Below are 72,089 nucleotides of genomic sequence, written 5' to 3' on the forward strand. Positions count from 1 at the left end.
CCCCACCCGAAGGTAACCCCTTGCCCCCATTTTGTCCCTTCTTTGTGCTCATACTTACCCCCAGCTCATCACAGATTCCACCCCTACAGACATTAACTCACAGCCTTCCTCCACCCCCCGATTTCCAGTAAGCCACTTTTCCAGACTCTAGCTCTCTGAGGCAGTTAACTTATTTCATATCATTGAGGTCATATAGTATTTGTCCTTCAATGCCTGGGTTGCTTCACTCAACATAAGATTCTCAAGGTTCATCCATGTTATCACGTGCGATTGTAGTGTATTGGTTCTTACAGCTGAGTAGTATTCCATTGTGTGTATATACCACATTTTATTGATCCACTCATCTGTTGATGGACTTTTGGATTGATTCCAACTTTTGGCGATGGTGAACAATGCTGCTATGAACATTGGTGTACATATATCAGTTTGTGTCCTTGTTTTCAGATCTGATGGGTATATACCCAGCAGTGGTATTGCTGGGTCATATGGCAAATCTATGGATAATTTTTTGAGAAACTGCCAAACTGTCCTCCAGAATGGTTGGATCCTTCTGCATTCCCACCAGCAATGGATGAGTGTTCCCCTTTCTTCACATCCTCTCCAGCATTTGTATTCTACTGTTTTTTTCATGGCTGCCAATCTTATGGGAGTAAGATGGTATCTCATTGTAGTTTTGATTTGCATTTCCCTGATAGCTAGGGATTTGGAGCATTTTTTCATGTGCTTTTTAGCCATTTGTATTTCTTCTTTGGAGAAGTGTCTATTTAAATCTTTTTCCCATTTTTTAAATGGGTTGTTTATCTTTTTGTTTTTGAGATCTATGAGTTCTTTATATATGGAAGTTATAAGTCTCTTATCAGATATATGGTTGCCAAATATTTTCTCCCATTGTGTGGGTTCCCTTTTTACTTTCTTGACAAACTCCTTTGAGGTGCAGAAGGCTTTAATTTTGAGGTAGTCCCATTTATCTATTTGTTCTTTTGCTGCTCATGCTTTTGGTGTGATATTCATGAAGCCATTTCCTATTACAAGGTCCTGTAGATGTTTCCCTACACTGCTTTCTAAGGTCTTTATGGTCTTGGCTCTTATATTTAGGTCTTTGATCCATCTTGAGTTGATCTTTGTATAAGGTGTGAGATGGTAATCCTCTTTCATTCTTCTACATATAGCTATCCAGTTCTCCAGGCACCATTTGTTGAATAGGCCATTCTCTCCCAGTTGTGAGGGTTTGGTGGCTTTATAGAATATTATATGGCTATATACATGAGGTTCTATATCTGAACTTTCAATTCGATTCCATTGGTCTGTGTGTCTCTCCTTATGCCAGTGCCATGCTGTTTTCACTACTGTAGCTTTGTAGTATGTTTTGAAGTCAGGAAGTGTGATTTCTCCTATTTCGTTTTTCTTTTTCAATATGTCTTTGGCTATTCGGGGCCTCTTTTTATTCCAAATAAATTTCATAGTTTTTCTAGTTCCTTAAAGAAGGCTGTGTTGATTTTTATTGGGATTGCATTGAATGTGTAGATCAGTTTTGGTAGGATAGACATCTTAATAATATTCAGTCTTCCTATCCATGAACAGGGAATAGTCTTCCATTTATTTAGGTCTTCTTTGATTTCCTTGAACAATCTTGTATAGTTCTCGATGTATAAGTTTTTTACCTCTTTAGTTAAATTTATTCCTAAGTATTTGATTTTTTTATTTACTATTGTGAATGGTATTTGTTTCTTGATTTCCTCCTGATCTTGCTCATTGTTGGTGTATAGAAATGCTACTGATTTTTGCGCATTGATCTTATAACCTGCGACTTTGCTAAACTCATTTATGAGTTCTAGGAGCTTTGTTGTAGATCTCTCAGGGTTTTCTATATATAGGATCATGTCATCTGCAAATAATGAAATTTTGACTTCTTCCCTTCCAATTTGAATGCCTTTTATATCTGGCTCTTGTCTCAGTGCTCGAGCCAGTACTTCCAAGACAATGTTAAACAGGAGCGGAGACAATGGGCATCCTTGTCTTGTTCCTGATTTTAGAGGGAAGGATTTCAGGATTTCACCATTGTAAACAATGTTGGCTTTAGGTTTTTCATATATACTCTTTATCATGTTCAAAAAGTTTCCTTGTATTCCGATCTTTTGGAGTGTTTTTATCAGGAAGGGGTGCTGTATTTTGTCAAATGCCTTTTCTGCATCTATAGATATAATCATGTGGTTTTTTTTATCTCAATCTGTTTATATGGTGTATTACATTGATTGATTTTCTTATGTTGAACCATCCTTGCATACCTGGAATAAATCCCACTTGGTCATGGTGTATAATTCGTTTAATGTGTTGTTGAATATGATTAGCAAGTATTTTGTTAAGTATTTTTGCGTCTAGGTTCATTAGAGAAATTGGTCTGTAATTTTCCTTTCTTGTGGTGTCTTTGTTTGGCTTTGGTATTAGGGTAATGTTGGCATCATAGAAGGAATTAGGCAGTGTTCCTTCTGTTTCGATTTTTTGGAATAGTTTCAACAGGATTGGTGTTAGTTCTTTCCGGAATGTTTTGTAGAATTCCCCTGTGAAGCCGTCTGGCCCTGGGCTCTTCTTAGTTGGGAGATTTTTAATGACTGATTCTATCTCTTTGCTTGTGATTGGTTTGTTAAGATCATCAATTTTTTCTTTCATCAGTATGGGCTGCTTATGTATTTCTAGGAATTTGTCCATTTCCTCTAAATTGTCATTTTTGTTGGAATATAGTTTTTCAAAGTATCCTCTTATGATAGTCTTTATTTCTGTGGGGTCAGTGGTGATATCACCTTTCTCATTTCTTATTTTGTGTATTTGCATCTTTTCTCTTTTTTTCTTTGTTAGTCTCACTAAAGGTTTGTCAATTTTGTTGATCTTCTCAAAAAACCAGCTCTTGGTCTTGTTTATTTTTTCAAGTGCTTTCTTATTTTCTATTTCATTTAGTTCTGCTCTTATCTTTGTTATTTCCTTCCTTCTTCTTCCTGTTGGGTTACTTTGTTGTTGTTTTTCTAATTCCTTCAAATGTGCAGTCAATTCTTCAATTTCTGCTCTTACTTCTTTTTTGATATATGAATTTATGGCTATAAATTTCCCTCTCAGTACTGCTTTTGCTGCATCCCATAAATTTTGGTATGTTGTGTTATCATTATCATTTGTTTCAAGGTAGTCATTGATTTCTTTTGAGATTTCCTCTTTGACCCACTGTTTTTCTAAGAGTGTGCTGTTTAATTTCCAAATTGTCGTGTGAAGTCTGGGTCTCTGTCCCTTGCAAATTTCCAGCTTGACTCCACTGTGGTCAGAGATATTGTTTTGTATGATTTCGATCTTTCTGAATTCATTAAGCCTTTCTTTGTGGCCTAGCATATGGTCAATCTTGGAGAATGTTCCATGTGCGGTTGAGAAAAATGTATATCCTGCTGTGTTTGGGTGTAATGATCTATATATGTCTATTAGATCCAGCTCTTCTAATATACTGTTCAAATGTTTTGTTTCTTTAGTGATTCTCTTTTGAGATGTTCTGTCCAGAGTTGATAGTGGTGTATTAAAATCCCCCACTATAATTGTAGATGCATCTATTCTTTCACTTAGTTTTTCCAGCGTTTGCCTCACATATTTAGAGGCGCCCTTGTTAGGAGCATAAATATTTATGATTGTTTGATCTTCTTGACAAATTGTCCCTTTCACTAAAATATAGTATCCTTCTTTGTCTCTCACAATTGTTTCGCATTTAAAGTCTATTTTGTCTGATATTAATATAGCTACTCCTGCCTTTTTTTGGTTGTTGTTTGCTTGTATGATTGTTTTCCAGCCATTCACTTTCAACCTCCATGAGTCTCTGGGTCTAAGATGTGTCTCTTGTAGGCAGCATATAGATGGGTCGTATTTCCTTATCCAGTGTCCCAGTCTGAATCTTTTGATAGGTGAGTTTAACCCGTTGACATTCAGTGTTATTACGTTTAGAGAGTTATTTATGGTAGCCATATTTTGGTTGGATTTGTGTTTGTTATATTTTGTTTGTATTATTTTATTTTCCCCTTCTATTTTTGTCTTTCTTGTTGCTTTTACACTCTCCTCCATCTCTGACTGTCCTGTTTTTTCCTTTCTTCCTGCAGAATTCCCTTAAGAATTTCTTGAAGGGGAGGTTTCTTGTTGATATACTCTTTCAGTTTCTGTTTATCTGTGAATATTTTGAACTCTCCATCATTTTTGAATGCTAGTTTAGCTGGATAGAGTATTCTTGGTTGGAAATTTTTTTCCTTTAGTACCTTGACTATATCATACCACTGCCTTCTTGCCTCCATCGTTTCAGATGAGAAATCAGCACTTAATCTTATGGAGTTTCCCTTGTATGTGACAGTTTTCTTTTCTCTTGCTGCTTTTAGAATTTTTTCTTTGTCTTGAGCATTGGATAATTTGACAAGTATATGTCTTGGGGTGGGCCTGTTGGGGTTTATGACCAGTGGAGTGCGCTGTGCTTCTTGGATATGTACATCTGTCTCTTTCAGTAGATTTGGGAAGTTTTCATTCATTATTTCCTGCAACACTCCTTCTGACCCCTTTCCCTTCTCTTCTCCTTCTGGAATGCCTATAATACGTATGTTTGAGCGTTTTGCGTTATCATTCAGGTCCCTAAGTCCTATCTGGATTTTTTCTACCTTTTTATTGACCACTTCTACTATCTGTTTGATTTCCAATGCACTGTCTTCCACATCACTAATTCTCTGCTCTGCCTCTTCTAGTCTGCTGATATTTGCTGCAAGTGTATTTTTGATTTCTTGAATTGTGGTGTTCATTTCCATCATATCTGTTATTTTTTTGCGCATGTCTGCAATTTCCCCTCCAAGTGTTGTCTTCACGCTGTTAACCTCTTTCATTACTTCATCAAATTTGTCAGTGATAAATGTTCTGAGATCTTTCATTGCTTGTGCGAAGTCCTGCCCCCCTTCCTGATTTTCAGTTTGTTGATTGGATTCAGCCATGTTTTCCTGATTACTGGTTTGGTTTGTAGATTTTTGTTGCTGTCTTGTCAACATTTTTTCTTTGACGGGTTTAATCAGTTCCTTAGCTTCTTTGTCTAGTCTTGGAGATTAATTAGCTGTTGTTTTTGCGTAAGTGTTATATCTTCTCTTTGTCACTTTGTTCTTCTTATTCCAATTTCTTATTGTTCGTTAAGCTCACTTTAAAGGAAAGTATTAGTGCTGGGGAAAGTCAATTGTGTAAGGAAGGAGAAAGTGTGAAGTAGTATTGGTGATATATGTTTACAAAGCAACAATATGAGTTCTGGGAGGATGGAGGTTAGATCATGTAAATTGTGTAGAGTTATAGTAGTAGGAAAGTACCTATAATGAGGTAGACGACTGAATATGGGAGGAATGTGGTACGTACTAAGAGGCTATTGTTTTCGTGAGAGAGGGAAAGAGAAAAGAAAGGTAATAGTTTCAGGGACGAATACCAGATGGAAAACTAAACAAAGGTGTTAGAAATTAAGAGTTAGACACTTTGTGGATCAAAGAAAGGGAGATGGAATATAGGAGAGATAGCAGATGGTGGAGGATATCAAGTTGTAGGGGAAAGGGGATAGTGTAGATAGGCTAAATCTATTCACAGAGAAATGAGGCAGTGGAGGGTGAGGAAACCCAGCAAATGTGAGGTATTTCCTGTAGGACCTATTGTATTGTTAAGGTAAAATAGTATAAGAAGAATATTGGGGACAAGAAAGAGAGGATTGAAAAAAAAAAAAAAAGAACAACAAGAACAACAACAACAAAAAATTAAAAAATAAAAAATAAAAAAACAAACAAACAAAAAAAACCCAAAGAACAGAAACCCCGCCGCCAGGCTCGGCTGGGCTCAGCTGGGTTCCGGTCCCCCGCCCGCCGCCCGCTGCGGCTCGGCTGGGCTCGGCTGGGCTTGGCCGGGCCCGGCCTTCCTGCCCGCCGCCCGGCGCGGCGCAGCGCGGCTCGGCTCTCCCACTCGCCGCCCGGCGTGGCGTGGCCGGGCTCAGCCAAGCTCAGCCGGGCCCCGCCTCTCCGCCCGCCGCGGCTCAGCCGGGCTCGGCCGGACTCGGCTACCCTGGACGCCGCCCGCCGGGGCTCAGCGCGGTGCTAGCTGCCTCGGCTCCACCTACCCAAGGAGGGAATCCTCCACACGTAGCTGGGATCTCCGTGTATATTTCACAGATGGATCCTCTCTGTTACCTTCCCTCCAAATCGATGTCCAGACACCTCCGGACCAGGAAAAATCCCGAAACAGCCGGTCCCAAAGAGTCTCCGACGCCTCCCAGCCGATTCCCCCCAGGAGCTAGTAACCGGGAAGTTCACTCCACCACCATCTTGCCTCCCCCTCCTGAAAAGTCCCCTCTCCAGACTTCTGAGGGTAATTATTGGACAGTTAAAAACTGATGATCATCGGATTCGCCCAGGACAACTAACAAAATGATGATGATGGGCAACCCCCATCCCCCAAACCAGAGAGTATCTACAACCACAAGCAAAACAGTTCCTTTTATCTGCCCTATAAGATCTAAGCTCCCTCTCAATCTGAGGAGAGCAGACATCACCATCCCCAAATCCTCAAGGTTGAAGAATGAACAAACATAAGGGGGGGAGGGATACTACCATGGACATAAATATTATTAATATCAATAATATTGCAGCAGTGGGAGAATATGTGACTTTGTTATAAAGATAGTGGTTACCAAAGGTTCTGAGGGGAGGAGGAGGGAATAATAGATGGAACATAGGGCATTTTTAGGGTATTAGAATTCAATATTAATCACAATGTAAACTATAGACCTTGGTTAGTAGCATCATTTGTAACAAATATACCACAATTGTAAAATATTATTAATAGGGGAAGATGAGGGGAGGGGGGAAAAGGGTATATGGGAATCCCTTATAGTTTTCTATAATCTAAAACCTCTTTAAAAATAAAGTGTATTATATATTTTTTAAAAAACACTAATGAAGTGTGATGCCTCCAGGATTTCGGGCAGAAATGCATCACAGGTTTTCAGGGAGTTTCTATCATCCCCCAGGGCCCTGGCCAGAATGTGCAATCACTTGTCTTATCCAGTTTTACACTTCAACCCCTTGATCAAGTGCCCTCCAAATCCAATCCTATACATAGTCCACTGGCACTCCTCAGCATATGCTAATTCTTACAGCTCCTTTGGGATGTAAACTTGTCCCTCCCTTATAAGGTCCTCTGTTGGAGATTTGGACCTGAAGGTATCGGGAATGAAAGAAAGAGAAAAGGGAGAAGGAAACAAAGAGAAAGAAAGAGCAGGAGAAAAAGAACAAGAGAGCTGGGATCAGGGGGTCTGTGAGTAATAACTCCTCAGACAACTTTATTGTTTACAAAGGGCTCTCTATATACCCCAGTGTACATGACAAGAAGTTGGCATACATAGCCTATGTGCCAATAAGCATAAACACATAGCCTACGTGTCATCAAGCAGCAACACGTATTAACTATCAGCATTACCCATAGGAATTTTAAAAAATCTTATCTCAAGGTACATAAAGTCTAAGTGTTCTATTCACTACAAAAGGTATATGCTCATCTTTTCTTTCAGCCTTTAACAGCTTCATCCCTTTTGCCAGGAACTCTTAATTACCACATTCCTTAGATTGCAAGTCCGGAGACAGCACATCTCTCCTTGCGAGGCCACTGTGCCTCAGTTTCCAACATCTCCCCCTTTTTGTTTTAGTCAAGGTGACTGTGCCTGTCTTAGGTTGCCCTCCTCTGAGAGTCTTACCCATCATTGACTACCGGCCAAGCTCTTCGACTTGGGGAAATTATTTAAGTGCTTTTGCTAGCACCAGATTATTCACATGTCCCATGGCTGCTACGCTTTTGCAATTTTCTTTGAAAGCACTGTCTGGCACAGGCAAGGATCATGATCAATAGAACAAATATGATTAGCCCTATTCCTAAAGCTGACAGGAAATGCTGTGATTTCCACCAATTAACTGGGTTAATTTTGTAATATGGGAAATCATATCTGAGAAAATATCCTTATCATTGGCTACATGAATTTGATTTTGAGACATTTCTAATATTTTTCTTTATAATTCCATTATTTCCAGAGAGAGATTACTTGTATGGCCTAGCAAATGATTCATAATTTTTCCCCATTTATATCAGAGGAATTATAGGCAAGAGGAGTAATACAAAAGTTGCTTTCATTCCAATCACATTTCAATCCCCTTAAGTTTAAATTATACAATTGATCTCCAATATGCAAAACAGCTGATTCTAAATCATTAACCCAATTATTTAACTGTTCATCAATGTGCTCTTGGTTATGCCACAAATCACTAGCACTTTTATGCCAATCATGCACGTATTGTTGAGTTTGTACTTTCACGTAAAGCTACCGTAACAGTAGCAGCAGCTGTAATGATTCCAATCAGTCCCAAAATGCTTATAAGCAGTCCAATAAAGTGTTTAGTCTGTTTTAAGAATTCTTATGTAGCAATAATTGACTTTCAGAAGATGACTGCCAAATCTGCATCATTCTAACCAGTATCCAGGTGCATTTTCTTCTTCTGGCCATGGCTCATCGATGTTCACCTTTTCAGTGGAGCCACTTTTGCCTTTTCTCAGGTTTCAGTGGTAGGGCCCTGGATCTTCACAAAGGCATTTGCACCAACAGTCCTAAAAGGGATGTTAGTGGAGTCGGCAGGGATATGACAGGCAGTCACCTGTTACTACTAGCAGGTATCCCGGATGTTTTTTTCATAATCTGAGAATGATTTACAACAGTCCATCATTTTTGTCTTGTTTTTAGTATTTGCAATCCACCCCTGGATAGGGATGGCAGTCTTTAGAGTGACCAGACACTATTGGGTTAAATCTTTCACTTTTAGCAGGACCTCCCATGCTGCACACAATTGTTTTTTTATATTTTGCTTCTGGCCTCTTTTCAGAATTGTGATTAAAACCCAAGGGGTACTTGTTTAGAATTTTGCTTTTGCCACAAACTCCACCCAAAGCCAATACGGGTGCTTGCTACATCCAATTCATAGGCTAATGTCCACAATTTACCTTCCTTTTATTATTACTAAAAGCAGCTTGCTGGAGGTTTTCCTACTTCCATGAAGGACCTCCTTTCCCAATTAATACATACAATGGTTTTAACATTTGAGCTAAATGAGGGATAAAAGATTTTTAGCACTTCAACATTATTACAAACTCTATTAACATGAGAAAACATTGCATTCCATCAGTTATAACAGAGGGCATAGTTTTATCCCACCCAACCAAACCACATTTAGGAATTTGATAGCAGCAGGGACTTTGCAGCCTGTCCCAGTTGTTTGCTTAGTTCAGGCTCTTAAGATAAGATAGTGTCTCTGATGTTTCTTTTCTTTTGGAAAAAAGGATTACTGGTTAACATAATGTTATCAGTAGAGTTTCAGCCCCTGATTTTTTCTATGCAGGTAGATTATTATCACCATGCCAGGACAGATGCTCTGGCTATGCACACAGCCTTGGGGAAGCACTGCAAAAGTCCATTGTTGACTTTTCTACAGGTAGGAGAATGCAGGCTGGCTTGACTTGCCTAAGGAAATACTAAAGAAAGTCTTAGCACATTTTAAAACAAAGTGATAGCGACAAAGCTGGACATTAACTTCTTGCAACAAACTAGCAATATTTGTGACTGCTGCATACTACAATATTGTTATTTTAATTTATGATAAGAGGTTGTTTCTGTGACACATACCTTTTTATAATAATTAAGACCATAATTAACCACACTGTACTTCTGTTTAATATTATGCTGAAATATTGGTAAATTAATACACTCTTAAGTACTCATTTGAAACTTTTATTCATACAACTTTAATTAACAGGGGATTAAAAAATCTGGTTAATTTTATAACACTTTTAAACACTCTCAACTTATAACATATTAAATGAACTTAACTGTTACTTTAATTTTTCTTTCAAGGTAAAAGAACAAATCTCTTGTGATTAGTTTGGAATAAAAAGCTACTTTTCAAGATTTGATTTTTAGAAAGCAGGTTTAAACATTATTTTCCTTTAAAAGACATAAGATCTTTCTTTTCTTCCATGAACACTGAGGAAACGATGAGGTTTAAAGCACAAGAGGCTATTTTGATAAAACACTTTCTTTGTATACTGATTATTCAGGAAACTTTTACCAAAACAGACTAATGACTTGAGAGACTTTGAAAAAGGACAAATTTTTTAACTTTGCATTAGTATACTATTTGATACTAAACCTTTTAAAATTTTATAGACAGACCCATCAAATCTTATTCCACTTAAATCATAAAAATTTCTTTTCCATGAACCTTCTACACTTTCAGTATTCATTCAGGTTTTGTCCCACACTCTACTCTTTCCCAATAATCAATCACTTTATCTTAGGACAAAATTATTACTATTATTTTTAATAATAAAAACACAATCTATATATTCCACATACTAAGTTACCAGGCAAACTTCTTACAACATGTAATTGCCATCAACATTAAACAAGCTTGTTAAAATAACGAACTTTTCTTCACTTTAAATACTTAGTAGCATGCAATACTAGAAACAGTTCCCTAGAAGCAAATTGGCAGGGGAGGCTGGGTACCAACAAGTTTTCCTGTTATAAAAATACCTTGTTGTTGGGAGCGATAAAAAGAATGTATGCCGACCTCAGCAAGAGTCAGTAGCACGGCTGCCAGAGAAGAGCCAACCCTCTCATTTGAGCAAACTATAATTAGCTCCTCACAATATGCCAGGTTCCACAACATGGCAGAATCCAAATCTGCCCTGTCACTTCCTTATTCTTCTTCCCTTTCAGGCCTTTGTTCTCCGTCTTCCCGCCACTGCCCAGACTGATAAGGCAGTGCGCAGGTGCAAGGCGGGGAAACTGAAACCCACCCTACACGTCAGTAGCAACCATAACCAATCCCTAACTTCCACCTCCGCCTATTACCCCTCCCCTTCCCAAGAGTATATATGCTTTGTTCCCCTCAATAAAATTTGCAGCTTGATCCTCACCCTGTCTCGCTGTCATTCCTCGCGTCTCCTGTCTCACCATTCCCATCCACGCAACCACGAGCCCCCGTTTACTGCCCCGCTGGCCGGGGCATTCACAGCTGGCGCCCAACATGGGGCAATTGGCTTGCGTGTGAGAGGGAACCGCCGCACCCACCAAGATAGAGAGCTCTCTTCACTACGGCCGATGCAGAGGCGAAACTAGCGGTGCAGAAGTCCAGGCATCCGGGAAGGATCCTGTCCAGGAGGGAGTCCTGGGAAGACCTACTTAAGGTAAAATTTCTTTTAGTCTCTTTATTCTCCTTACTTTTCTAAAACTAAAGCTTTTCTTATCATGGGACAGGAACAATCTCAACACGATCTAAATCTTAATCAAATAAAGAAAGCACTCAAGGCGCGAGGAATTGTGGTAAAAAAGAAGGGTCCCCCGTCACCGCCTTTAGCTACTGGCGGCTAGTACAAGATGTACTAGGAATCACCCCCAACCTCCTGATATAAAGAATTTAGTTACAGAAGGGGAGACTGCTTTAAAATTAGGTTCTCAACCCCCTTCGGGTTGCAGTAAAAAGTCTGAGCATCACTCGCAACCCCATCACTTACATTCAAACTCACCCCTCAGCTTAATTTCCCTTGATGATAAACCCTCCACACCTTCTGCCCCCCACCCTGAGGATGAGGTCTGTGAAAATAACCCAGAAACTCCCAATGAAGATGTAAGTTGTGATCTTGAGCCGCTCTTACTTCCCCCACTTAAAACCCCCCCCTTATGTAACCTCTTCCAGCCGAGATCCCCTGCTCATATATCCAATGTAGTAGGCAGATTGTGCAAGGCTGCAGAAAGACTGTTTGGCGATACCAACACAGAAACAGACTTTGTAAAGCAAATTGCCTTTGTAAATGCAAATGCAGCTTATCAGGCAGCAGTTAGACCTTACAGAAAGTAGGAGAACTTGCCTAGTTACTTCAGGCTTTGTTCTGAAATTGGCCCCACCTATCTACAAGGCCAGCCACAAGCCCCAAAATCCAAACAAGCTTATAAGGCAATCAACTCTGTTCCAGCAAACGCCCACCCCTTTCACAACTCTTTTGGTTCCCTACTATCTACATGACAATGTAGCTCTGGGCTAGTGAAGGCTAATAATAGTTAATCCACTGGTATGAGACAAAAACGTGGCAACATTTGTGTTTTGTTTTATTTCCATGCTAATTCTGATTGGGCTTAATTTAACCAAGATAATAAAATGAGTACAAAATTTTTGTCAAGGTCTAAAAGGAATTTTCAGTTTTAAATCAATAATTATCTCCAGAACTTCAAGTCTCAGTATAGTCTTACAGAATAATAATCCAAAAATTTGTGTTAATGGTCTAAACTGCTAAATTAGAGTTTAACTACATTTATGCTGCTCAAGTTATTTTAACTGATTGCTGATAACTAATAAAAATGTTTCCAAGCACAAGCTTTCATATTACAGGCAACATGAAGTCCAGAAGAAATCTTCAAGGGTATAATCTATGATATGCTATATAACAGAAGATTTAAAAGCAGCTATACCAAGAAAGTAAGAATTATGAGTCAATCGTAAATAAATTATATATTTCTGTTAATGTGTTGTAATTGTTCTGTGTTTGTCTGTCTGTTCGTTCAATGTCAATGTATATTGTAATACCTCCGGATGGTAAATATAAATTACTAGAAATTTTTAAAAGAGCTCTATTCAAATGGCCAAAAATCAAATAAGCGCTTATATTAATACTTAAGTTTATTATATTAATACATAAGTTTAAATGTTAATAAGATATCTACAATAATAAAAATTGTAAATCTTAATTAACAAAATTAACTGTACGTCTTCATAAAAAGTTGTTCTTGCCTAGATTAAAATAAATAACTTATCTTTCTTCACAGGATAATATGAAGGATGTAAAACTTAAGTGAACATTTGGTTAAAAGTTTGTGAAAATGCTAACTGAAATTTAATAAGTCTTTGCAAAAAGGTGTTTTGTCCTAAAGTAGAATGGCTAATTTTTCATAAACTCTTGAAACTTAATTTGCATGTGGCAAGTTGTAAAAGGTATTGTGATAATTTTAAGTAAGGGAATGTGCTCTGTAAAGATAAAAGTTGTCTTCAATAGTCTATATGGTTATAAATAAAAGGTTTAATAAAGCATTGTTTACATTAAGGTATTAAATGGCTAATTCCAAAAGGTCATTCTTAAATATATATAAAACTGAATTGATGATGATAATAATAAAAGGTAATTTTATAACAGGAAAGATTGACAGCAACCAGCCTCCCCTGCCAACTTGCTTCTAAAAACCATTTCTAATATTGCATGCTACTAAGTATTTAAAGAAAGGTTCATTATTTTAACAAGCTTGTTTAGTGTTCTCGGTATTATAAGAAGTTTGCTTAATAACTTTGTATGTAGGCTATATGGAATTTGTTTTTATTATGAAAGAAATGGAAAAATAATTTTGTCCTGAAATAAAATAATTGACTATTGGAAAGAGTAGAATATAAGACGGAACCTGAGTGAATGCTGAAACTGCAGAAAGTTGGTGGAAAAGGAATTTTTACAGTTAAAGTTAAATAAAATTTAATGAGTCTTTGAGTAGTATGCCGATGCAAAGTTAATTTTTTTTTGTTCTTTCTCAAAGCCTCTCACCATTAATCTGTTTTGGTAAAGTTCTTATCCTCAGTCAGTATACAAAGAAAGTCTGTCTTGTGTTTCTTGTGCTTATCATTTCCTAGGTATTCCAAGAAGGAAAGCTTTATCTCTTAAAGGAACATAATGTTCAAAACTGCTTTCTCAAAACCTAATCCTGAACAGTAGCCTTTTATTCCAAACTAATTATGAGATTTGTTCTTTTACCTTGAAAGAAAAATTAAAGTAATAATTAAGTTCATTTGATATGTTATAAGCTAAATAAAGGTGTTTTACAGTGTTATAAAATTAACTTTTTCTTCCCTTAAACCCTCTATTAATTAAAGTCGTATGGATAAAAGGTTTCTATGAATGCTTAAAAGTGTACAAAGTTACCAATATTTCAGCATAATATTAAAGAAAAGTACAATGTGGTTGTTCATGGTTTTAGTTATTATAAAAGAGTATCACAAAACAACCTCTTATCATAGATTAAAGTAACAACATACTATGCAGCAATCCCAAACACTGCTAGTTTGTTGCAAAAAGTTAAAGTCCAGCTGTACTGCTATCACTTTGTTTTAAAACTTGCTAAGACTTTCTTTAGTGTCTTCTTAAACAAATCAAGCCAGCTGCATTCCTTTATCTGTAAAAAAAAAAAAAAAACCCAACAATAAACTTTTGCAGTGCTTTTCAAGGCTGTGTGCATAGTCCAACCATCCTGTACAGTATTTACTGATAGTAATAGTAATGGAAAAGCAGCATACGTTACTTTTCAAAAAGAACAGGTTTGGCCAACTCCTTATTCATCTGCTCAATGCACAGAGCTTTGAGCCATCATTAAAGTTTTACAAATATTCAAAGCCCTTGAATATTGTCTCTGATTCTGAATATGTATGCCTTACTGTCAAGCATATTGAAACAGCTCATATCTTTGCTACTGATGAGTTATCTCAACTTTGCGCTGATTTGCAACATCTCATTAGGTTAAAATCTATTTACATTATTCATATATCTCTCATGCCTCTTTGCCTAGTCCTATGACATCAAATAATGCTTGAGCTGATTTATTAGTAAGGTGTTTACAAAGTGCTTGCAATTGCCATGCTTTAACTCATATTAATGCTAAAGGCCTGTAAAATAAATATCAAAAGTTAATAAGACTACAGGCACAAGGAATTATCTGTACCTGTCCCACCAGTGAACCCTTAACTACAGTGCCTTTTCAGGCTGGAAATAATCCCAGAGGCCTGACTCCTAATCAATTATGGCAGATGGATGTTACTCACATATCATCCTTTGGTAAACTACAATATGTTCATGTTTATATGGACACTTATTCTCATTTTACATGGGCTACTGCTCAAAGTGGGGAACAGTTTCATCATGTTCACTCACACCTCTGGTCTGCTTTTGCTGTAATGGGATGCCCTCTGAAAATTAAAACTGATAATGGACCTTCTTACATTAGTAAATCCTTTGAATCTTTCTGTTTAAAATATGGTATTGAACATGATACCAGCATTCCTTATAATCCTACAGGTCAAGCCATAATTGAATGCAGCCATCATACCCTAAAAACTATGCTTTTAAAACAAAAAGGGGGAGATGATGGTATTATAACACCAAAAGATCAATTAGCTAAAGCTTTATTTACTTTACATTCTCTTAATGTTTATAATTCATTAACACCTGTGGAATGTCACTTAGAAAATGTCAAACATCTACAGTAGACACAGGAAATGAAGATCAACCAATATTCTGGAAAGATATTTTAAGCAATGTGTGGAAAAAAGGCAGGATTATAGTAAGGGGGTGAGGCTATGCTCTTATCATTTCAGAAAATGGAAAACAAGTTTAGTTATCTGCAAAAAGGATTAAACTCCAGAATGAAGAAATGGAGACTTCTACAACTTCTGATGATGGTGATCGTCTCACTGGAGCTGGTACTGGAGTAGCAGCCCTAACTACACAACAAACTTCCTTCTCCCCTATCAGGCGAGCCGTCGATGAAGATATAGCCTGCATCGAAACCTCCATTTCCCATCTAGAAAAGTCCCTAAATTCATTATCTGAGGTTGTCCTCCAAAATTGCAGAAGGCTCCTCTTAAAGAGGGAGGGGTTTATGCGGCATTAGGAGAGGAATGCTTTTTTTATGCTAATCATTCTGGCCTTATTAGAAATAACGTAGCTCAGCTCAGAAAGGGACCAGCAAAGCGTAATAAAGAGAAACCCAAGGAAATTTCTCCTGGGGGATTAATGGAATCCTCCCTTATATTCTTCCCATATTGGGCCCACTAATAACTATACTCCTCATATTGTCTTTTGGACCTTGGGCCGTAAAAAGAATTATTCAGTTAGTTAAGGACCAGGTTGACTCCGCTCTTGGCAAGCCCATTCAGGTGCACTACCATCGACTCTATCTCGCTGATCAGGGTATATCTATGGACCACTCAGATCACCTCCCCTAAGACATCAACTCTCCCCGCCCATAGGCTACTGAGTGCAAGGTACAATACTGCAAGAGACGGTTAGAGGTAAGCACAACCTAGCTGTTCTCTGAGAAGCATGCCTCACTAATTTAGGGGACCCGCTCTGTTCGCAAAGGCCACTAAGCAGGGTGCTTCGACCGCATTCAGCCTGCACAGGTAGGCGGGATGCATCGACAGCATCACTGGCCGCTCAGGGAGCTGGGCTGGTTAGCCAATGACGGGCAACTGAACTGACCTAACAGTCAACCTAAGACAGGGACATGGCCTTTCGCTGCCATGCTTCCCAATGACGGGTAAGACTGGTCACGTGTGTGAGTGAGCTAAAACGGCTCACCGGGTGCAGTTCCGACCTAAGACAGGCACAGCCCCCCCTTTTTTCTATTCGCCCTTGTAGCACAGTCGGTAAAGCCCCCTCTTCACATCGAGAAAATGAGGCCTCTGTTTCCCTCAGTTAGCCACGCAGAAGGTACTGTGCTAATATAAGAAAAAGGGAGGAGATGTTGGGAGCGATAAAAAGAATGTATGCCGACCTCAGCAAGAGTCAGTAGCACGGCTGCCAGAGAAGAGCCAACCCTCTCATTTGAGCAAACTATAATTAGCTCCTCACAATATGCCAGGTTCCACAACATGGCAGAATCCAAATCTGCCCTGTCACTTCCTTATTCTTCTTCCCTTTCAGGCCTTTGTTCTCCGTCTTCCCGCCACTGCCCAGACTGATAAGGCAGTGCGCAGGTGCAAGGCGGGGAAACTGAAACCCACCCTACACGTCAGTAGCAACCATAACCAATCCCTAACTTCCACCTCCGCCTATTACCCCTCCCCTTCCCAAGAGTATATATGCTTTGTTCCCCTCAATAAAATTTGCAGCTTGATCCTCACCCTGTCTCGCTGTCATTCCTCGCGTCTCCTGTCTCACCATTCCCATCCACGCAACCACGAGCCCCCGTTTACTGCCCCGCTGGCCGGGGCATTCACACCTTGTATTATTATTATCAATTCAGTTTTTATTTAATAATGACTTTTTGGAATTAGTCATTTAAATACCTTAATTTAAGCAATGCTTCATTAAACTTCTTATAATTATTTATAACCATATAGACTATAATTATATTATTTTTAAGACAAATTTCACCTTCACAGAACACATTCTTTTACTTAAAGTTACCACAGTACCTTCTACAACTTGCCACATCCATTTGAGTTCCAAGAGTTTATGAAAATTAGCCATCCTACTTTAAGACAAAACACACCTTTTAGAAAACACTTATTAAATATCAGTCAGCATTCCCACAGATTTTTAACCTTTAATAGTCATTTAAGTTTTACATCTTTCATTTTATCCTGTGAAGAAAAATAAACTATTCATTTCAATCTAGGCAAGAACAACTTTTTATGAAAAAACTTATAGTAATTTTGTTAATCAAGACTTACAATTTTTATCATTGTAGAGATCTTATTAACATTTAAACTTATGTATTAATATAAGTACTTATTTAATTTTTGGCCATTTGAATAGAGCTCTTTTTTTAAAAATTTTTATTTATTAATTTATATTACCATCCGGAGGTATCAAAATATACACTGACATTGAACAATCAGACAAACACAAAACAATTACAACACATTAACAGAAACATACAGTTTACAATTGACTCATAATTCTTACTTTCTTGGTATAGCTGCTTTTAAGTTCTCTATTATATCACATCTTAGATTGTACTTTTTAAAATTCCTTCTGGAATCCATGTTGCCCGTAAAATGCAAGCTTGTGCTTGGAAACATTTTTATTAGTTATCAGTAATCAGTTAAGATAATTTGAGCAGCATAGATGTAGTTCTTATTTAGCATTTAGACAGACCGTTAACACACATTTTTGGATTACTACTCTGTAAGACTATACTGAGCATCTCAAGCTCCTGTTCTTGTCCCAGTTTACTTTCTTTCATTTCAAATTTACTTATGGGCTTAGGAAATATAGTAATTTCATCTTTCTCTCCTTCTTCAGACTGCAAAGGATCTAAAGTTGCCACTATCTGGTGGCATAAGGCCCATACTGATAATGGAGTGAATTCCCTTTTTTGATATGCTCTTCGTAAAGCTTTCATTACACATCTCCACTGTTTCAAATTTAAAACATTACACTCCTGAGGCTGAAGCCAGCAACAATGCTTTTGAATTAAAGCAAACAATTCTAGTAATTCATAACTTTTTACAGGCAACCCATTAACTTTCAGTAAAGTTCCTAATGCTTGCGAATATGCTTCCACACAGTCCCATTTGATTACCCATTACCCTGATGACTTCGCAGAAAATGTTACTTAAAAGAAGACTCGAGTCACTCTGCTTTGAACATCACACAACCCTCAACGAGATCTTTTCCGGTTCCGGATACAGATTTGGAAGACTCACTAACTTCTTCAGGCCCCACGTTGGGGTGCCAGATGTTGGAGATTTGGGTCCGAAGGGTATCAGGAATGAAAGAAAGAGAAAAGGGAGAAGGAAACAAAGAGAAAGAAAGAGCAAGAGAAAAAGAATGAGAGAGCTGGGATCAGGGGGTCTGTGAGTAATAACTCCTCAGACAACTTTATTGTTTACGAGGGGCTCTCTATATACCCCAGTGTACGTGACAAGAAGCAGGCACACGTAGCCTACGTGCCAGTAAGCATAAACACATAGCCTATGTGTCATCAAGCAGCAACACGTATTAACTATCAGCATTACCCATAGTCTAAGGAATTTTTAAAAATCTTACCTCAAGGTACATAAAGTCTAAGTGTTCTATTCACTACAAAAGGTATGAGCTCATCTTTTCTTTCAGCCTTTAACAGCTTCATCCCATTTGCCCGGAACTCTTAATTACCATATTCCTTAGGTTGCAAGCATAGCCATGGAGACAGCACTAGCATGGAAACAGCACGTCTCTCCTTGTGAGGCCACTGTGCCTCAGTTTCCAACAGTCCTGCCCCTCCCAACTGGGTTTTGCTGGTATTGAACCATAATTATTGGCCCTGTAGCTAGGAAAGGAGGTGAGGGCAGCTCCTGAGGGGGGCACCTGCATCCTTGCTGGGGAAAGGTGTTAGCAGTGCCTTCTCCATAGGGAAGCGTGAGTCACAAGCCTCAGAGTGACTGTCCAAATGTGCCCATTCTACGCCTCAGTGGCTCGGGCTTGCCAAGTAGGGTCCTAATCTTAACAAAACAGACCTAGATTGGGTGGAAATTTAATGATCTTTCTGAGTTTGCTCATTGGTCATGTCCACTGAAGGAGATAGGACTTCTTTGCAAGCTACCAAACAGGCCCTCTGCTTGTTAACCACCCTGTTTCTTTTAGCCCTATGTAGGGCATTGAAGCAATTGTTTTAGTTTGCTAAGCTGCCAGTGCAAAATAAGAAAAATGGGTTAGCTTTTATGTAGGGAATTTATTAGGATAAAATCTTACAGTTCTGAGGCTGTGAAAATGTCCAAATCAAGGCATCATCAGAGATGATGTCTCACCAACGTCAGCTGCTGGCAGATCCTAGACTTCCGCCACATGGCCAGACAAAATGGTGTCTCTCCATCTGGGTCTCTGCCTTCTCCTCCAGGCCCCTTTCTCCCTGAGCTTAGCTATGGGTGATCAAGCACATGGCTGGTCTCTCCCTTCTCCTTGCTTCAAGTGCTCTGCTGATTCCAACCTCCAGTCTTGCTCAGCCCCTTGGGGGTCTCTCAGCATCTCTCTCAGATGTACCTGATCCTGGAGTCCTCTTTCACATGGCAGGGTAGAAATGGCAATTTTCTCTCTGTGTGTTTCTGCTTCCATTTTCAGTTTATTCACGAACTTAACAAGAGGCTGGAGACCCAAACTGGGGCACCCCTCACTGATGTAGTCCAATCAAAGGCCTTAAGGTGATCTAATCAAGTAATCTAATTAGAAGGTTTCTTAACTGAATCTAGGGCAATCAAAGGACCCCACACCCACAGGAATGGATTAGTTCAAAGAATATGATCTTTTCTGGGATTGACAAAACTTCAAACTGTCACAGCAACTTAGTAACAACCAGCAAATTCCATTGTGCTGGTGGTGGTGTTTTTCTCTCAGAACTTTCAAATACTTAAACAATTGCACTTATAGACCATTTTCCTCCACCAAGAAAATTTTCCAATTTACAAGTGGTAAATTGTTTTTCAATTGGGTCACTATCTTGTGCCAAGGGCCCTTTATGCCCCACATACCACTTGGATTAGGGTCTTCCTTGCCAGTCAAGTGGTGAGTGATTTGGTCCCCAAACCCATCTTGCCACCTGATTTCTCAGAACACTACTGGTACCAAATGTGCCAGTTCAGATCCTCTGGAAATGGATGGAAGAGAGAGATAGAAATGCATAAGATGTGTTAGAGGTAATGACTAAAAATGATTAAAGGGAAAGTGAACAAGAATGGTCAGGAAAAGCCTTCAGCACCATGATACCTAAAATCTGAGAAAGAAGAGGGAGAAGGCAGGCAGGCTTGTGTAGAAAGTCTCTGGCTGTGATGCAGCTCTGGGGGTATTTTGGCCAGCCCAGTGATGGGACTGGTTCTGGAGCTCAGAGGAGTCCCTCATACTTCCACTGGGCTCAGACATGGGTTGGGAACTGCTTAGGGATAGCAAAGCCTCAAAAACTACAGGGGATTCCCAAAGCACTGCAGCTGGAGGTCGTCAGCTAACTGCATTCTTACTGCAGTACTCTTTTGAAGAGAAAGCTGAGTGGTGTGCCTGTGAAACGGCCACAGGGAGGATTGGTAAAACTTACCTGTGATGCTTAATGACATGTGTCGACTTGGCTAGGTTTTGGTGTCCAGATAATTGGCCAAATAACAGCCTAGTTGCTATATGCAGGTATTTTGTAGATGGGATTAGCATCTACAACCAGTTGACTTTAAGTAAAGGAGATTACTCTTGATAATGTGGCTGGGTCTCACCCAGTCAGTTGGAGGTCTTAACAGCAAGAGCTGAGGATGCCAGAAATCACAAGTTCTGCCTCAAGATTTAACATCAGCACTTACCAGGATTTCCAGCCTGTGGCTTATCTTATGGAATTTGGACTTGCCAACTCGCACAATCATGTAAGCCAATTCTTATAAAAAATCTCTTTATATGTCACTCAGAACCTTGGTTGATATATTAACTATGAGCCTCCTGCATAGATTTCCTTTCCAAGAGTCTTTGAGGTTACGTTTCACAGCTGGTTGTAACTTTACCCTTAAATTTGCACACATATCCTACTGAGTTACATTGCAATGCTTTACCTTTGTACTTGCCGTTACTTCCATCTGGAACACATTTTCCTTTCTTCACCACTTGTCAGGTTCTTACTGAACTGTCGCCCAGCTCAGAATCCAGCTCCATAAGCCCTTCTCGGAGACCATAGTTTTTTTATATAGCAAACAGTATATAATACTATATTTGTCTGTGTGTCTTTCTCCCCAGTTGGACTGTTAAAATTCATACAGTCTGGGGCCATTACCTAAATAAAAACTTCTTACTTAAATCCAGAAGGTGTCACTTGATTTCTATGCCCTCCAGAGATTTAAGTGAGCCTGGCTCAAGCCTCCCAATTGCACCATGTTGGATGAATCTGGTGTCCTCCCCAGAGCACTATGAAGTCCAGTCCTATTTTCTTTCCTGAGACTTTGTCTCTGCTCCTCCCTCTTCAGAGGCAGTTTAAGTTCCACCCCTTTACTGACCCAGAAACCCAGTCCACACCTTTCATTTTTCACAAAAAGATACCCAGGGGAAATGGATGTAACCCAAGCAATTGAGCTCCTGCTTACCACATGTGAGGTCCCAGGTTTGGTTCCCAGTTCCTCCTAAAGAAGATGAGCAAGACAATGAGTTGATGCAATGGGTGGTTGCAGTGACCTGATGCAACAAGATGATGCAAAAAGAGACACAAGGAGGCAAACATAATAGATACAACAAAGCAGGGAGAGGAGGTGTCTCAAGCGATTAGGCACCTCCCTCCTACATTGGAGATCCCAGATTCAGTTTCTGGTGCCGCCTAGAAAAACAAGGAAAATGAACAGATACAGCTAGTGCAAACAAGGGGATGGGGAGAAATAAATTTTTTTGAAAAATTCAGTCATACTTAGTATGTCATAATTATAGTTGTTTTGTTGAAGATTAGTGGGCCCCTTGGGTCTACACAGAGCACACACAGGGTCTGAACCCCACTTCCTCACAGAACCAGCCCCATACTCATCCCCTGGTCTTCAGAAACCCCAGTTTCAGTCATCACCATGGTACCTGTGGGAAGTCCAGTCCAGACCTATCCTCCTTTTCCTACTTCTTCCCTGGAGACCAGCCCCTCCTTCCCACTTGCCACCAGAATTCTAGGGAATAAAAATGCCCCCACGTAAATGAACAATTGAATGAATATTTTCCACATAACTGATCCTTAAATGTTTGTGGAAAATGTAGGAGAATGAATGAATGAATGAATGAATGAATGAATGAATGAAACCTAACTGTGTATATTTCCAAAGCAATGTGAATTCCAGGTTGAGGTGGAGTGAAGTATTCTTTGAGAATACATGAGAGTGGACACGTCAGCTTACCACATTTGGCTCCCTGTCAAACTTCCTAACCACTAGAAATAGGAAATATAGTCAATCCTCCTTATTTGTGATTCAGTTCAGGGGTCATTCACTGACGTGTACAAAGCAGAGAAAAAATTGAGCCATGCATTTTCCCAGCTGGGTTTACAGCTCCCACACTATAAACATTGTCTAACTGTTGCTCTAAAATATTCCAAAGGTATGATACTGTGTCTGGATGGGGTGAAATGGAGGCAGTCTCTAAAAAGCTGGTAAAACAAAGAACTTCCTAGGAAATCATTGTATGCAAATTTAAGGAGGAAGCAAAAGCTATAAGGTGTCTTTAAGTGGAAACACACATAAAGCAAGGTTACGTACTAACAGGTTAATAAAATGTTTGGACTAGAGGTTTTCAGGAACCTGACCCTAAGGGTAATGGTTCAGTATTCGCTAACTCAGTGCTCCCAGTGACTTCATAGAATGAGGAGAATACTCTAACATCTTATAAAGCACAATGGTTACCTGCAGGCCACAGTGCTTTCCAAAGAGTATAGACACCATCCCAAAGAAGCAAAACTGGAGGCAGGAGCCAGGGAAGATCCTTGGTAGAGAAGACCAGAGCTCTGTGCCTTTGACAATAAAGAAGTCTGAAGGAAGATAGGATTCCTGCTGCCAGGGCAGATCAGATCCCTGCTTCACTGGATCCCCACAGCCAGCTTTGGAGCAAGGCACAGAGATGGAGCTGGAGCTGCAAATCCTCATGGTCAGGACACATATGTCCCCAAGTCCAAAAAGGGTCGGCTTGCCTGTCTTCACTGGACCGCAAGGGTCTCCCTTCTCAGGGCCTCTGCTGGACAGGAGCAAGTTGTCCTCACTTCCCCATATTCAGCCTCAAAAGCATCTTCTCCAATTCATGTCCCAAATAGAAATGCCTGAAACAGCCACATCATATCATAAAAGAAGGGATGGCCAGAAAGAATAGTGTTTTATCCATACTCCCTTAATTGTGCTTTCAAATGTTATTCTTTCCCAGTCTGCTGGGTATGAATGAATCACATCCTCAGGAAGTAAAACCAGCTATAGTAAATCAGAGTTCTGGAAAGTCTTAAGTAATGAAGCTAGTTCAGTTGACTCATAGCATCAATATAGCTTTCAATTGCAACATTTAAAGCCTTGGAGTAGGCATACTGTGCAATGCACTCAAGAAGGATAATGCTGAAATCCAGATCTTAGTCCAGGCAGAAGTCAATATGGCTTAGTTTAGAGCCCTTCCTCAGTGGGAACGACACATCACCGTTCAGTTCTTATCTGAATAAATGAAACTGGGGGAGCCCTACTCAGCCTTGTCGATGTGAAACCAAAGCAGCCAAAGATTGGGCACTCAGCCTTAGGGATAGCATGGGTGATCTTACTCTTAAGCCACTTTCACTCTAAAAGAAAGATACTAGAAAACTACCAAAGAGACGTTTTGTGTCCTTACAGCATCTTTTATCAATGTGCCAGAAAAAATTAAAGAGAATTAGAACTCTGAGTCCAGAGATTACTTTGAAAGAAGGAACAACATGTTCTTTTTATGTTTGTAGTTTTTGGCCCTGTTTTCCAGCCTTGATGGAATAATTGGGCATTACTAGGGGAGGTGAGTCAAGCAGGCATCAGTTTAGGAAATTGGATATGAGTCCTGGCTCTTCTATGAAAATAAATAATGCTCCCAGAGGCAGGCATGATTTTCATGTACCTTCCAAAATTGAGATTAACTGTTAGACCAAAAATGGTGGGCAGCAAATTGGTGTGAAAGTATAATCTGGGGCAGGTCACTTAAGGCCAGTTACTTTCCTCTGATGTTTGTTTGTAAAGAGTCAAAACTTATTTAAGGGGGATCTCAGAAACCAGAACACAGGTAAGAGCTAATGGTTGTTTGCAAGTGGATGGGAGGGAATCACAGTCGTCAGCTCTTATTTGGCACAGTAAAAACTCACACCATGTTAACAAAAGAAAATTTCATTTCTTTCTGTAAGCTAAAGTGCCTCCAAGACCATAATCCCTAAAATTCCATTCTAATCCATTTGCTTTTAGTCTGATTCAAGGAGATGAATTCAAAATAAATAGTGTTGGCTTTGAGAGCCACAAAGCTTTGCACAGAAAAAAAAAGAAAGCCAGTTTGTTATTGTTAAAGGAATAATTATACACAGCTTTGGCTAAAGTTGGAGGTGGGCTAAAAGCCAAGTGGTTTAAAATATGAAAACTTCCTCTTTCAATGGGTGGGTTCATCTTAATAAGTTAATGCCTGATAAGCCTGTGCAAAGTCCAAGAATAGAGAGCTGCTCCAACTCTGGCTGAGACCAATGGTTTAAAATTTAAGAACTTCCTCTCTAGCCAGTCCTGCCCAAGATTCTGACTGGGCAAAATCTATGAACTAGGTCTGCCCTTCCCTTTAGAGACAAAACCAACACCCCTCCCTGATTTCTGGCCTTTCTCCATTTGAGCCATACATCCTAATACTCTTTTCCTGTGTGCTCTCTTGTCAGCAGACACCCCTGGCTTTCCTCAAGTCAGGTCCTACTCCCTTGCCAGCCACCACCAGCCCATTCAGCAGGTTTATGTGTGTGATGTCATCAAAATGGCAGAGTAAGACATACTGGTGAAACTTCTTCCACAGAAACAGCAAAAAAAAAGTAAATTTTTTTTTAAAAGGCAGAATCAAGTTTCTTAAAACTCTGAAAGGTGATTAAGACTAGAGAATAACTCAACAATTGCTGAACAGGAAAAAAAATATTCGTACCTAAAATGGTAGAAGCGCATTGGTATGCATTTAGTGGTCTAGGCCTCTCTGTAGTGCTTGGATCCATGCCACAGTTTGTACAACTCAGCAGTAGCATTGCAGACCAGGGGCATTTAAGTGCAGATACCTGGGACAAATTATTGGTGCACCTGAACATAAACATTGGGTGCCTTTTGTACAGTGACCCCATCTGGCTTTGTGGAAGTTAGATTCGTGGCATAGACCTGGATCCCCTAACCCAAAGGTTAATGGGGGTAGAAGAGCAATGCAGAAGGGGGTAGGCAAACTTCCGAAACACAAAATGAACCCAGTGCTGAAAGCTGGAGTGAAAAAGCAGACTGGAGTGTGAGAGAGGAGTTGAGCTGACTGCAGGGGCCAGGGAGGAAAAACTGCAATAAAATTAAAAAGTATAGGTCAGTACCCTGCAAGGAGATGCTAGAAAGAAGAAATCCTTCCTTAGAAGGGAAAGAGTTGTACCTACTGGAGAATTCTTGCAAGTTACTACACACACCTAGAGAAAGACTTAAGAAGAACCAAACTGACTGTTAACCCCAAGCTGTTCTAAAGTTTCAGTGTAAACTGAGCTAAGTGTTGAAGAAGAGCCTTTACATTTGCCAATCTAAATCAAAATCTTAGATGAGAAGAAAAGTCAGCCTTCCAGAGTTAACACATCAAAATAACCAAAGGCTCATGCTTTAACAAAAGATCAAAAAATATAACAAAAATAAATAAAAAGGAGGAAGAGATAGCACATGAACGGATCATAAAAAACTACAGAGGAAGTACAGACATCAGAACAACTAATCAAAGATGTGACATCAACTCTCCTAAATAAGTCAATGAGCTAAAGGAACACACGGACATAGAACTGAAGGAAATCAAGAAACCAATAGGCAAACAAAAGGAAGAATTAGAAATTTTAGAATGGAACCAAACAGAATTGGGGGTGATGAAAAACATGAAAATTGAAATTAAAAATATACTAGTGATGTTCCACAGCAAATATGAACAGGCAGAAGAAAAGTGTGTGAACTGATTAAAATACAGGAAAATTAAAAGTAAGTAGTTGTAGGGAAGTGGACTTCACCCAGTGGATAGGGCATCTGTCTACCACATGGGAGGTCCACGGTTCAAACCCTGGGCCTCCTTGACCTGTGTGGAGCTGGCCCACATGCAGCACTGATGCACGCAAGGAGTGCTGTGCCACGCAAGGGTGCCCCCTGCGTAGGGGAGCCCCACGCGCAAGGAGTGAGCCCCGTAAGGAGAGCCGCCCAGCGCAAAAAGAAAGTTCAGCCTGCCCAGGAATGGCACCACACACACGGAGAGCTGACGAAGCAAGATGATGCAACAAAAAGAAACAGATTCCTGTGCTGCTAACAACAACAGAAGCAGACAAAAAAAGAACACGCAACAAAAGGACACAGAGAACAGACAACTGGGGCGGGGGGGAGGGGAAGGGGAGAGAAATAAATAAATAAAATAAATTTAAAAAAAAATAAGTAGTTGTGCAGTGTAAGGATAAGACAGGGGCATAGGGATACTATTGGGTAGGGCTTTGCAGTCTTGAGGGGGGGCAAGGGTTGGAAGGACAGGTCAGATGGTCCCAGGTACTGGGGGGAGGGTTGGGGATAGCAGGTGAACACGGGAGATTGTTGGGTATGTAGTTGAAACTATAATGTTGAGAAAACTCTATAGAAAATATAATAAGGAAGGGTTACTTGTTTAAGGCATTTGACAGGAGCATCTGGCACAGGGTGTACCTGGGGCAGGTTTCTAGGGAGTGTGTGGTGCTCATCTTGTCACGGTGTGTTATATTAGTAGGTGGAGACCCATACAATGAGTGGGAAGGTGTTATACCCCCATCCTGAGGAGGCCTGATGTTCTCAAACAGAGGGGAGGTTGTCTCTCAAGAGCATAGGTGGCTGCCTGTGGGGGAGGACAGACTAGTGTGTCACGCCCTCAGCATTGTTACAAGTATCTATGAATCTTGTCCTTCAAGCAGTGAAGTTTGGTTGGCATTGTAGGCCCCGTGGGGAGGGGGAGAGAGGAATAGAATAGATGGAAGAGGGGGTAACTGGGGAGCATTGGAAGTGTTCTACATGATCATGCAATGATGGATACAGGCCATGTTAAATTTCAGCAAAAATTTATGAAAGTGTATTGTCTAAAATGTAACCCATAATGTAAACCATAAAAAAACCATGGTTAGTAGCTGTGTTTCAATATCTGTACATCAGTTGCAACATATGTAGCATCCACATGAAAAAAGATCATTGCTGGGGAAGGGTTTGATGTTAGGTATATGTGAGTTCCTTATATTCTATATGTGACTTTACTGTGACCTAAAACTTTTTTGAAGACATAATTTTTTTTTTAAAAAAAGGATGTAGACACTGAGGAAGAAATGGAAGAGAATGCCTTGCTACTATACATACAGGGCAACACCTATTACAGTGATGAAAGGCAAAATGTCAAAAAAAAATTTATGATATTTTTCATTTTTTAATACCCAATTTATTTTTTACTCTATTTTAGTTATTCTAAATTATTATGCATTTTATTTCTAATCTTTAAGCCTATTACTATTTCATTTTCCTATTAATTGAATTTGGCAATGTATTAGACTTCATTTTTGAAGAAGATATGGATCACAGAAGGGTTCAACTCTGGCAGCGGAGGAGCACTGGTGTGGGGTGTCATTAATGGGGGATGCATGAGTGGGAGGGAGTTCTCAAGGGCGTGCATATGGGTATATAGTTATGTTTGGGTATTCATTGGGTATTGACATAGTGGGTAGAGTTTTGCATGACAACTGAGGGAGTGCTGAGTTCCCATTCTGGGGATCTCTGTCACATTCCCCAATGGAGCAGCAACAATCCCCCAAGTGAAAGGGCAAAGACCAGTAAAACAGGATGGTCCAATGATGGGCCCTTGATACTGACGACTATGCTTATGAGCCTGTGTACTTAAAATTTCAACTAGGCCTAGAGCTGCAGGGTGCCTAAGAGTTACCTCCTGAAAGCCTCCATGTTGCTCAAATGTGGCCACACTCTAAGCCAAAATCAGCATGTAAATACATTACCTTCCCCCCAGCATGGGACATGACTCCTGGGGATGAGCCTCCCTGGTGCCAAGGGATTACTACGAAGCACTGGCTGGTGATGTAACTAGAAAAAGACCTTGAAAAAAGGGGAGAAATGGTAAAGATAAATGAGTTTATATGGCTAAGAAAGTTCAAAATGAGTATGGAGGTCATCAGAGGGGTCGCACTTACGCACGTATCAGCAGGATCTCAGAGACAACCAAAGTAGATACAACCCCAGGTAGTGGTGCTCCTGAGGTCTACAAAGACACTCAGGTCCTACAGTCATGACAGATAGCTCTGGAGTTCAGTGCCTTGCCAGTGGGCCCTACTTTGGAATTTGTGTTCCTGAGTGTGATGGAGTTGGACGCAGATGTGACCTCTCTCTACACATGCCTCTTCTGTCACTTTTACTGAACCTGTGGTTGGCACTGGGGTTGGTGTATGCTCAGGAGACTTGAATCTCTGGACTGTTCATGTGCCAGCTGGGCCCTGAGCCTCAGCAGAGTTGTAATACTTACTTTCTTGTTCATTGGACTTACCCAAGTCAGCTAACAAGGAGGTGAGGAAGGTCAACCACCACACCAGGGAACCAAGAGTACAACTGCAAGCAGGAGAATCCCATTCATCAGCCATGTGGGATCTAATTGCCCTCTCAATTTAGAGGTAGAGTGGACATTGCCATCCCAGGGTCCTCAGGATGGAAGAATAAAATCTGGTTTAGAGTGGACTTACTGGTATTCTACTATAGAATTAATGTGACTCTAGCAATGGAAGAAACTGTATCAGTGATGTGGAGACAGTGGCTATGGGAGTTGCTGAGGGCAGGGAGAGAGAAAAAGAAGTACGATATGGAGGCATTTTCGGGACTTGGAGTTGTCCTGAATGATATTGCAGGGACAGATGCAGGACATTATATATCCTGCCATAACCCACTGAATGAACTGGGAGAGCATGTAAACTATAATGTAAAGTATAATCCATGCTGTGTAGCATTGCTGCAAAATGTATTCATCAAATGCAACGAATGTGCACACCGATGAAAAAGGTTGTTGATGTGGGAGGAGTGCAGAGGGGTGGGAAATAGGGGTATATGGGAACGTCTTCTTTATTTTTATGTATCATTTTGTGTGGTCTATGTATCTTTTAAAAAGATAATAAAAAATATAAATAAATAAAAGACAGGACAATTAAAATGGTTTATGGGAGCAGATGTAGCTCAAGCAGTTGAGTGCCTGCTTCCCATATACGAGGACTCAGGTTTGGTCCCTGGTACCTCCTAAAAAGCAAACAACAAACAAAAAATCCAACTCGAGGGAGCTGATGTAGCTCAGTGGTTGACTGCTGGCTTCCCACATACAAGGTCCTGGATTCAACCCCCAGCACCCAGAACTCAAAAAAAAAGAAAAAAATCATTCAATCTGAAGAGCCGATAGACAAAAGAATGGGAGGAAAAAGTGAGCAGAGCCTAAGAGGCCTGTGGGAAAATTAAGCCTACCAACACATGCATTATGAGAGTTCCAGAAGAGAAGAGAAAGAAAGGGGTAGACATAATATTTGTAGAAATAATAGCTGAAAACTTCCCAAAACTGATAAAAGACATATTGAAGAAGCCCAAACAGGGTAAAAGTAAATAGACCAACTCCAAGTCATATCATAATCAAAATGTCAAACGCCAAAGATAAAGAAAGAATTCTCAAAGCAGCAAGCAAGAAACACTAATCACATACAAGAGACCCTCAAGAAGATTAAGTGCAATGTAAACCATGGAGGCAAGAAGGCAGTGGTACAACATATTTAAAGTACTGAAAGAGAAAATTGCCAGCCAAGAATTCTGTATCTGGCAAAGTTGCCTTTCAGAAATTAGGGAGAATTTAAACATTCCAGATGAACAAAAATTGAGAAAATTCATCGCCACAACACATACCCTACAAGAAGTGCTAAAGAGAGGTTTTTTTTTTCCTTTGAAAGGAAAGGATAATAGATAGTAGAAGAAATAAAGTTCTTTGGGAACAATAACTATATGGGTAAATACAAATGCCAGTATTATTGAATTCTCAGTATATAACTCTGCTTTTTATTTCTCACAAGATTTTTTTTAAAGATTTATTTTATTTATTTCTCTCCCCTCCCCCACCCTAGTTGTCTGTTCTCTGTGTCTATTTGCTGCATCTTCTTTGTCCACTTCTGTTGTTGTCAGCGACACAAGAATCTGTGTTTCTTATTGTTGGGTCATCTTGTCGTGTCAGCTCTCCGTGTGTGCGGCACCATTCCTGGGCAGGCTGCACTTTCTTTTGCGCTGGGCGGCTCTCCTTATGGGGCACACTCCTTGCGCGTGGGGCTCCCCTATGCGGGGGACATCCCTGCGTGGCACTCCTTGGGTGCATCAGCACTGTGCATGGGCCAGCTCCCCACGGGTCGAGGAGGCCCGGGGTTTGAACCGCGGACCTCCCATGTGGTAGACGGATGCCCTAACCACTGGGCCAAGTCTGCCACCCTCTCACAAGATTTAATACAACTGAATAAAATGTAATTTTATTTCTATGTTATGGGCACAAATATAGAGGCAATGTGAGAAAAAAGCAACATGAAGAAGAGGAATGGAGAGTATAAGAGCAGAACTGTGTATGCTATTGAAGTTAAGATGGTGTAATCTCAAACTAGTTTATTGTAGATTTAGGATATTAAATACAATCCCAAATTAACCATTCATGAGGTCAATATTACCCTATTACCGCTAGATAAAGATATCACAAGAAAACTACAGATCAACCTCCCTTATTAAAATAGATGCCAAAATCCCCAATAGAATATTAGTAAATCAATTCCACAGTATATTAAAAGAATTATGCATCATAACCAAGTGGGATTTATCAGGAATACAAGGGTGGCTCATCATAAGAAAAATCAATCAAGATAATACACCACATTAAGAGAATGAAGGGAGGAAAATCACATGATCTTCTCAATTGGTGCAGAAAAGGTATTTGACAAAATTTCAGCACATATTTATGATTTTAAAAAACTCCGAAAAATAAGACTAAAAGGTAATTTCATCAATATGATAAAGGGCATATATGAAAACCCACAGCTAACATCATACTCAATGGTAAAAGACTGAAAGCCTCTGCTTGAGATCAGGAACAAGACAAGGATACCCACTTTCACCACTTATATTCAACATTGAACTAGAAGTACTTGCCAGAGCAGTTAGGCAAGAAAAAGAAACAAAGGCATCCAAATTGGAAAGAAGTAAAACTATCTCTATTCACAGATGACATGATCCTTTATATATAATAGAAAATCCCTAAGAAGCACAAGAAAATGACTAGAACTAACAAATCCAACAAAGTTGCAGCCTACAAGATTAGCACATAAAAATCCGTTGTGTTTTCCATTCTGAAATGGAAATTAAGAAAAATAATTCCACTCACAATAGTTCCTAAAATAATTAAATACCTAGGAATAAATTTAAACAAGGATGTGAAGATATATTGAAAACTACAAAACACAGCTAAAAGAAATTATAGAAGATCTAAGTAAATGGCAAGACAGCTTGTGTTCATGGATGGAAGACAATATTATTATATTGGCAATACTACTCAAAGTGATCTATGGATTCAATGCAATACCTATCAAAATCTCAGGAGCCTTTTTTGCAGAAATGGAAAAGCTGATCTCCAAATTCATATGGAATGACAAAGGGCCCTAAATAGCCAAATCAATATTGCAAAGAATAACAAAGTTGGATGTATCACATTTCCCAATTTCAAAACTTAATACAAAGCCACAGTAATCAAAAGAGTGTGGTACAAGCATAAAGGAGACATATAGACCAATGGATAGAATTGAGAGTTCAGAAATATACCCAAATATCCATGGTCAACTGGTTTTTTACAAGGTGCCATACATTATTTGGGAAAAGAATGGTTTCTTCAGCAAATCATGCTGGGAAAACTGAATATCCAATTGCAAAAGAATGAAATCGGATATTTACCTCACACCACATACAAAAATTAATTCTAAGCTGATTGAAGACCTAAAACTAAGAGATAAAACTCCTGGAAGAAAACATAGGGGGAACCTTCATAACCTTGGATTTAGTAGTGATTTCTTAGATACCATACCAACAGCATGAGCAAGAAAATTAAAAATAGATAAATGATAAATGGGACCTCAATAAAACTTAAAACTTCTTTATGTCAGAGGACTCTATCAAGAAAGTGACAAGGCAACCTAAAGAATTTGAGAAAATATTTGTGAACCATGTATTTGATAATGATTTAATATCCACACTATATAAAGAACAACTACAACTCAACAACAAAAAGATGAACAACCCAAAAGGCCTTGAATAGACATTTCTTCAAAAAAGATATACAAATGGCCATAGGCACATCAAAAGATGTTCAACACCATGGGTCATCAGGGAAATGAAAATCAAAACCAAAATGAGATATCTATTCACACCCACCAGGATTGCTGTAATTAAAAAAAAAAAATTGGTGTTGATGAGGATACAGAGAAATGGAAATTGCAATGCTAAAGCTGTGCAGCCACCATAGAAATCAGTTTGGTGGTTCCTCAAGAAATTGAAAACAGAATTACCATATGACCAAAAACTTCTACTCTTGACATTTATCCAAAAGAACTGAAAGCAGAAACTTGAACAAATATCATGTACCAAATTTTTCACAATAGTTCAAAGGTAGAAGCAACCCAAATGTGCAGTGCTGATGCATGCAAGGAGTGCCCTGCCACGCAGGGGTGTCCCCTGCAGAGGGGAGCACCACGCGCAAGGAGTGCACCCGTAAGGAGAGCCTCCCAGCGCGAAAGAAAGTGCAGTCTGCCCAAGAATGGCACCGCACACACGGAGAGGTGACACAACAAGATGGCGTAACAAAAAGAAACACAGATTCCTGGTGCCACTGATAAGGATAGAAGGGGTCACAGAAGAACACAGCAAAGAGACACAGAAAGCAGACAACTGGGGGGACTGGGGGAAAGGAAGAGAAAAGAACGAAAGGAAAGAAAGGAAAGAAAGGGAAGAAAGAAGGAAAGGAAGAAAGGAAGAACGGAAGAAAGAAAGAGAAAGAAAGCAAGAAAGAAAGAAATCTTTTTTTAAAAAGATGAGCAGATAAACAAAAGGTATAATATACACACAATGGAATATTATTCAACCATAAAAAGGAATGAAGTTCTGATACATGTGACAACATCAATGAATCTTGAAGATATGATACTGAGTGAAATAAGCCATACATAAAAGGACAAATATTGTATGATTTTGCTTATATGAAATGCCTAGACGAAGCAAATTTCATAGAGAGACAATAGCTTATAGGTTACCAGGGTGGGGGATTAGGGCATAGGGAAAAGGTAGTCATGCTTGAAGGAAGCAGAATTTCTGTCTGATAGGATAAAAGTTGGGGTAATAGATATTGATGATGGTATCACAACAGTAAATGTAATGAAAACTGCTGAATTGTACACTTGAAGGCGGTGAAAATGGGAACTCTCGAGTTATATATATGTTGCTGCAATAAAAAGTTAAAAAACAAAACGAAACAATGCACCTCACAGCTGACAGAGAACATCTCTGAGGGGAGGAGAGCAGCCACCCCTACCTCGGGCCTCAGCTCAAATCTTGGTGAGCCATGCTGGGCTGGAGAGCAGCGGCCATTCACAGTCGGGGCAGAGCTGTGCAGTGCACAAGCTAGTATAGATACACGTCCCATGGCCCTGTCCTCCCTCTCCTCCCCCACCCCATCACAACCTGATATGGGAACCACCTCAAGCCCTATGAGAGATCATCTGGGACTGTGTCACTGCAAAGTGTCTCAGGTGGCAATTTCCTAATCTCATCTCTGATGGAATGCTAACCAAGGGGGCTTAGAGGAAAGCCTTAACTAGGGCCCTCTCTGCTCAGACCTTGTTTCTTGGTTTTTTTTTTATTTTTTTTTTGTCTATGATTTTAAAGTGACACACATTTATCATAGAAAATATGAAGGCATATTCTAACTTTTTCTTTCCTTCCTATCTTTTTGTTGTTACAAATTTGGAAACAAAACTGAATAGAACGGAGCAGGTATAGCTCAGTGGCTGCTTCCCATGTATGAGGTCCTGGTTCAATCTCTGGGACCTCCTAAAAGCAAAGACAAACAAACAAACAAAACTAAATAGAAATGTTGGGCTTTGTGGTGAATTGTATCATACTTTTTTTTTTTTTTTAAATCATATTTATTTTTTACCATGCTTTTACTACAAGTGGTTTTGAGACGTTCATTTATCCATTTCCCACTGTTGCCTGTGGTTTTGGTTGTTAGCCACTGTGGAGCAAGGCCAAACTGTGCAGACAAACAAACTGGGCCTGTTCCTTCTCTACCCCTAGATAGAGTTCAACATGTTCTTTCCTGGGAGGTGACTGAATCTTGCAGTCAAGTAGGAAGGTGTTGCTTGCCCTGACAGGCCGCGGGGGAGGCAGGCCTTCTGAGAGCTCCTGCCAACCCCTCCGGCTCCCTCCTCCCTGCTTCTGTGCTCAGGAGGCTGGAGGATGGGCCACAGGAAAGGGTGCCTTGCCTTCCAGCTGCCATTGGGTTTGGCGAATGTGAGGCTGACAGATCAGAAGGAGGGAGGAGGAGGAAATGGAGGCATTTATTCCCCTGGCTTCATTCTGGCAGGATGCCTCCACCAAAGGACACAGCGCCCCTCATGACTCTTTTCTCTGTAACCTCTCTCTCTCCAACCCCTCCAGGCCTAGGCTGTTTCTAGCCCCCTACTACATGATCTCCACCCAAACCCTTGCACCACTTTGTCTCTTGATTAAACCCTCCTTAAATTATCCCTTCCTGTTTCCTTCTGGACCCTGACTGATAGAGCTGGGATGTGCCAATGCCCCTTTAATGAGAGCAGGAGTCTGTGGCACACCTATAAGGAGGACCAGCTCCTGGTTTCACAGGCACATTTTGCTTTTTCAGGCCCTTTGAATCCCTACCATGGAAGATTAGGGAGCAAATAGGCAATACAAGTCATAGAGTTGAGGGAAACCCCGCAGGGACCCCTCTGTGTTCTTGCCGGAAGCAGATGAATTAGAGTCCACACAGGGGTGGTCCTGAGATAAAGCAGGTTTATTAACACCAGTGGAAAGAGGGAGGCAGGACTGTCTCAAATCTACCTTCCCTTGAACCATGAATTAAAACAGGGGAGAGTAGAATAGTTAGCATCACAATGGCAAGTATGCACAAGGGGTGAGCCTAGTTTTGAAATAACCACAAGCAAAGGTAAGGGCAGTTTAGCAAATTTTAGTAATTTCAAGTATTAACTTTTGGCTACTTTTAATATACTGGAAAAATAAGAAAAAACATTTATATAGAGTTTCAGTAATCATAATTATTCAACAATTCTTAACTCTCAGAGATAATCTTAGGCTTCATTTTCGCTTCAAAAGAAATGGGGGGGGGGGGGGTGGAAACAGATGAGGCTCAACCAATTGGGCTCCCGTCTACCACATAGGAGGTACAAGGTTCAATGCCCAGGGCTTCCTGGTGAGGGCAAACTGGCCCATGCGGCAAGCTGGCCCACGCAGAGTGCCAGGCCACACAGGAATGCTGCCCCGCACAGGAGTGATGCCCTGCATGAGAATGCTGCCCAGCTCGGGAAAGCCGCCCACGCAGGAGTGCCGGCCAATGCAGAGAGCTGGCACAGCAAGATGACGCAGCAAGAGACGCAGAGGAGAGAAAATAAGAAGACATAGCAGAGCAGGGAGTTGGGGTGGCTCAAGAGAGTAATCACCTCTCTCCCACTCTGGAAGTTCCCAGGATCGGTTCCCGGAGTCGCCTAATGAGAACACAAGCAGATACAGAAAAACACACAGTGAATGGACACAGAGAACTGACAACAGAGGGAATGGGGTAGGGGGTGATAAATTTTTTTTAATCCTTAAAAAAAAAAAAAACTGGGCACTTTTGTTTATCAACTAAGGTGACTAGAACTATTTTAATGTTACCTTATGGAGCACAAGACTGCCTCAGTCAGACCTTGGTGTTCACAGAAACCGAGGAGGGGCTGGATTTAAATTACTATGGCTCAGATTGTGTCAGCCCATGATGTGGGCTGGATAGATGGAGCAACCCGTATACTTTACAAGCACACAAGAAGAAAGATTAATCCTAAATGGGTGACTTAGGGAACTCCAAAGAAGAGAGATCCCTGGGGCCACATCTCTGAGAATGGAGAGGACATCAATGGAGTGGACAGCCCTTGCCTGGATGGGAGGACTCCCTGTCTACATCAGACAAGAAGGCTTTCCTGGCTTCAAAACAACTCATGTCAGGGGACAGTAGATGAGGTCCAGCATCTCACTCATTCACTCAATATTTATTGAGCACTTCTATGTACCTGGTCCTGTTTTAAATGACCATCTCACTTCTTCCCAGCATACCCCTTCATTTTTGTACTCGCTGGTCAGGAAACTAAAGTCAAGTCTCATGCATACACACATACAACACACTTCTTACCTGCAATTTCACAGTAAGACTTTGGCTTCTCACCTTCAGAGCCACATCCTGAATCTTTCATCGCCTTAGTTCTTCCTCTTCTTAAGACTTATATAAGACATCCCAGTATCCCACTCCCTGGTAAGCCCTTAACTTTCAGCTTTCTCATCTCATTTTCATAGGGTCCTCCTTTCCACTTCATAGAGAGACCTAGGACTTTAACCGTCCATTTCCTTCTATCCACCTTTCCCATTGTGGCTTGCCTTCCTTCCTTCCGATGGCCACAAGTTTCTTAACTGGTCTCCCTGCTTTCAGGTTCTCCACCATTCAAGTTATTCTCCATCCTACCATCAGGGGAAGTGGTTCATGCCTTACCCCCAAATCCTTGGCAGTGCATCACAATCCTGAGCTATTTAACATGATCTCTTAGGCCTCAGAAAATTTGGCCCATGCTGTATTTTGGCCCAGGTCAGATGTTCTCTGGCCCAGAATGTCCTTTCCTCTCCCTGTCCTTGTGGAGTTCCTATTTAAAACCAGGATTCCAGTCTCTCAATATCTCCTCTGAGAAAAGCTCCCTCTCCTAGATTCCCAAGAACCTCTTACCTAACTTTTCACACTACCTCTCACTTTGTCTGTCTAATGGACCAGAAACAACTTCTCCTGCCCCATGTGAAAGCCAGGACCCAGGGCAGGGTCAGGCATGGAGTAGGTGCTCAGCCTTGACTCCTCCCGACAGACGACCAATTCTTTGGTGCTGGGCATTCTGTCCCCTTCTGTCTCTTCAATATATTTGTGGTGAGATTGAGAACATTTCACTCCTCAGAAATATTCTTGAAGAAAGCTTTTGAGAAAGGCATGGGACCTCTCGTACATGTTCAAGTCACAAAGGAGTTTCTAGAAGGACTGAATTCTAAGCACCTTCACTGACGAATATAGTAGCCATTAGCCACATGTGGCTATTGGGCACTAGAAACAGGCCTAGTCCAAAGTGAGATGTGCTGTAAGTGTAAAATGCTCACCAGATTTCAAAGACTAAGTACAATGAAAAGAATGTAAAATACTCCATTAATAATTTCCAAATTGATTACAAGTTGAAACGATGTTTTGGACCCATGGGATTAAATAAAATATATTACTAAATTAATTTTACAGGCTTCTTTTTACTTTTGAAAATCAACTAAAAATTGGAAATGGCATGGTTCATTCGGTACTTCTATTGGATGTCACTGTGACAAGCTGGAAAACTCTTCCTTTTGCTAATAACTGATTTGTTTGCATCTTCATGTTTGGGGAGAGAAGTTGGAATTTTTGTTCTGCAAAACAAAAGACAAGTAAGAAGCCCCATGTGGTTGGGGCCATGTGGGGGAAGTCCACAAGTGAAAAAAAAAAAAGACCATCCTGGTTAATGAGGCTGAGGAAGGACTTGGGAGAAAAGAATTTTGAGTGGAGGTTTCAGTTTCTGTTGTATGGTGAGCCTTTCCTTGCAGATCACCTGCATTATCTAACACAGCTTTTGTGGGCTTTGAGTCTCCCAGGAATAATCAAGAAAGATATTGGGTTCTGCCTCAGGCCTGCTCAGGTTGACCTGGCACATTCCCAGGGGGCAGAGGACAAGTGACACCCCTTCCACTTCCCCCTCCCCAGGACTCACTGCGGGGAGGGGGCAAGGCCTGGCTCGCAGGTTTAAATATTCCAGCAAAGGATCAAACTTGATTGTAAGTAAAGCGGTTTTCTGGCTCACAGATAACCTCTCCTATACCTCATCAGATGAGTCACAGCTCGAGATCAAGTCAGGTGCACAAATAAAAATCTGGTTTCTGAAGGTGCTAAGCTGAAGAATAGACCTGAACCGCAGCAACTCTACCCTTCTGACACTCCCTTGACTCATGCAAGCTGGCATTCCCTTGTCATATCGCTAAATGACCCTTTAATTTAGAGCTACTGAGTGAATTTTATTTCATCTGAGCTACTAACATTGAATGTCTGAAAATACCCCAGCTTATCCCAGGATACAAGCAGCCCAGCTGAGGAGATTAGAGGGCCCTGCTGCAGGGCTCAGGCAAGGGAATTTCACTTAAATCTCTACAGCTGTTCAGCCTGTCAGCATTTAACGTGCTACTCAAGTCTGAGGGGAACCTAGAGAAATGGCAGGCATGATAAATTAATCTAATAGAGGCAGATCACACTCTGGGGACCATATAACATTATGTTGACAAACCAACATTGCAGCAGCTGCAAATAAAACAAGGAATAAAGCTTTTGTGGTGACTCTAGACAAGGTCTAAATTTGTTGCTTCTGAAGTGAAATTGGTCATACCCAAAATGCTGACAACAGAGAATGAGGTAAAGTTGTATTTCCATATTCATCATTCAATGGATTCTACAAGAACCCAGAAACATTCTGAAATAACAACAGAACATCTTGAGAATTTAAAATAAAAAAGCACTTTTTCTGTTACCATATCAGGAAAGGTCTACTTATTACATAGCATTAAATATATATATATATATATATATATCATAGCATTAAATATATATATATATATATATATATATATATATATATCGAAGCACACAGTGCAGCCCCCTTAGTCCAACCCACACAGTCCATGTCTGAGCGAGTCATGGGCAACGGCGAGGGCCACAGTGAGGATTTAGAGAGGAGTGGCACTACGAGCTGGAAGCTCTGCAGTGCATCTACCACGACTCTTTTACAGATGGATTCCACAGTGATAGTAGACCTACCCTTCTCACTACCAGCCTTCAGAACTATAAATGGACTACCCTGAGTCCACATTCTCTGTCAATGGAGCTTGCCTTGATGAGGTCCTGCTAAGCACCATTTGACAATACAGCCAATTTCATAATGTCTGTACCATGTAAGGCTGGAGAAAATGACAAAACTATCCATAAATGCTCAAGTTTACACAGAGAAAAAAAATTTCCTGTATTATCCCAGAAAAAAAAAATTGAGAAAAAAAAAGGTGTCTCAGACATTTTGATTCTATATTCTTTCTTTTCTTTTTTTTTTCTCTTGAGGTACCAAGGCCAGGGATTGAACTCTGGACATGGTTTGCAACAAGCCGGCACTTAACCACTGAGCCACATCAGCTTCCTGAGTTTTCTTTCATTTGTTTGACCTTTTGCTTTTAGGAGGTATGGGGAACCAAACCTGGGCCCTCCCGTGTGGGAAGCAAGCACTCAACTGCTTGAGCCGTATCTACTCGCCTGTCTCAGACAATTAAAAAATATTAGTGTCATAAGTAGAGGAAAACCTTGATGCAGTGCTGATCATCACTCAAGTGTCAACAGTGCAAGAAAAATGAAATGAAATAGTAGAATAAATAAAGCTACAAAAAAGGAAGAAAAGAAGCAAAAAGGAAGAAAAGAAGAAGCCAAAATGCAATTATTCCATGGCACTCCTGTTACAATTGAGAATTTCTTAAATTTGGTTTGGAACTCTAGGATATTAGAAAGAAACAAATTAAGAAAGAAGAGCAAGTAGGAAAAAAATAAAATAGTGGGAAAAAATAGCTATTTGAAGCAGAAAATACTTTTTTTTCTTTTTTTTAGGACTTTATAATTTTGTTTTCCATAGATAATATACATGTTTCTTATTCTCCATTTCTCCTTCTTTGTGTTCCTATCATTTTTTTCTCTATTTTTTTTAAATGTTACATTCAAAAAATGTAAGAGGTCCCCATATACCTCCCCACCCACACACCCCATTCCTCCCACATCAATAACCTCTCTCATCATCGTGGCATATTCACTGCATTTGGTGAATACATTTTTTTTAAGATTTATTTTTTATTTATTTCTCTCCTCCCCACCTCCCCTTCTCTGTTCTGTGTCCATTTGCTGTGTATTCTTCTGTGACTACTTCTATCCTTATCAGCGGCACCTGGAATCTGTGTTTCTTTTTGTTGCGTCATCTTGTGTCAGCTTTCCGTGTGTGCGGCACCATTCTTGGGCAGGCTGTACTTTCTTTCATGCTGGGCAGCTCTCCTTACGGGGTGCACTCCTTGCACGTGGGGCTTCCTTGAGCGTGGGACTCCCCTATGCAGGGGACACCCTTGCATGGCACAGCACTCCTTGCATGCATCAGCACTGCATGTGGGCCAGCTCCAAATGGGTCAAGGAGGCCCAGGGTTTGAACCCGCAGACCTCCCATGCGGTAGACGGACACCCTATCCATTGGGCCAAGTCCGCTTCCCGTGGTGAATACATTTCGGAGCACTGCTGCTCCACATGGATAATAGTTTACATTGTAATTTATACTCTCCCCCAGTCCACCCAGTGGGCCGTGGCAGGACATACATAGTCCAGCATCTGCCCCTGCAGTACCACCCAGGACAACTCCAAGTGATGAAAATGCCCCCGACATCATATCTCTTCTTCCCTCTCCCTACCCTCAGCAGCTACCATGGCCACTTTCTCCACATCATTGCTACAATTACTAATCACAATAGTTCCATAGTAGAATATCAGTAAATCCACTCTAATCCATACTCTATTCCTCCAGCCTGTGGACCCCGGGATGGTTATGTCCACTCCTCCTCTATATCAAGAGGGGACTTAGATTCTGCATGGATGATGGATGCAATTTCTGAAGGAAGTTTCTGACACTACTTGTTAAAAGATTCATGCATTTGGGAAGTGAATATGGCTCAAGCAATTGGGTTTCCACCTACCACAAGGAAGGTCCCAGGTTTGGTTCCCAGTGCCTCCTAGAGAAGTCGAGCTGGCACAGCAGATAGGCACAGTGAGCTGATGCAACAAAAGAGACATAAAGAGGAAAGACAATGAGAGAAAAAACAAACCAGGGAGCTGAGGTGGCTCAGGTGACTGAGCGCCTCTGTTCCACATGGGAGGTCCCAGGTTTGGTTCCCAATGCCTCCCAAAGAGAAGATGAGCAGACACAGAAAGCACACAGAAAATGGACACAAAGAGCAGACAGTGACTGCAAACAATGGGGGGTGGTAAATAAATAAAATAAATCTTTAAAATAAAAGATTCATCCACTTGATCTTTCCATAGAACATCACATTGAACCACTATGCCAATGCCATCAAACAGGTAAGGAATGTTAAATACACTAGAGGCATTGGTAAGACTCATGCATTTCAAAAGGTGAGTATTAAACCCTATGAAGAATCAGGGGCCCACCAGATCAGGGAAGTTACTAAAGGTCCAGTGATCTTGGACATACTAGTACAGCTAGTATATATTATTGCATCATATACCTCCCACCACTCTAAAAGAAGCTCTCCAGGTAGGCCTCTTTATATTCTGTGATAGCATATTTTCTACTTGAGAATAATTCACCACCCATTTGGCAGGTGACATGAAAGACTGCCAACAAACAGGTTCTGGAGACCCTATGATATTGGAGGTATCTGTGCTGGGAGAAGATGCCACGTGGAGTTTATTTAATGACAATCCTCCAACAAAAGAATCACTTCGTGGCTCCTAGGTTCTGGAGCAAATCCATGCTATCTGCATAAGTAAGTATTCATCATTTGGAAAATAGCTCCTGGCATGACCCTGGGCTCTGGTAGGGACAGAACTCCTGCCCTTGGAACACCAAATGGCCATCCAGTCAGAACTGCTCATCGAAATCTGTGTTCTATCAGACCCATTGTGTCAAAAAGTTGTGTGGGTCCAAGAGCAGCCCATTGGAAGATGGAAGTGATACTTCTGAGACTGGGTGTTAGCAGCGAAAGAAGGCACAAGTAAGTTATAGGCACGAATAGCGTAGATCCCCATGCTATCTTCACAGCTTCTCCCTCAACTCACACTTATGGCCATAATGTAGTCTTGTCTCTTAAGACTAGCAGACAGAGGAAAAAAGAAATACAATCTTGATTCATGCATGAGTTGGGTTGGTATGTAGGTGCAAGCTGAAAATGGTCTGCTGCTTCAATATAACCCACTTTGGGATAGCCATGAAAGGCAGCAGTGAGAGGAAATCTCTTTATGGACAGACTTTTGAGTTGTACTCCGGGTCATCCATTTTATATGGAAATAGAAGTGGTTCAAGGTACAAACATATACGGGTTTATGTGCAGTAGAAAATGACCTGATAACTTGGTCAAGGACCTAGGAGAAATTTTGGGAGACTGGATAAAAAAGAGACCTTGGGAAGAGACATGTGGTTGAACCTGTAGAATACAGGCAAAGTATTCTAAACAACCAACTAGAAAGAATGACATCAGTGTGACACAATGGATTTGTGAATAAAGTAGCTATAGTGACAGGGAAAGAAGCTACACATGGGTCCAACAACGTGGACTCCCACTCTCCAAGGCTGATCTAGACATCAATGCTGCTGAATGTCCAACATGCCAGCAACAAAGATCAATGCTGAGCCCCCGGTATGGCATTATCCTTTGAGGAGACCAACAAGCCACTTGGAGGTAAGTTCACTTTATTCAACTCCTTCAGTTCTTGAAAGAGCATCAATTCATCCTGACTACTAACTTTCCCATTTAAAAGTTTCTTAAAGAAAGCAGACCAACTAGAATCTGGAGGAGCTATTTCCAGAACATATTATACAAAGATAGTGGATTCTAGTGATTCAAAAGGTGGATTGTAATGGATGCTGTGATGTGCTGCCCAGATTTCCCCACTTTATTATTGAGGCATTCATTCCTCCCAGCTGATGAGTGTTGGTGACTGATAACTCTCAGCTGAGTTCTTCCTTAGGCATTGCCCCAGATAGAAAGGAAAACCAAAGAAAGCCTCGTCCAAAGTCACACCATATCCTGAAAGCCAGCTCATACCCAGTGACTGTTCAATTTTGAAGAGTAGTCTTTTTTTTTTTAAGATTTATTTTATTTATTTCTCTCCCCTCCACCCCCACCCCCAACCCCAGTTGTCTGTTCTCTGTGTCCATTTGCTGTGTGTTCTTTGTCCGCCTCTGTTGTTGTCAGTGGCACGGGAATCTGTGTCTCTTTTTTATTATGTCATCTTGCTGTGTCAACTCTCTGTGTGTGCAGCGCCATTCTTGGCCAGGCTGAAATTTCTTTCATGCCGGGGGCTCTCCTTACGGGACGCACTCCTTGTGCGTGGGGCTCCCCTCCGCAGCACAGCACTCCTTGCGTGCATCAGGACTGCGCATGGGCCAGTTCCACATGGGTCAAGGAGGCCCAGGGTTTGAACCGCGGACCTCCCATGTGGTAGACGGATGCCCTATCCACTGGGCCAAGTCCACTTCCCAATTTTGAAGAGTAATCTTAATGCAAGGAAGAACAATTCTTAAGGGCAGCTCTAGAGTTCCCCTTTGGAATTGGCTTAGTCTTCTATTTAACTCATCTCTCTTCACAATCCTACTCCCTTCACTCCCCCAGAGGTGTTGATTGGAGGATACTCTCCAATAAAGCTCCTGCATAGAAATTATCTTATCTTAGAGTGTGCTTCCTGGGAAATCCAACCTAAAATAGCAGGTCTAAACATGGCATTCCTCTTGTTGTAGGAATTGGTTTGGAAATGGACACCTGACCCAATTCAGTTTAATATGATGTCAGGTTCTGGGATATTTTGGGAGATTTTTCTGGCACTAGAGAGAACCATACAAAGAAATGATATTTTATTCTCTCTCCTAGACTAAACGTGAAAAAGGACTCTTGTCACTCCAACTGCTATGACAGGTATATTTTTACCCCAAGAACAATCAGTCCTTAGAATAAAGTTTATGCTGTGATGAGTAGAATGTTTAGATGGAAAGAATCTGAATTCTTAATGACAGCACTGAGTCATAAGATCGACTCATTCTGAAGGCCACCCCCTTTTTTAGATGTCTTATTATATGAGTCAAGAAACATCTTTATTATTTAAGGCAATTTGAGGGTTTCTTTTTGTTTGTTTCTGCTACAAAATATCCTAGCTAATTTGCATATCACTAACTCTCCCTTTCTTTATTGCTTCTGGAGGAGATATTCCTAAACATTGAAGAGAGCTTAGAAATTCACAACCTACACAACTGGCAATAAAGAAATTGAACTGTGACTAAGTGCAAATGGTTGATTGTAAGTTTCCTTTACTTTTCTTATTCCCTCACTTCCTCTCCCCTTCCTTCCTTCCTCCCTCCCTTTCTTTTCTTTCTTTCTTTTTTAGGGTACTGATGATGAATTTTTAAAAATGGAAGAAAATAGGAGACCTAGTTGAAAATACATATATTTAATGTACAAAAAAAATTAAAACAATTGAGCTATGTGCAACTGCATTGAGAAAAGTTACCTTAAATTCTCTTTTTAAGATAAAAATACAATCTAGACCATGATCTGAAATTAGATATATAATTGAAACTTTCGAAATTCCCTGTAATAGACAGGGGAAGACAGACACCTGGTAATTGCAGAGAGTATTTATAGCCTATGGAGAGGGAAGAGAGATTTTTGCAAAACTACTAAAGAAGGAAAATGGCTATAAAACAGATACATAGTTCCAAAAGTGATTCAGTTTACAACCTAAAAGACAAACAATCCATTATGAAAACCTCCAAAAAAAAGTAACCCACCCCCATATATATAATGTCTTGACTCAATCTCTGAAGACCAAAAAATGATTTTGGCAGACCAGGAAGGAAAATGGTTTCAAGTAGTAAAGCTAGAATAGAGATTGCCACATTTTCCATACTCTAAAATTCAAGAATAAGACAGTGCAAAACTTTTTGTTCTGATTTTAAGTATTATGAGAATCTTTCATGTCTGCTGAGTAGATCGTGTTCTTGTCCCCTGCACCAGTCATTTCAAAACTCTTTCCTCAGGCATCTAAATACAAAATCCAGTTATTCCATCATGGGAAGCGGACTTGGCCCAGTGGATAGGGCGTCTGTCTACCACATGGGAGGTCCGCAGTTCAAACCCCGGGGCCTCCTTGACCCGTGTGGAGCTGGCCCATGCACAGTGCTGATGTGTACAAGGAGTGCCATGTCACGCAGGGGTGTCCCCGCATAGGGGAGTCCCACGTGCAAGGAGTGCGTCCCATAAGGAGAGCTGCCCAGTGCTAAAGAAAGTGCAGCCTGCCCAGGAATGGTGCAACACACACGGAGAGCTGACACACAAGATGATGCAACAAAAAGAAACACAGATTCCTGTGCCACTGACAACAACAGAAGTAGACAAAGAAGAACACGCAGCAAAATGGACACAGAGAGCAGACAACAGGGGTTTAGAGAGGGAAGAGGAGAGAAATAAAAATAAATCTTAAAAGAAAAAAATTACTCCATCATTGCAAATTGACAAAGCACAGGACTGGTTTAAGAGACAGGCTTTAAGCCCAGGTCTGCCCACCAGCAGGCAAATTGTTTCACCAATCTGAGTGGCATTGGGCAAACCACTGTACCTCTCCATTTCCTCATCTGCAAAATGATCTTTTCTATCTTCATGATGACAGATTCCTGGGGAAATAAGATGAACTGCATAAATGATGGGGTAGCTTGTGGCAATGATAACCCATTTTCTGTCCATCCCACCCACCCATCATTTCACATCTCAAAGTTTTAGCCCAATTTGCAGCCTCTGGTATGTAGGTCTGTTATGGGGAAGCTGGACGGTGAGGATATTTCTTTACAAATCCTCAAGGCAGAAATGACAATTCTCTTATTCCAAATCTGCAATCAACCGCATTTTACTTTTGGCCTCTTAAGAGTGGACCCACATCATCAACCCAGAAGAAAAATGAATCAAGCACCTCTGTTTCTTTTCTGCTTAGAATTTTAAAAAGGATCCCAAAGACTGTGTTGTGTAGAGAGTGTGACTGGTTTTTTCCATAAACAAAGGTTGAGGTGGTGTTGAGGAGGGATTGAATGTACCTGGAGTCCTGCATAGGCACATTGATGAAGTTGAGCCTTGCAATATGGACAAAGATGTACTCTGAACTCTCTAATTCTTACCTCAAAGGTCTAGCAAGTTCCCCAGGCCCCAGGATCTACCCAATCCCATGACTCACAAGACTAGGGATGGAAGAGCTGGCTCAGCAATACAACTGAACAAGGAAACTGTCACAGTAATCTCTGGAGTGCATTGCAGGACATCTGGACTGGACACTTCAAAGATTCAGTGAGATAAAAAACAGGGATTGTGAGAAAAGAAAGAGTTTTATTACATGGCAGCCAAGTAAGGAGACAGTAGAAAAATCTCAGTTCTGCCTTCCCAAGTTGGAAATACTCTGGGTTTTTGTGGGATTAAACAAAGGAAGGTGGGGATACTGATGTGAATGGTTGTGCATAAATTCAAATTAAGGATTCAAGTTAATTTGTACTGATTGGTTGTGCTTTTTACCTAATGTCAATAGAAAATAAGCATGGACCTGAGAAGTCCTTGAGCTAACTGACTTTATTTTATTTTTTTATTTCTTTCCCCTTCCTCCCCCCAACCTGGTTGTCTGTTCTCTGTGTCTGTTTGCTGTGTCTTCTTCTTTGTCCACTTCTGTTGTTGTCAGTGGCATGGGAATCTGTGTTTCTTTTTGTTGTGTCATCTTGTTGTGTCAGCTCTCCGTGTGTGTCGCACCATTCCTGGGCAGGCTGCACTTTCTTTTGAGCTGGGCAGCTCTCCTTATGGGGCGCACTCCTTGTGTGTGGGGCTCCCCTATGCAGGGGCACCCCTGCGTGGCACGGCACTCCTTGCACGCATCAGCACTGCGCATGGGCCAGCTCCACACGGGTCAAGGAGGCCCGGAGTTTGAACCATGGACCTCCCATGTGGTAGACGGACACCCTAACCACTGGGCCAAGTCTGCCGCCGAGCTAACTGGCTTAAAAGGAGGGGTCTGGGAACATGATTATAAATCATTCAGCTAATACAAAATAACAACTACAAGTGAAGGAAATAACAAGTAAAGGAATAAGGTAGGGAAGCAGATGTGGCTCAAGCAACTGGGCTCCAGCCTACCATATAGGAGGTCCAGGGTTCAATACCCAGGGTCTCCTGGTGGAGGCAAGCTGGCCCATGCAGCAAGCTGGCCCACGCAGAGTGCTGGCCCACACAGAATGCCACCCCCACAGGAGTGCCACCCCATGCAGGATTGCTGGCTAATGTGAGAGTTGACACAGTAAGATGATACAACAACAACAAAAAGATACACAGAGGAGAGACAATAAGACTTAGCAGACCAGGGAGCTGAGGTGGTGTATGAGAATGATCGCCTCTCTCCCACTCCGGAAGGTCCCAGGATCGGTTCCCAGAGCCACCTAATGAGGACACAAGTAGACAAAGAAGAACACACAGTGAATGGACACAGAGAGCAGACAATGGAGGGTGGGGGGAGAAATAAACAAATAAATCTTTTTTTTTAAAAAAAAGAATAAGCTAAAATAAAACTACAATAAAACTGCTCTAGTGAGCAGTTACAATATTGTGATTATTGTATATGAAAGGAAAAAAATGCCTTTGTTTGTAGAAAAAACATTATTTAAAATTATTTTGAGTGAAGTGCCATGATGCCTGCTTATTGCTTACAGGTGATTTACAAAAAGAACGTGTGTGTGTGTCTGTGTGTGCACATGTGTAGGTAAAGCAAGATGCTAAAATGCTCACAGTTTGTGAATTTAGGAGGACAGGATGTGAGTGTTTTTTTTTTCCCCTGGGGTTTGAAATTTTAAAAAATTAAGATAGGAGTACCACCCAGCCAAGCTTAGATCAGCGAGCCTGTGGGATACCACAGACCCTTGTCACATCCAGCCTCATGACTTAAAATTACTAAGAAAAGATACAGGATAGAAATATTATAACCCCCATTTTACAAATGAGTAAACTGAAGTACACACAAGTTAGCTAAGTTGCCAGAGGTCCCTGCAGGGGTCACTTTGATTTTCTACTCACATCCTCTTGAGTCCCTTTTACCTGTTCTGTGTGCACATTTCCCAGCCTCTGTATCCTTTACTCCCAAGAGCTCTCCCTATAACCTTGTTCAGAGGACTAACCTTGGGCTACTGAAGCCAAGTTTCCCAGACTCCAACTGCAAAAGTGCATGGGAGTGTAAATCCCTCTGGAATGGCCCACAACAATGGTGACCTCATCAACTCCAGGAGACCAAGAATTCTTTCTCTGTTTCAGTTCAGTCCCAGAAAATAAATCCTCCCTTCATTGTCTTTGGACTCACAGAACTCAACTGCTTTCCCCCCAAATCTAAACACTTTCCTCCTAAACATCCTGATATCCTATATGCTGGCTTGTCATTTCATCCCACAATCTCTTGGTTGCCATGGATGAGCAGCACTCATGGATAAAATCTCATAATAACAAGCTTATACTGTGTTTAGCAGACTTTCAGCCATCACATATCTAGACCTAAGGCAGGTAAAAAGAGGCCTTATAGTAGTACCTGGTTATTTACTATTTAGCTCTTTGTATCTCGTATAATAAACTTGGAGTGCACTTTGTGGGAGAATTTGCAATATTTACTAATTTTTTAATAATTTTGCTTTGGAAAGGACCTTGGAGGTCATTCAAGTCTGCTTGAATTCTTCTGGTAAAAGGAAGTTCATGCTTTGGCAAGATAGCTGGTTCTTTATTGTGACCATTTAGTTGTTACAAAGTTCTTTGCCAGAAGGAAAATACGTTATCATCAGTGTCCGGACTTAGTGGAATCCATTCTCACTGTTTTCAGGGATTTCTTGTCCTTCGTTCCCAAATCTTGGCTGAATTCCAGAACTAAGATTGGTAGAATAGCCAAGTGGTCCATGGGTAAATTACTTTTATTTTCAGGGGATAATAATCAAAATACAGAACAACAAGTATAGTCCAGTAGGCACCCAATAAGCAGAATGGGTGCAGGCAGGGGATAGCACTGAAGCAGAATACTGGAGGATCCCCTTCTCAGCTATGCCAGATGTGAGTCCTTTAGTAACTGCATTGTGGTGAGGACTAGGGAGTCTGAGGTAGCCGAGAGGCATGTGGGTGGGGGTTCGTGGGAGCAGTTGTTTACCATGGGGTACAGAAACACTTCCAGGTGTGATAATCAACACAGCCATAACACCATGAACTGTCCTCAGCCTTGGCTCTTTTCTAATGGGGGAAATAATAGGAAAAAATTATCTTGAAACCAGATGGAAGAGAGAAAAAATTAAAATGTGGCACGGCAGTTGGGAGAATAAAATGGATAAATACTAATAGACCATAAAAGACAGTCCTACACAGAAACACAGATAATCTGTCTCTTTCTTTTTCTTTTACAAAATTAGGAAAACAAGTGAAATCCCACTCACAAGGAAAAAAAAAACAAACCTGTGGTCAACCTCTATTTGTACTTGGCTATAAAATTTGTCTCTCTAAAGTTAAGTTTCAAGGACTTTCAGTGAAAACCCAGTTTTGTTGATTTCTGCTGCTGAGGTTCCTAGCCAGGCAGCCTGGAGTTGACCTCAGGAAAATGTGAAACATTCCTCTGTAAACTGGGAGGAAACTGGTCAAAGCAGGGAGGAGTGTGCTAAAGAAAAATAATAATATTATTCAGGAAAAGCTACACTGGGCTAGATAAGTATGGAGAAACCCAGTGGCCCTGGAGAACAGAGCTTTCTCTCAGACCACCCAGAAAATTTTTCAAAATCCTTGGGCCTTAATATCATCTTTGGTCAACAGAATCTTCCTTATCACCTCAGCCCTCAGTCAGCAGCTGCCATGAACAAGGCAGGACTGTGGCAACAGAAGAAAAAAGATTTTGACCTGGAGAGACAAATTGACTCAAGTTTCCCAGCTAAAATTAACTAAGGGGTTTTACTTTGTTTTGTTTTTTTTAAGATTTTTTTTTTTAATTTCTCTCCCCTTCCCCCCCCACCCCACCCCCAGTTGTCTGCTCTCTGTGTCCATTCGCTGTGTGTTCTTCTGTGACCACTTCTATCCTTATCAGCAGCACCAGGAATCTGTGTTTCTTTTTGTTGCGTCATCTTGTTGTGTCAGCTCTCTGTGTGTGAGGCGCCATTCTTGGGCAGGCTGCACTTTCTTTCATGCTGGGCAGCTACGGGGTGCACTCTTTGCGTGTGGGGCTCCCCTACACGGGGGACACCCCTGCGTAGCATGGCACTCCTTGTGCACATCAGCACTGCACATGGCCAGCTCTACATGGGCCAAGGAGGCCCGGGGTTTGAACTGAGGGCCTCCAATGTGGTAGGTGACACCCTATCCATTGAGCCAAATCCGCTTCCCAGGGGTTTTACTTTAATACTCACTGTAGCAGTTTGATATGGTTATAAATTCCAAAAATAGATATTGGATTATGTTTGTAATCTGGTCTGTACCTGGGCATGATTAGGTTGTGATTAGGGCTTTGATTGGGCCACGTCATTAGGGCATGGCAGATAAAAAACATGGCAAAAGACAAAGTTGAGAGTGTTTGATATTGGAGTTTTGATGTTGGAGTTTGATGCTGAAACCTTAAGCTGGAGCCCCGGGAAGTAAGCACATAGAGGAAAGAGAAGTAAGCCCCAGGAAGAGAAGAACCCTGAACCCAGAGAGAAGCAAGACCCTGGAAGAGAGAAACCTAGGAAGCCTGAATCTTCGCAGGCACTGGCAGCCATCTTGCTCCAACACATGAAAATAGACTTTAGGGAGGGAAGTAACTTATGCTTATGGCCTGGTATCTGTAAGCTCCTACCCCAAATAAATACCCTTTATAGGAACCAACCAGTTTCTGGTATTTTGCATCAGCACCCCTTTGGCTGACTAATTCACTCACTAATGGGCGATTTAAATCCACACACAGTGAGAAATTAAGCTAACTAAATACAGAGAATGATCTATCTATGCTCAAGATGAAAAAATTGCTGCAAATTTCAGGTGAGGATTTCCAGCCACCAGGTCAACACAGAATATAAACCCACACAAGGAGAGAGCTCAAAAACTGCACATGAGTGAGAAAGGTAACTTTTTCTTTTAAGACACGTCATCACACCATCTGTTCCCATGGATCTAAGATTTATTTCTAATGGAACCTGTCACCAGAAGGAATCTTTCTGGTTTAATTTTGATGCCAGTATGATAAGAAAAATGAAACGATTGTTAGAAATGGTTTTGATTTTCCTTGAAGACCCTGGAGACAGGAATAATACCAAATGCAGACATCAAAATCCATAGTTAGGGGGCCTGTATTAATAAAGATTAACCTAAACAACCAAATTCAACTGTGCCAGTAAATACTTGAATTAAACAACACGGACAGAGACCAAAAGTAGGAAAAACAGCTGTGATCCTAAGACAAAAAGCGAGAGCATTGACCTTCTGGCCTTCTTTTCTTCCTTTCAGGAAATTTAAGTGAGGTCTACACATGCAGAAGTAAATTACTTGACAAAGAGGAACAGGGCTTTCAAACTTGACTCCAACTTCCAGAATACAGAGGCTCTGCCAAAACTTACTCAGAAAGATGGAAGTTGATGATTGACTTTTGGGAAAATTCTTTACAGCCCCTAGTGATAATATGATACTGAGCAGTTCTACACCAGATCCTCCCACAATATTTATCCTTTTATTCTGGGTGGGTCCTTAGGGAAGAACATAACTGCTCTGATTTTGGCACTAGGTCCACGTTGTAAAAGGAAAATATTCAACTAAAACATAGTCATTTCTCCCAATATTCAGATATAACCAAATACAGCCTGAGCATATTTTTGTTTAGATAAGAAGGAAGAGTAGGGTCAATTACACAGCTAGCTTGTACATTAGAGTGAATGTTCCCATGAGGATTAATATATGCTTGGAAATTTAAGTTGAGATACCTAATTTGCTGTGGAATTTTACTAATACTTATAGGTAGCATTTTCAGAAATATTCATTCTATAGATAGCATGTTAAGGAAAATCCTAAACAATCAAAATCTGGTCCAGAAACCCAAAAATTAATTTTGGAATGGAAAGAACTTAAAAAATAAATTTAGGTCCCAAAAGAACTAGTTCAGGGCTCAGCAATGTTTGTTTTATTTCAAGAAACAATAGTAAGGCCATCTTAGCTATTGATTTCTAATTGATCTTCAAGCCCCATCTGCCCTGGAAAGTGTTTTTGTCTGAACATCTGAGACAATAGTGATTTCTCCCTGGCCTAAATTGCTATGCTACCTATATTGATAGCATAGCATGCATTGTGTGAGGTCATCTTTTTGTGTGATTTGCTTGTTATTTTGGCTTAGGTGTAAGTTCATAGACGACAAATAGATGCTTTATTTACCTTTGTCTCCTCCACAGTGCCCAGCAGCATCCCTGCTGCATAGCAGATGCGTATTGGATAGTTATTGATGAATGTTTCTGGGGCTCACTGGCTTGGACCAAGGGAAAGAGAAGTGAAGCAATAGAAGACAAGGATGGGGAAGAGGAAAAGGAAGGGGGGACGTTGTCGGAGAGCGTATGTGGTGGGTCCTGAAGGAGTGCGGGAATGCCGCCCATGGGTTCATGTATTGGCATCCGGGCCACAGGAGGCCCATCCAGCTCAGGGCAATTCCCACATTCCAGGAAGGCCTGACCACAAACCAACCCAAGAATCCTCTGGTTGGTAAGAAATTCAAGGAGTTAAATTAGTTGAAACCTGCTCTCAGAGCTTTTCAAATGTTTGTGGAACAAGACATTGCTGCTTTCTCAGATGTTTGCCAATCAAGTAGATTTTTCCATATCCAGGCTTTTGGTTGGGCCAAGAATTAGCATTTTTTTCTGAGGGAAGCAAGACACCCTTTTGCTGAAGGTGCTCCCTTAAGCTTGCGTGCGGAAGTTGCCTGATCAGGCTGCTGTGGTTCATCCTCTCCTTACTTGGTCCGAAATTCTCCCCTGCCTGGAATATCCCGAGTGAGTAGTTCCATAAAAATGAAATGCAACAGCTTGGGGAAACTAGAATATTTGCCACATATTTAGACATACGACAATTCCTTTAAGAAAGGTCCTTGTGGCTGAGCATGAGGAGAATGTAATGAATTTTGATGAATTACATGGGAAAAACTTTAACTCCCAAGTTATAGAGTACCACAGAATTGATTTGGGCTCAATCTTGACCCTATAAAGTCCTCAGTGATGATGGCTTGCAGGCATTTTCTTGCTCTCTGCTTCCGTAGATCCCTGGAGTCTCTGAGTTGCAAGGAGGAAAGAACGCACTGCTTGTTTCTCTATGGCTGCTCGGCATGAGGGTTGGCAGAGCTGCCTGCTGGTTGAGCTCAAGCCTAAATTTCACAAAAAAACATTCAGACAAAACATTGTTATTTCATTTGATTTAGCAGCCCACTGGGGATATGACCTTGTCCTCCAAATCTTCATGGCCAAAATCATGGGCGCTAGTCTGTTTCCAAGCAGCAGGAGGGAGAATAAGGTGGAAGGGAGATGTGGTAGAAAAGATGACCTCAGAATGTGGTCCAAAGCCAGACCCAGCTGTAACCACATGCTCAGAAAAGTGATGGCAATTTTACATCATATTCAGTGTCTTGTAAAACTTACTTTTTATTAGAATTTAATAAAAGATTCAATTCATTTTTAAAAAGGCAACATTAATAAATAGCATAGATTTGGAGGACATTCAAAACTAACGGTCATGCTTTAAAGCACAAAATTCTCTAGCACTTTCAGGTGTGCATGGATCACCAATAGATCTCGCTAAAATGCAGATTCTGATTCATAAGGTCTGGTGTGGGGCCTAAGATTCTGCATTACTGACAAGCTCCTTGGAGAGGCCCGAGCTACTGGTCTTGGAATCACACTTTTGAGCAAGACTATAGACTACAGTGCTTAAGAAAGACTGTGAACTTGAATGTGTCCTGCTCCCAAAAGCATTAAATTGATTAATGAAAAAAAAAAAAAAAATTCTATGGCAAATAGTTTTAAATCAATTTCTTCTGAAATATTTGCAAAACTCATTCCTATATTGGCCACAGATAAAACCTCAATAAATTCCCAAAGAAAAAACATTACAGAAAATGTTTTCTGATATTAATTTTTAAAAATTATAAATTAAGAGCACAAACACAAAAAATTAAGAATGAGAAAATGAAAAAAACTATAAATAGTGAGATAATTTAAAGTTCTTATTGATAAGTTTGAGAATCCAGATGAAAGGCATGACTTTTAAGAAAGATACAAATTATCAAAAATAACTCAAGAATAGCTAGACTACATAAGTAAATTTACAATGCTGCAAAATATTTTAAAAGTTGCCTAAGACTAAAGACACCAAAACACCAGGACTAAATATTTCACAGATGAGACTTTCAACTCTTCAAGAAATAAATACTTAATATGTTTGTTCAATTTTCCAGAGGAAACAAAAATGGAAAGCTTCTCAGTTATTTGCACAATATCATGGAACCCTCACTGATTCTAAAATTCACAGAAAACAACACAAAATTTTATCCTAACTTCACTCATAAATATTAATATAAAAATCCTAAATGAAACATTATAAAATAAAATCAATATTTTTTAACATTTAATACTCTTTTATTCGTTCTTGTATACATTCAGAATAAAAGTCAGTATTAGCGTTTGACAGTGTTTTTGTAATTTCTTGAATAAAGCCACATTTGTAACAGGTTTCCTCTACAAACAACACCATATTACACATCAAAGGCTGAAGTAAAACACACAAATGGGCCTGACTGTTTGACTTCCATCTTTCCACTGCTTTGGCATCTAATTTTGCATCTCCAGAACTTCAAAATTCAGCAAGGAAAATTATTTCTAGATGTGCAGGCCAATATGAAATTCGGTTAACTCCAGCATTCACAATCATTTTCAAACAAGCAGAACACGATTTTCTGGAAAAATAAAGATTCCAGGGTGTCAGCCTTGATCCATGTTTACTAAGCACAATTTGCCCAAAATGTAAATCTTCACAAGAACAGTGGAGGCCAACAATGTTTAAGATTTTCACCACCACAAGATCAGTTCTCTTCACCTGTTTTTTGTCAGTAGATACTCTGGCCATGTCTTCATTGTCTCCTAAAGGTCCATGATTTCTCTCTTCTTTTTCCTGAGGGTTTGCTGAAAGAGCTCTGCCCAGAGACTGAGGACAGTGAAAAGGCTGATGTTAGAAAGCCTTGGTATTTGACTGATCATACTGCTAGTGTGGGTGCTGACAGCCCGCCCCATCCCCATATTGTGTGGATTTTGCATCCGCCTTATGTCTTTCACCCCAGCCCTAGTGGCCTCTGCTGCCCAGGAAAACTCCCTCTGTCAGGCACGATCTCCATCCCGGCAACTACCACACTTGCCTCTTCACAGCAACAGTAGAAGTCACTACCAACTTATCACAGCCAGATGATGTTCAAACAATATTTTTAAAAGGTCTCAACACCATAACCAAGGGCAATGCAGTCTGGGAATGCCACGATGGTTCGATATTAGCAGATCATCATGTTAAAGGTTGAACAGTGTCCTCACAAAATTCATGTCCACTCAGAACCTCAGAATGTAAATTTATTTGGAAATAGGTAAGATAAAATGAGGTTACACTGGATTAGGGTGGGTACTAATCCAGTGACTGATGTCCTTATAAGAAGAGAAACACAAACAGACACAGAGGGAAGACAGCCATGTGAAGATGGAGGCAGAAATTGGAGTGGTGAAGCTACAAGTCCAGGAACCTCAAGAATTTCCAGAAACCACCAGAAGCTAACAGAGGTGTGTGGAACAGATTCTTCCCTGAAAACTTAGAGGGACCATGACCCTGTTAACACTTTGATTTCAGACTTCTAGCCCCCGGAATTGTTAGAGAATACATTTCTGTCATTTTATGTCACTCAGTTTGTGAACTTTGTTATGGTAGACCTTGGAAGCTAATACAAAAGACAAAGGAGAAAAATAGCTAATTAGGTCAATAAACAAGTAAAAAGGCATTATAAAATCTAGTATCAATGCCACCGCCTCCCCACCCTTTTTTTTTTTTAATAAAAAGAGCTTTATTGTTTATACCTAGCTCGTGATTTGCAAGGTAGTTGGTTAAAAAGATGACTTCTGTCTGAAGGGAGGGATGCAGATAGAAAACCTCATGCCAGGGGAATGTAGAGTCCCTGTATTAGTCAGCCAAAGGGGTGCTGAGGCAAAATACCAGAAACCTGTCAGCTTTTATAAAGGGTACTTATTTGGGGTAGAAGCTTACTACACTTACCAGGCCATGAAGTGTGAGTTACTTTCCCTCACCAAAGTCTGTTGCTATGTGTTGGAGCAAGAAGGCTGAACAAGAACATCTGCCACGAGTTCAGGCTTCCTGTGTTCCTCTCTTCCTGGGATTTGTTTCTGTCAGGACTCAGCTAACCTGCTCTCTCCTCAAGGCCAGCTATAGACACTCAGGCAACCAGCTCTGTCTCTCTCCCCAGGGCTCACTTCTCTCCAGGCTCAGCTGCTCTATTCCTCTGTGTTCTTACTTCCTGGGTTCCAGCTCAAAATTCCAGCATCAAAACTCCAACTAACTCCTCTGCTCTGCCATGAAGTTTTGTCTGAGTCCCCACCCACCAAGGGGACAGGGACTCAATGTCCTACCGATGTGGCCCAATCAAAGCCTTCATCATTTAGTCAAGTAAAAGTGGAAACTCTAAATCCAATACAATCTAATGAGCAAACAGGCCAGTTTACAAACATAATCCAGTATATATTTTTGGAACCATAAACAATACCAAACTACTACAGTCCCCTTCCCCCAAAGCCTTCTGAGCCCCAGAGACTCCTAGTTGTACTTGAAGGTGAGCCTTTTGAAGAGATACTCACCAGGCAGGCCTTCAGGCTGGCTAACCTGCAGTAGTTGGTCAGGCAGTCACCCAACTTCTTGATAAATTTCTCATCATCTAGGAAATAGCTCACCAGAAAGTCACAGAGGTGACAGTCTATGTTGACAGAACCCAGTGGCATGGAGATCCAAAAGGTAATGTTCAGATTCTTCTCCAAGGTCATGGGGACTACCATGGTGTCCAGACCTTTATTTAGCCCACCCATCTGGGATGGCTTCTGCACATCCTAGAAAATGGTGCAGCCACTGTGCTGGTTTTGCATCTTCAAGAGATGGTTGGCACCCTCAGAGAAACCATGCAAAAAATATAGTAAAAGAAATTAAAAAGTAATTTAAATGGAACATTAGAAAATATCAACTTAACAAAAAAGAAGGCAGCAGTAGAGGAATAGAAGAACAAAAAAGATATATGACACATAGAAAACAAAAGGTAAAATGGCAAATCCTACCTTATCAGTTATTACATTAAGTGGAAATGGATTAAACAATTCAACCACAGGGCAGAGATTGGAAGAATAGATTAAAAAACATAATTCAACTATATATTGACCTACAAAGGATACACTTTAGATTAAAAGGTAGAAAGTTTGGATATAAAATGATGGAAAAGATATATCATGCAAATGGTAATCAAAAGAGTTGGAGTAGCTTGCGAGAAAAAAAAATAGAAGAGGAGGAACATTTCTCAACTCATTCTATAAGGCCAGAATAACCTGGCCACCAAAACCAGACAAACATATGGGAGAGTGTCAGAAGTTCGTTGAGAACTAAATGTTGAGTAAAACGTATCAAAGTATAAGTAGGAGGGTTACCTGGTTAGGACGCTCAGGGGGTATGGTCTGATGCGTGACGGACTCCGGAGGGAATAGCTGAAGGCTCATTTTGCCAAGGTGGGTTCTACCATTGGGTGGGGTGGACCCATATCCTGGGGAAGACTAATGCCGTCGAATAGAGAGAACTGTATCTCTGTGAGAAAGGACGGCTCCCAGGGTATTAGATTGGCAGGCGTTGTGGGCCCTAAGGGGAGGGGAAAATGGATGTGGAATGGATGGAACAAAGGTAAATAAGGGGGCAAAAGAGGAGTTATGTGAGAGTACACGAGGATGAATATAAAACAGCTAATATTACACCAAAAACATATAGGGGACGACAGACTAATAATGAAAACCATAAGACAAAACATAGGATAACTAAAAAATTTAGAAAACTGTACAGCCTAAAATATGGACCACATAGTAAGCACAAATGTCACCTTGTTTGAAAACTATAGTTTTGGAATCTGTACATCAGTTTCAGGAAATATGATAGGAATAAGTTAAAAGATTATTGCTGTGCAATGGAAAAGGTTTTATGGTGGATCTGGGGAAATACTGTATATTGTATATATGAATTTCGGTGATCTAAGACTCTTCTGAAGCTGACATTATGTTGGGATTCACTTTACAGGAAGTTTTGGATCACAGAGTGGTTCAACAATGGCAGCGGAGGAATACTGATATGGGATGTTATTGACAGGATATATATGGTTGACAGGGAGTTATACAGGGTATATGCCCAGGGTATATGGTAATGTCTATATATACTCATAGTGGAAACAAAAACAACAGCTGGGGGGGTACTGGGCTCCTGGCCGGGGGGTCACTGTTGTGGGCCGTGGGAGCGCAGTGGCAATCCTCCAGGTACAACGGCAAGAACCAGGAAGGGAAGGAGGGCCCAACAGTGGGCTTGTGATACTAATGGTTACACTTTTGAGCCTATACACCTGCAATAAGAACAAGGCCTAGAGTAGCATTGTGCCTGGGGGTTTCCTCCTGACAGCCTTCATGTTACTCAAATGTGGCCACTCTCACAGCCAAACTCAGCGTGTAGATGCGATGCATTCCCCCCAGCGTGGGACACGACACCCGGGGATGAGCCTCCCTGGCACCGAGGGATCACTACCACATACCAGCTGAAGAAGCAACTAGAAAATGACCTTGAATTAAAGATTCAATGCGGAACAGCAGAATATACCTGTCTACATATAATAACATGACTTCGGGAAGCTGTTTGACCTAATGTAAGGGGGAAATGGAAAGGAGAAATGAGATTATAAGGCTGTGAGTCTCTAAAAAAGAGTCTGGAGGTTGTCAGAAGGAATACCCCTATGTACAACTGAACAGAGTCTAAGAGACAGATAAGGTAGATACAACCCCAGGTATTGGTTCTTTTGAGGGATAAAGAGACCCACGGGTTCTATGGTCATGGCAGAAGGGGTTCACTGCCATGACAGATAGCCCTTCTTTGGAGTTGGTGTTTCTGCGTGATGGAATTGGACTCAGAGGGGATCTCTTTTCACAAGACTTGCATGCTACTTTATTGGAATTGTAGTCGGTGCTGGGTTTAAGATATATGTAGGGGATTTGAATCTCTGGACTGATAATATGACACCCAGGCCCAGAGCCTCAACAGACTTCAGCTCCTACACTTTGATTTATTGGACTTACTCCACTCAGCTAACATGGAGTTGAAGAAGGTCAACCACCACAACATGGAGCCTAGAGTGTCTACAACTGGAAGCAGGAGGAGTGCATCCAGTACCCATGCGGAATCTAAGCCCTCACTTGACATAGGTGTGCAATGGACACAACCAATCCAATGTCCACAGAGAAAATGTGGAATGGGTGTGGGAACAGTAGCCATGGTGGCTGCTGGGTGTGGGGAACGGGAGGAAGAGATGAGATGTGGAGGCGTTTTCGGGACGTGGAGTTGTCCTGGATAGTGCTTCACGGACAATTACGGGACATTATAGATCCCCCCAGGGCCCACTGGATGGAACGTGAGAGAGTCTGGGCTATGATGTGGACCATTGACTATGGGGTGCAGTGATGCTCAGAGATGAACTTACCAGGTGCAATGGATGTGTCATGATGATGGGAGAGAGTGTTGCTGTGGGGGGAGTGGGGGGCGGGGGCGGTGGGGTTGAATGGGACCTCATATTTTTCATAATGTAATTTTTTAAAAAAATAATAAATAATTAAAAAAAAAAAAAGAATTTTTGAGAACCACCTTAGTCATGCTTCACCTTCTTGTTACAAAGTACAGGGATGTATTAAAGGCTCTGAGAAATCGTGCAGAAAAAAAAAAAATACAAACCAATATTCCTTATGAACATAGATACAAAAACTCTCAGCAAACCAAATATAAAAAGGATTATATATCATGACCAAATAGGCATGTAGGATTTATCCCAGGAATACACAGGTTAGTTTAATATAAGAAAATTAATCAAAGTAATGCACTATATTAATTGAATAAAAGACATCGATAAAAAACTGACAGCTGACAACATACTTAAAGGTGACTGAATGTTTTCCTCCTAAAAGCAGGAAAAAGACAAGGATGCCCACTCTTACCATGTCTATTCAACATTGTACTAGAGAGTCTAGCTATGGGAATTAGAAAGAAAGAGAAATAAAAGACTGAAAAGGAAGAAGTAAAGCCATCTTTATTCAGAAATGATTTTGTACATAGAAAGTCCTAAATAATCCCTGTTTTCATTTGCCTAAGGGCTACCAATACAAAGTATCAGAAATGGGTAGGCTTTTATAAAGGAGATTTATTTGAAGTAAAAGCTTACAGTTCCAAGGACATGAAAAGCCCAAATTGAGGCACCATATTAGGTGCTTTCTCACCAAAGTCAGTGGCCACGTGTTGAAGCAAGATGGCCACTGATCTCTGCCAAGGTTTAAGCTCAATTGAGGTCAACCAGGCATAGAGTTTGTCTCTTTCCTAGCCTCCTCTTTCAGTCTCGGCTGCTCCACATTCTTCCACAGTTCAGATACAAGCTATCAAGCATATGGCTCTCAAGTATATCTCTTCCTGGGCCTCGGTTCTATGAGCCTCTCCGGGGCTTCTCTCTTGAACTGTTCTGTGAGCCCAGCCACTTGGGGGCTTTGTGCTTAAGCAATCTCTATTCCTTTTTCCTATGGCAGGGTCAAAAATGGCAGCTTCCTTTTCTCTGTCTGATCTTTCAGTGTCTCTGTTTTTTTCAGACTCACCAAAACAGCAGAAACTCAACCTGAGTCACGTATCATTGACATAGTTCAATAAAAAGCCCTAAATCGATCTCATCAAGTAATCTAGTCAAAGGACCCTCATTCAAATTTAATGCACAAAGAGTGTGACACCTACAGGAATGGGTTAGTTCAAACACAATCTCTCTCTTTTGGGATTCATAAAATAAATTCAACTTGCCAATCTGCCCACCACTCCCCACAAAAACACTAATAAATTAGCTAAACAAGGTTGCAAGATACAAAACCTATATAGAAAATAGTGTATTTCAATATGCAATATAGCATACTTCTATTTTAAAGGAATGAATAATAAAAAAAATAATAAGGAAACAATTCTATTATCATCACCAAAAAGAACAAAATACTTAAGAATAAATTTAACAAATGTAGTACAAGACACATACCTTGAAAACTATAAAACATATTGAAAGGAATTAAGGAAAAGCAAAATAAATGCAAAGACATCCATGTTCGTGGATGAGAAACTTAATACTGTTAAATTATTCCCCAAAATGAGAAGAGGTAGCAGGCACCAGTGGGTGTGGCCACATCAAGTTGTAGACATATTTGTAAAACTGATCTAACTAGTGTTGAGTGGTATAGCAGTTTGATAAAGTTATGAATTCCAAAAATAGATATTGGATTATGTTTGTAATTTGGTCCATACCAGGGCATGATTAAATTATGATTAGGGATTTGATTGGGGCCAGGGCATTAGGGTGTTGGGTCCCCAACCACCAAGGGGTGGGGACTCACAGATAAAGGGTATGACAAAGGACAGAGATGAAGCTTTTTGATGCTGGGGGTTTTTGATATTGGAGCTTGAAGCTAAAGTCTTAAGCTGGAGCCCCAGGAAGTCAGCACACAGAGGAAAGAGAAGCAAACCCTGGGAAGAGAGGACCTGAGCCAGGAGAAGGACACAGAGGAATAGAGACAGCTCCTTAGACACACCAGAAACTCCAGGAAGAGAGACAAAGCCATTCACCTGATAGTCTGCAGCTGACCTTGTGAAGAGAGGCAAAGTCTACAGAGCCTCATAATCTATAGCTAACCTTGTGGAAAAAACAGAGGTGCTAAGCCCAGAGGAACCCAGGAAGCCTGAACCCTCACAAACATCAGCAGCCATCTTGCTCCAACATGTGGAAGTAGGCTTTGGTGAGGGAAGTAACTTATACTTTACGGCCTGGTAATGTAAGTTCCTACCCGAAATAAATACCCTTTATAAAAGCCAACATGCTTCTGGAATTTTGCATCAGCACCCTTTTGGCTGACTAATAAAAGTGAGCTGATGAAAGTTTCTTTTCCAGTCTTTATTTCCACTTGCCATGACCCCTGTCCAAGTAGGGCACCCCCATCTCTGGCCATAATGCCCTTCTGCTGGGTCCCTCCAAATGGAGTGCCAACCTGATGATATGCCCAGTCCTGACCGTCCACAAACTGGCCCGATATTCAGACATTTTCTCTTTGTCTCTCCTAACCCAAAATTTAATTCTGTTGGGACAACAGGCTGAACAATTGAAGGAAAATTAAGCTAGACTCCTTTCCTATTTTATAGCAAATTCTATTTCACATGGATAAAATAAAAATTTGTTCATTTTATATATGTGTATATGTATGGGTGTATATATATATATAATCTCAAGATCCTTACATTTGCATAGCCTTTGACCTATCCAGATATTTCACTTTTGATATTATATCAGTAAGGGAAAAATAGTACTGCTCAAAGATATATGTATCAAGATATTTCTCACTAGCAATGTTCATAATGGTTCCAGATTAGAAAGATTATATTTAAATTTGTCAAACAATAGAGGATCCAATATTCAAATGAGGGGCCAGAATGATGTAACTGCGTATTTATCGAAATGGAACCATGTTTACTTTCACTTAACTAAAAATTTTAAAAGCAAGTTATAAATAACAATACAAAACAATATAATACAGTAATAATAAAATAAAGAGAGCAGATACATGTATAAGACAAAGTTTTCTAAGGATGTATATCTCTGGGTTAAAACATTATAGTTTTTTAATTTAAGCCTATCCATATTTAAATTTTTTTACAATAAACATAAGTTTTCTGTAACAAAAACAAAAAATAAATATGATGAACAAGATAAAAATAGACCAAGACAATGAGGAAAAATACTAATGATCAATAAAAGTTTTTTTAAAAATTATATATATGTATTCCCCAAGAGTGCAATCTCTATCAAATTCCAGCTGACTTTTTTTTTTTTTAGCAATTAACAAGTTGATCCAAAAATTCTTATGGAAATATAAGGTACAAAGAATAACTGACACAATCTTAAAAAAGAAGGCCAAGTTTAAGGACTTACACTTCCGAATTTCAAAATTTATTGCAGTGCTACAGTAATCAAGATAATGTGGTACTGGCATAAGGCTAGACATATACATCAGTGGAAAAAAATTGAGAGTTCAAAAACAAACCCATACAGCTATGTCCATCTGATTTTCAACAAGGGTGCCAAGACCACTCAATGGGGAAAGATGAGTCTTTTTAACAAGTAGTATTGGGAAAACTAAATATCCAGATGCAAAAAAATGGATTTGGACCACTGCCTCATACCATATATAAAATTAACTCAAAATGGATCAACAACCTAAGTATAAGAGTTAAAATTATAAAATTCTCAAAAAAAACCACATAAAAGTAAATTTTTTTACCTTACATTAGGCAAAGATTTATCAGATATGACATTGAAAGCACAAGCAAAAAAAAAAAACATCAATTGAACTTCATCAAAATTTAAAATGTTTGTGTTTTAAAGGACACCATCAAGAAAGTGAAAAGGCAATTCACATGAGAAAAACATTTGCCAACTAGTATATTAGGGACTTTGTGATAGATTGAATTTGTACCCCAGTTTAGACATGTTCTTAATCCCAATCCACATTTGTGTGTAAACCCATTATAAACAGGACCTTTTGAAGATGTTATTATTAGTTAAATTGTGGCAAAATGAACAAGTGTGGCCCTTAATCCAGATTATTGGAGTGCTTATAAAGAGAACCTGGAAGCCACAGAAGCCAGAAAGAGGAAGGCATAGCCATGTAATAGGAGGCAGTAATATGAGCCAAAGAACCCCAAGGAAGGCCGGCAGCCAGCACAAGAAGGCTGTAGATCATGGGTTATTAACAGGGGTTGGTGAGCTTGAATTGAAATTCAAAAAACCATTATTCTTGTGGGGACATGTTGGTGTGGGTGTGATATATTTAGTAAATAATACAGACTACAGTGTGGACTTAGTAAGGGGTCCATGACTGCCTGGTCCATGACTGGTGTGATATATTTAGTAAATAATACAGACTACAGTGTGGACTTAGTAAGGGGTTCACCTGACTGCCAAAGAAGTCCGTGGAACAAAAAAGGTTAAGAGGTGGCAGACTTGGCCCAGTGGTTAGGGCATCCGTCTACCACATGGGAGGTCTGCGGTTCAAACCCCAGGCCTCCTTGACCTGTGTGGAGCTAGCCCATGAGCAGTGCTGATGCACGCAAGGAGTGCTGTGCCATGCAGGGGTGTCCCCCGCGTAGGGGAACCCCACGCGCAAGGAGTGCACCCCATAAGGAGAGCTGCCCAGTGCAAAAGAAAGTGCAGCCTGCCCAGGAATGGTGCGACACACACGGAGAGCTGACACAACAAGATGATGCAACAAAAAGAACACAGATTCCCATGCTGCTGACAACAACAGAAGTGGACAAAGAAGAAGACACAGCAAATAGACACAGAGAACAGACAACGGGGGGGTGGGATAAATCTTTTTAAAAAAAAAAGGTTAAGAGCCTCTGCTATAGATTTTCGGGAAAAAGCAGGCCTTGCTGATATCTTAACTTTGGGTTTCTTCTGCCCTCAAAATAGTGAGCCAATATATTCCTATTTTTAAGTCCAAACCAGTTTGTACAATTCGTGATAGCTGTTCAGGAAAACAAAGATAAACTTGTAGCCAGAACATATAAAGAATTCGAAAAACCCAACAATAAAAAGATTAAAAAATCCTTATTTAAAAATAAGGAAAGGACTTGAATAGACATTTCTCTAAAGATATACAAGTGGCCAATAAGTGCTTGAAAAGACATTCAACATCTTTAGCCATTAAAGAAATGCAAATCATAACCACAATGAGATACCACCTCACATCCACTGGAAGGGCTAAAATTTTAAAAGACAGATAATAACAAGTGTCAGTGAGGATGTAAAAAGAAAGGAACACTCATGTGGGATTGTAAAATGATGCAGCCACTTTGGAAAACAGTCTGGCAATTCCTCAAAATGTTAACATAGAGTTACCATAGGACTGAGTGATTCCACTCCCAGGAGAAGTGAAAACGAATGTCCAAAGCAGCTTTTTTCACAATAGCCAAAAAGTGGGAACAACCTAAATGTCCATCAACTGATGGATGGTTAAATAAAATGTGACATAGTTACATAATGGAATATTATTCACCAGTAAAAGGAAATGAAGTACTGGTACATGCTATAACATGGATTTACCTCAAAAACATTATGCTAAGTGAAAGAATCTAGTCACAAAGGACCATATCTTATGGTTTTTATTTATGAAATGCCCAGAATAGGCAAATCCATAAATACAGAAAGTAAATTTGAGGTTGCCTGGGTCTGGAAAGAGGGGGGCGGAATGGGAAGTAAATGCTAACGGAGGGTTGTATCTAGGGTAAAGAAAATTTCTAAAATTGATTATGGTGATGGTTGCACAGTTCTTGGTATATACTAAAAACCACAGAATTGTACATTTAAAAGGGTGAATTTTATGGCATGTGAATTATATCCAACAAAGCTGTTATTAAAAATTATACTGTCAAGTGCCAGATAATATTTCTATCTCTTTTGGTGGGCATAGTAAAATTATAATTCTTTGGGACTGGTTCTGGGACAGTTTGGGGTTTATAAGGTTGAGGCAAAATCAGGGTAATCATATATTAATAATTCTCATGAAAATAGGATTAAGTTCCTCAGAGTGTTTCTGACCTATTTTAAACTTATGAACCTGAAACCTGAAAATTCTATAAAAACACACACAACCCCATGGAAGAGGTATAAATGGATTAGTAATTAAAAGCAGAGTATCTCTTCACTTTCCAGCTGGGTGATCTTGAGCAAGACATGTACAAATTCTCCATTGTCCATTCTATGAAATGGAGATAATAAACTGTATTAGTCAGCCAAAGGGGTGCTGATGCAAAGTACCAGAACTCTGTTGGTTTTTATAAAGAGTGTTTCATTTGGGAGAAGCTTTAGGTTACCAAACCCTAAAGAGTCCAACTCAAAGAATCAAAAGAGGTACTTTCTTACCCAAAGTCTATTGCCACATGTTGACACAAGATGGTGGGCAATGTCTGCGAGATTTCAGCCTTCCTCTTAAGGCTCAGTGGTTCAGCTTCTTCTGATCTCAGCTGTAGGCTGGCATAGGGCTCGTCACTCTCCCTGGGACTTCTTTCTTTCCAGTCTTAGTTGCAGATTGTCAGGCTGCTCTCTCTTCCCAGGGCCAGGTCTATGGAGCACTCTCTCTTCCTGTGTATCTGCTTCTGTGTTTTCCTTCTCCGTGTATTTACTCCCCTGTCTTTGATTGAGCATCCATTTATATAGCCCACAGCTGTAGGCTAGCAGTAAGTTGCAACTCAAATCGAGTCGCCCTAATGACATGGTCAAATAAAAGCCCTAATCTTGGTTTAATAATGTAAAAGTGAAACCTCTGAGTCTAATACACCCAGAGGAACAGACCAGTTTACAAACACAATCAGTATTTCTCTTTGGAATTCACCAATAATATCAAACTGCCACATAAAAGCACTTCATAGGGTAGCTGTGATTATTCACGCACAGTAACAGGTGCGTGGAAAGTATTTGATGGATGTTGGTTGCTACTGGCTGCCTTTAAAATCTATGTAAAATATTCTGCAAAGAAAAGCAGGGAACTCAGGCAGACTAATATCCGTCCTCCCTACCTATCAGCCTGGTGCCATTGAATGGGGAAGAACGGACTGGCCAGCTCCTCATAGAAATGTTCCTTGAGTTCCACTTGCTAACTGCTGCTCACTACGTCCACCACCTCTGTTGTCAATCATTCTGGGGACCCCGGGTTCTGCCTGCACAGCTCTCCCACTGTCCCACAAAGAAGCCCACTTCCCGGCCTGCATCTCTCACCACCGTACTGCAATTTCTCTGGAACCTGATTGACAAGTTTCAGAGAGTAGAATATTACAATGTTTTTTCTTACAGAGAATGAGAAACTAGGACAACAGGGGAGCAAAGTGTTTTATCCAAGGTCTCAGATGCTGCTCCTTCCAGGCGTGCTTTTCTCTCCTTCTACAGAGATCAAAAATGCACTACATTTTGAGTCATTAAAACTCAGAAACTCCCAGAGAGCCAGACAGACGTGGCTACACTGAACTAGGCCAAGTGCTTCATCTCACCGCACCTTATTGTCCTCAACTTTGAAAAGTTTAAATAAAACAGTGAAGGTGAAGTGCTGACCCCGGAGCTTGCCATGTAGAAGGCCCTCCATAACTGTTCGTCCCCTGCCATCCCATTCTCCCTGTATTAAAAAAAAATTTGTGTATTCCATGTACTTTTTTTCCCTTTAAAGCATAGATATAAATGTATAGCTCTCCCTTACCAATGGCTTTCTGATGGAAAAGAAGGGGTATTAAACAGTAAAAGGCAGTTTTGCTCAGAAATGAGAATTAGGATGTTAATAATTATTAATATAATAAAATGAAAGAAAAACTCCAAAGATATTGAGAAGACAAGCTGTAGCCTGACAAAATGCCCAGGATACTCATCCTTGTGGAAAGCAAAGGTGTCGCCTAACACTAAAAGTAAAAATGCGAAATTGTTTAGTGAACACTGGTATAGGAAGCTGCTGAATCAGTCACTGACTCTTACTTCAAGTTGTTTTCCACAGGACAGATGAGTATGGTCTGCTGTTTACCCCTTGAACTCCAGCTCTAACCATGCCACCCCAAAGTTTCCACTATTTTGACTCCTCTGATGAAAGTCAACAGCTCTCCTCTACTTGTTCTGAGGTGACCTCACAACAAGCTAACAAGGAGATTGATCATATTGTAAGGATGTGCAATGATGCTTGGAAGATTTCTGAAATTCTGGTGAGGCAGAGAAACACTGACAGCATTTCAAAATCAGAACTCACATTCCTGAAAGATTGGAAAGTTCTCAGAATCAACCCTCTGGGGTCCAAGAGATTTTCTGCCACAGAGACTTAAAAAACCTGCAATGTCGGTGAGAAACAAAATGATAGCCCTAAATATTCCATTTTCTCTCAGTGACAAGAATGTTTTAGGCTGTTGATAATTCTGGTTTTGACCCACCTCTGTATTTGGACAACAAATTTCAGATTGGGTTATGGGTTGAACTGTTTCTAAGGTCAGAAAATGGTCTGGGATGGTTGCCTGACCCATCTTTGGAACATTGGATCCCTGATACTTATCTCCAGAACAAGTGGAATCTTCAGTCTTCTATGGCAGCTTTGAGGCAGGCTACTTTGTACATTTCTTTTTTTAATAATTGTTGAGTCAATTGCAAAGATTTTCAGTGTGACTCACATCTGCTCCTGAGGTGGCAAAGCCACCCTAAACTTCTCATACAACTTATTTCAAGTTGTATAATTTATATTTCAAATTACAAATTATTTCCAGCACAATCATGTAAGGATGCTGATAATCTCCCTGTTTATCAGGAACACCATGATTCTGTTTGGCTTGACACTCTATTCATGGAGTCTAATGAATATTTGAACTAATCCAAGTACAAACCAGCCATATGTAAGGTTCTAATTCCAACTATTCTTACTCATCTCATCGCCTGTGTTATAGATAGAGCATCAACTTCCTACAGCATGTCAGGGATGGGCCTCCTAAGGAAAAACTAGCAGGCAATGAGCAAAAAATTCTAAAAAACATTGAATTATACACTCAAAATGTGTGAATTATAAGGTGTGTGAACTATATGTCGATAAAATTATTTTTAAAAATAAATCTAGACTTATTCTAGAGGATGGGAAGTAGAAATTAACAGGAAGAATGGAGAAGGAGGAGAGCCAAGTGCTCCAGATGAGGGGAACAGTGAGTGAGAAGAGCCTAAGAATGTGAGACAGAAAGCAGCACATTCTAATGGGAGACATACAATACCATATTGGTCAAGCATATGTCTTAAGGGCATGTGGAAATAGGTCCAGACTTGGAATTTTAAAAATATGATGTTTGTCATTTACTAAAAAATCATGCAGAAAAAATGGTAGGCACATTCACCAGACAGAAGCTGGATGATCACTTTATCTCAGTTCTTGGCACAACAGTGTTTTGAGTTCTATTTTATACACAGATATATGGACATGCACAAATGCATACATGTACACCCATATATTAGGACATAATTACACAGAGAGGGTGGATATGGTGAGAAGATAGGAAGGAGGATCTTCCTGAAAAGTAGCAGCAAAATGAATCCTTGGGAAGCGAACTTGGCCCAATGGATAGGGCATCCACCTACCACATGGGAGGTCCACGGTGCAAACGCTAGGCCTCCTTGACCTGTGTGGAGCTGGCCCATGCACGGTACTGATGCGCGCAAGGAGTGTCCTGCCATGCAGGGGTGTCCCCCACGTAGGAGAACCCCATGTGCAAGGAGTGCGCCCTGAAAGGAGAGCCGCCCAGAGCAAAAGGAAGTGCAGCCTGCCCAGGAATGGCACTGCACACATGGAAAGCTGACACAGCAAGATGACGCAACAAATAGAAACACAGATTTCCAGTGCCGCTGATTAGGATAGAAGTGGTCATAGAAGAATACACAGCGAATAGACACAGAAAGCAGACAATGGGGGGGGGAGGTAGAAATAAATAAAAATAAATAAATAAATTTTTAAAAAATGAATCTTATAGTCAATATATACCTGGTGGTTTTTTCCCAGGACATAGCAATAGCCATTTCTGGCTATTGCTCCTCTACTTTCATGTACTTCTTTGAAACTTTGGAGTTATTTTCACTTGGTCATTAATAGATGTCACTTAGTTTCCTCTAGTTACTGTCTAGATTAAAACGATCACATGAAAAGTTACATGTTCTCTTCTTGCTTGTGGGGCTTGGAACATACCTTTGGTTTACAGAAGGGTCAGGTTCACCTTGTGTGGGTGCCAATTTTTATGAGTTTATGACTTGTTATCCATGAGTCTCTGGAACTCACAATGAGTTATGTGTATCCAAAAGGGCAGCCAAGTGTGGTAGGTTGAATTATGGGTTGAATTATGTACCTTAACACAAGGCATACTCTTAATCTTAATTGCAATCATGTGGATGTGACCCATTTGTAAATAGGACTTTGACTATGTATTAAGTGTAGACTCATCTGTGACTAGGTTCTCCTAAGATCCTATTAGTTGTGGCCAAACTGAATGACGGTAGACTTCAATCTATTGACTGGAAACTTTATTGAGAGAGGAAATCTGGATGCCAAAGAATGCCAAAGGATGTCAGAGCTGGAAGTCAGTGGAAACTACAAGATTAGACACAAGGGCAGAGAGATTGTCTTGTGACAGGAGGAAGGGTTGCAGGCCAAGGAACTCTAAAGACTGGGATGAGGCAAGAAGACTACAGACTTTGGAAAGAAAGCAAGGCCTTGCTGACACCTTGATTTGGACTTCTAGCCTTCCAAACTATAAGCCAATAAATTCCTGTTGTTAGTCCAGTTTGTGGTATTTGCCATAGCAGACTAGCAAACTAAGACACTAAGAGAATTTCACAGAGAATTTCTGGATATGAAGCACACTGTGAGAATCAGAGACTCTTAATCTAAGGATCCATGAATTGACATGGAGGAAAAAAAATTATTTTCACTCACTTCAAACCAAAATTCAGCATTTCCATCTGTTATGAATATATGCAACAAACAATAGTTCTCAGATTTCTCTTTTGAGAGAAATCAACATGATCAAAAACTTTCAGGAAGCTGGAAATAGAAGAGAACTTGCTTAATCTGGTAAAGGTAACTACAAAAACCTGCAGCAGTACCAGTGGCTTTGTCACCGATAGAAATTATAGATATCTTATTGCATTACAGTTGTTGCAGATATTTTGAAATAATTGCTTCTATGTATCACTGCTTCAAAATTATGTACATGTTTGTCGTCTTCAGTCAATAGTTTCGTAAAACTGGACAATCCAAGGGAGAATTTTTAACTCTCACTAAGAAACATTTCTAAACCTTGGATTTATTAGCA

General features: G+C 40.5%; 1 long non-coding RNA gene across 1 annotated transcript; it reads left to right on the plus strand.

The window, feature by feature from the left end:
* The first annotated feature begins 43,356 nt into the window (after positions 1-43,356).
* Positions 43,357-45,092, plus strand: LOC131280412 (uncharacterized). The gene is made up of 3 exons (XR_009187981.1): positions 43,357-43,493; positions 44,682-44,726; positions 45,009-45,092. It is a non-coding gene; the product is annotated as an uncharacterized lncRNA (long non-coding RNA).
* Positions 45,093-72,089: the final 26,997 nt, after the last annotated feature.

This window comes from Dasypus novemcinctus, chromosome 11 (assembly GCF_030445035.2).
Source record: "Dasypus novemcinctus isolate mDasNov1 chromosome 11, mDasNov1.1.hap2, whole genome shotgun sequence".
NCBI classification, from domain to species: domain Eukaryota; kingdom Metazoa; phylum Chordata; class Mammalia; order Cingulata; family Dasypodidae; genus Dasypus; species Dasypus novemcinctus.